We start from the raw sequence: 72089 nt of genomic DNA, 5'->3' as shown, positions 1-72089 counted from the left end.
CTTCCTCGCGCTCTTCGGCGCGGCCTCTCCTTCTTGGTCCCGCCCGGCGTCTGACGTCAGACGCCGGAGGCGGGGCCTATGACGCGGCGAGCGCCGATTGGCTCGCCGCGTCTCTCCCTGATTGGCCGCCGCTCCGGGAGCCGCGATTGGCTCCCGGAGGGCGCCAACATTTAAAAGCCTCTGGTCCGGTGCAGGGAAAAGTGTAATCCCTGCACCGGACACCCGCCGCCACTCACCCAGCGCTGGGGACAGACAAGCTGCCCCAGCGCTGTCCCCAACTAGGGACAACACAGATGTGCCCACAGGGCACATCCTTACATTCCCCCCCCCTTTTTCCTTTGTAGTCCCTACAAAGTTCCTCACGACGTCCATTGTCCGCGGGTCAGGGAATTCCGAGGTCCCTCCGGCGAGGGTGCATTCGGGGGCCCAGCCTGGACCAGCTGTGACCCCACATCCTTCCTCCTCCAGCTCCGGGTTCCTCTTGCGTCCTGACCTCCATCGGCGGATCCTCTGGGGGAGTGGCATCTCCTCACGGTCGCTAGACGTTGGCCACCAAGGGGAATCTTCTTCCACGGGGACAACAGTCACCCACTCTTGGCCTCCGATATCGTCTGTGGCTTCGTCCCTGTCTTCCGGGTGTGGTATCGACCACCACCCAACAGCGGAATCCTCCGGGGCATCCGTTTCCTCCCGGGCAACAGCCACCACATGTCGAATTTCCTCGTGGGGCATCTCCAAAGGTCCTGTGTCTTCCTCTGGAACGGGTCCTCCCACGGCATCACAGTCCTGTCCCCGTACGTCGGTCCATCTCGGCACTCCCGGCAGGTACTCTTGCTCCAGGACTATCTCCTCCTCTTCACGGAGGGCATTCAACTGGGAGCATGACTCCACCCGATCCTGCCAGTCACTCTCGTCGGCGCTTCCGATGCCAGAGTCGTCCTCCATCTGTTCTGGGAGGGATTCGTCGGCGGACAGCTCACCGTAGTCCGAGTCCTCCTCCGATATCTGGACTGGGGTATTACTTTCCTCCTCAGCGTACTTCTTCGCTTCCGCTGGCACCTCTGCTTCCTCAGCGTACTCTTGCGCTTCCGCTGGCATCGTTACTTCCTCAGCGTACTCCTTCGCTTCCGCTGGCATCGTTACTTCCTCAGCGTACTCCTTTGCTTCCGCTGGCATTTCTTGGTACCCAGGACACTCCTGTTCCGCACGTCCTGGTCGTGGACGGTTCCATCGCGGGGAGATTCCGGACGTCTCAGTCACTGGGTCTTCACGCTTTTCTTCGCAGCGTGGCCTCTTCACCTCCCAGTCGTCCACCTCCGCCTCATGCGGGAAAGGATTCTGCCTTACTGGGGTCACTTTCTTGGGACAGAGTAGGTCCGCGGCATCTTCCCAGGGGCACTCACTGGCCGCATGTCCTGGTCGTCGACACTTCCAACAAGGGAGGGCCACTGCCACCTTCTCCAAGACGGGTTCCTGGTCCACCTCCTTCACTGGGGAATCTTCACCCGTTGGTTCCGGCTCAGCGGAAATGGGCACCTGCGAACTAACTTCAAGCAAGGCCTTCCGCTCCATTTCCCTGGTTTCCTCCTCCCATCTCTGGGCGCGACCATCCGCAATCATCCGGTCTTCATTCCACGGACAATCGGGAAGCGCATGTCCTCTCGCCTCGCAGAGCGCACACACAGGCTCTGCAGCCACCCGGTCCCAAAGCTGCTGACGAGATTCCGTCAGCTGCTTCACCGTGGCCTCGTAGTCCGTCCTGTCTTCCGTCCATGGACATTCCAGGAGCCGATGTCGGGGATCTCCACAGCTTTCACACCGGGAATCAACCTCGTCTTCGCTCAACTCTTCGTCCCAAGGACAACTGTTGTGCTCATGCCCGTAGTTTCCGCAGAGCAAACACCAGGGCTCGTTCTTCGCTTGGCCCTTCTGACGTCTTCGGTCCGCTTCCTGGACCACCTTCTTTGGGGACGTCTCTCGCCAAGTACACTCGTCGGCAAAGTGACCTGCTTGCCGACATTTCTTGCAGGGCGTCACAGCGGCCTTCTTGCGCCCCTTCTCCCGGCGCTCTTCTTTTTCACGCTGGACCGACCGCTGCACCATCTTCAGGATGTCTGCCCCAGACACCGTCACCCAGTCGCTCTGGTCCGCACACGTCCGGGGGTGAGTCTTCTTCGGAGCCGTCCGCAGGGAGGTCTTCTTGGTGGCGTTCCACATCGTGTCCGTGATCCGGTCTCTTTGATCCTGCCGACTACGCCAAGTGTGAGAGGTGCGGTGCGTGTGGTGGTGCCTGCTGCCGTGCAGGTGTAGACTCTGTACTCACCAGGCGCCGCTCTCTCTCACCTTCAGGTACCGGAACCTTCAACGGACCTGGAATTCTTCAGTCGGATCCGGACACGGCGATTCCCTCTTGGAGCTGACCGTCGACCGAGCTGAGGAGAGAAGGGTTTACATTAAAGGGGGTATCGACCCTTCTTCCACTGGAACAGGGGATACCCCAGGGGTGGCCGCGACCTTCACCGGTTGGGTGAATGGTCATCACCGGCACAAAGCCTCAGCTACCCAGCTTTCACACACTCGCGCTTTCGCACGTAGTGTGATGAAAGGGATTCTCACGTCCGTGAGCAATCCTAACTCCGGCGCTCGGGGACAAACAAGGGACAGACGTACACGGATGCTACTCACCGTCACAAGTCTTGCACTCCGATCTTCTCCACTTACAGGTCCCTGTAAGGAGGCAAAGAGAAACAGCCGTGCAGGGCCTAACTCTGACCTAGTGTCACACCCTATACTATCTACAACAGCAGAGCCCTCAAACTAGCTCTGTGGGTGTGGTGCAACACAACTATGCACAACTTACACAACACATACACTTTGCCCTGCACGGTAACAACATATATCACACTATCGGAGTTACAACATAAAACGGTGCTGTCCCTTTATCTACCCGACCCAGAACACCCAGTAGTGGGGACCGCACTGCTCACCCACCTACCGTACTCTCAGGGTGGCCTGAGCCTAGCGCCCAGTACCACCTTTACTCACCTCAGGGAAACACTGCTTCGCTGGGCCTAGCGCCCCCTAACTGCCCACAGGCCGGAGGCCTGACTTTGCCCACGGGCCTAGCGCCCGCCTACTTGCCGCCCGTTGGGTGACCTGGGCCTTGTGCCCAGGGTCACCTCATCGTATCCCTGATTTGGCCACAAATACCCTAGGGCCTAACGCCCTCTATTAGCCACAGGCCTAGTGCCTAGATTGTTCCCCGGGCCTAGTGCCCGCCTAACTGGTGCCGCATGAGTGGGGTGGCTTGGGCCTAATGCCCAAACCACCTCATCAAATATTGGGGGCCCAAACTCCTAACTGCGCCCAGGCCTAGCGCCTGAATTGTGTCCTCGGGCCTAATGCCCGTCCCTGGTGGTCGAGGGAGGAAAAGGGGAGGGGGAGGATAGCCTCACTGAGGCCTTACCTAACCTGGGGGCCTCCACCGTCTTCTGCCGCTGACCCGTCCTGGCCAGCGGCGCCTCCGTCTCTTCCCTGCGTCCAGCCGCCGCTGGACATCTTCTTTCTGCAGGCCGACGTCTTCTGGCCTCTTCCGCGGCCTCAGGACCTCCTCTCCCCGCGGTCGTCGTCTTCTCCTCGGCGCCGGATCCTCTTCTGCGCTCCGGCGCGCCGACGACCTCCTCCGCTGCTCCCGGCCGTGTCTTCTCTTCCTCGCGCTCTTCGGCGCGGCCTCTCCTTCTTGGTCCCGCCCGGCGTCTGACGTCAGACGCCGGAGGCGGGGCCTATGACGCGGCGAGCGCCGATTGGCTCGCCGCGTCTCTCCCTGATTGGCCGCCGCTCCGGGAGCCGCGATTGGCTCCCAGAGGGCGCCAACATTTAAAAGCCTCTGGTCCGGTGCAGGGAAAAGTGTAATCCCTGCACCGGACACCCGCCGCCACTCACCCAGCGCTGGGGACAGACAAGCTGCCCCAGCGCTGTCCCCAACTAGGGACAACACAGATGTGCCCACAGGGCACATCCTTACACTAACACTGTTTATCTGACTGGTCGCATCCTGTGCGACCAGGTCAGATAAAGCACTTGCAGGCATCTGATGCGACAATGTCAGGCAAGTGGTTAAAGAATGTATTTGTGCCAGAGGGAACAGAGGACAAATCACTGGTGCATTTACTACCTCACATTTCAGCTAAATGCTACATCTGTTAGTAGTGGAGTGCATAGTCTCCAACAAAATGGCTCCTCAAGGGATGCTTCATTCCCTTAGCAAGATGGGCACCGATAGAGTAGCATGTGCAGCACCATCTTGCCACTGTGTGAGAGCGACATGGTGGAAGACAGACATCCTCCTATTAGCTCAGAGAGACCTGAGATGTTACCGGCTAGGTCAGATGCTCCAGAGCCCTGCACTGTTACCCAGACATACGGGACTGTCACTGGCTGGTGGTCTACCAGCATCCCTGCTCAGGCTGCTCCGCTATAGATTCCTCTCCATCTGCAACCAGACCTATGTAACAGTGAGTACGGCTGTGCATCCACTACTGCTAAATAAACTACAGAGCCTGGTTAAGACACCTGAGTGGTCATAGCCTACAATAACATCCACTGGTGTGTGCAGTTCTCTGCTTACCACCAATGCACCACGCATATTCCCAACTGTTGGAGTATAGTGCACTCAGTACCTTGTCTCCTGTGTATACATTACACTGGGTGCACATCCTCTAGTGTTTACCCTCTAGTGCTGGAGCATCAGGGAGGCGGAGATTGATGACACAGTTCCTCCTGCAGTGGAGAGAGAGAGACGGTTCCCCCTGTAGCGTGTGTTGCATTGCACTGCCTGAGCGGGAGGAGAGCAGTGGGTGGTATGTGTTCCTTCCAATGGGAGTCAGTGTGTACGGATGTGCAGCCTTCCATCCCATACTGTCAGAGTCACTACCTTACCACAGCCGCATGATGTATAGCGATAAGTACCGCGCCTTCACTGTACCAGCCTATCATATATATGAATGAGTTGCTGCTGCTGCTGCAGAACATCTTCCGCATAAACAAGTGTTGTCTTTGTATGTTAATAAACCAGCGTTCTGGTTAACTATCAATTGTGTGAATTTACATCACTGTCAAACACTGCCAACACCAACAACAAACGCAGCTTGGACGGAGAGGGGAGTGAGGGGGAACATCCAGAGGCAGAACTCTGGGAGGCAACGGAGTCATCTGCCGCCGGGCTCCTGCTCTGAAGGGGGGCACCTCTCCTCCCATTCTGTGACACCATTGAATTAAGTTAATTGATAGCTGTCGCTGTCTTTTCAGTGGCCGACTTCCTCACTGGTCCCTGCACCTTACAAATCACACCCTCTTTATTATACCGAATATACACATTTTACAAGTGTCACACCCAGAATTAGAAACTACAACCTATTACACTGGAAGCAGACACCTTACTGATGAAGCTGTTTCTCCTGTATAGGAAATATGAGAATTTTAACTATATGAAGATACTTCTCTGACAATTACACGTAACTTCATATAGTTAGAATTCTCATGCTTCCTATACAGGAGCAAATAGCTCCATCAGTAAAATGTCTGCTGCTGTTTAACAGGTCATTGGTTCTAATCCTGGGTATGACTGCTAAGAAATGTGTGATTTAAAATAAAAGACAATTAAATGTATAAATACAGTATATAAATTTTTTAATATAGGAAATAGGGGGGCACCAATATTTATCTTGCCTCCGGGCAACTGAGATGAACTTACGCCACTGGGAACATCCCTTTACTGTACTGTTTCCATTCATCCCAATCTTTCTATTTGAAACTCTCTGTTGTTACTGTGCAGTAATACATAAAATGAAATGAGCAATAGGAGAAGCCCTTAGAGTGGGAAATACATTGCTGTCCTATTCTGTATAATAAACATTATCTGCTTTATCATTTCTCTTTTTGGCTAAAGGAGGTCTACAGTATGGAACTTCCGAAAGAGGACGGGCAGAGAAGTTGCCTATAGCAACTACTCATGTTCTAGAACTAGATAAATGATAGCTAGACCCTGATTGGTTGCTATGGGCAAAACCTCCACTTCTGCTTTTTAGATGGTTTATCACATCTCCTCTATGATGTTTTATAATTCACAGTGTATAGACTGAATGCCGTGATGCAACTACAGTCAGTGGATCAGATACTCAGGACACATCAGGAAAAATGTTTTTCTCATACGTCCTAGGGGATGCTGGGGACTCCAAAAGGACCATGGGGTATAGACGGGATCCGCAGGAGACATGGGCACTTTAAGAATTTAAATGGGCGTGAACTGGCTCCTCCCTCTATGCCCCTCCTCCAGACCTCAGTTAGATTCTGTGCCCAGAGGAGACTGGGTGCACACTAGGGGAGCTCTACAGAGTTTCTCTAGAAAAGACTTTTGTTAGGTTTATTTTTTTTCAGGGAGCACTGCTGGCAACAGGCTCCCTGCTTCGTGGGACTGAGGGGAGAGAAGCAGACCTACTTCTGTGAGTTCAAAGGCTCTGCTTCTTAGGCTACTGGACACCATTAACTCCAGAGGGTCTGATCACTTGGTGCGCCTGGCTGTTCGTTCCCGACGCAGCGCCGCCGCCCCCCTCACAGAGCCTGAAGAGAGAAGCCGGGTGAGTAAAGAAGCAAAGAAGACTTCAAAGGCGGCAGAAGAATTCAGATCTTCCGGAGGTACCGCGCAGCGGTCGCGCTGCGCGCCATTGCTCCCTTACACCAGCAGCACTACATGGGTACATGGTGCTGGGGGGGCGCCCTGGGCAGCAATAAAACCTCATATTTATCCTGGCTATATGTATATACATTACCTAGGCAATGTATAGGGACCCCCGCCAGTATAAAAAAAACGGGACCGAAGCGCGCCATATAGGGGGCGGGGCTTCCTCCTCAGCTCAAACCAGCGCCATTTTCTCCACAGCACAGCTGCAGAGACGCTGCTCCTGGCCCTTCACTGCTACCACGAGTAACAGGGTGCACAAAACGAGGGGGGGGGGACGGCGATTTGGTGTTGATTACTATATATATATATATATATATATATATATAAAAGTGCTTACAGGTCTGGGGCATTGGTTAATTCCTTCAGACCGGTGGGGCGCTGGGTGTGAGCTGGCAAACTCCCTTTCTGTCTCTCTGTAGGACCTTACTGTGGGCCTGTCCCCTATAGCCCAGTGTGTTTGGAGGTGTCAGTACGTGTGTGTCGACATGTCTGAAATTGAATGCTTTTCCCAGGAGGAGGCTGGTGAGGGAGCTGAACAGAATGTGGGAGTGACTCCGTCGGCACCGCCGACTGCTGATTGGGTAGATATGTGGAAAGTTTTAAATGCAAGTGTGGCTTTATTGCATAAGAGGTTAGACAATTCTGAGTCTCAGAACCAAGCATGGAGACAATCCATGGGTGATGTTTTATCACAGTCTCAGGCCACCTCAGGGTCTCAGAAACGTCCATTTACCCAGGTAGCAGACACGGATACCGACACGGATTCCGACTCCAGTGTCGACTATAATGATGCCAAGTTACATCCTAAAGTGGCTAAGAGTATTCAGTACATGATTGTGGCTATTAAAGATGTGTTGCATATCACAGAAGACCCCACTGTCCCTGACACAAGGGTCTGTATGTTTAAGGGAAAGAAACCTGAGTTAATGTTTCCTCCCTCTTATGAATTGAACGCTCTATTTGAAAAGGCTTGGGAGTCTCCTGGCAAGAGACTGCAGATTCCCAGGAGAATTGCTATGGCGTATCCTTTCCCCTCGCCGGATAGATTACGGTGGGAATCATCACCCACAGTGGACAAAGCCCTGGCGCGTTTGTCCAAGAAGGTGGTGCTACCGTCCCCTGACATGGCAGCCCTTAAGGATCCTGCGGATCGTAAACAGGAAACTACCTTAGAATCTATTTATGTTTCTACCGACACGCTACTCAGGCCGGCCGTGGCATCGGCATGAGTGAGTAGCGCTATTGAAAAATGGGCAGTTAACTTGTTATCTGGCATAGACACCCTGGAGTAGTTTTGACCCTGGGTCACATCGGGGACGCAGCGGTTTATCTAAGGGAGGCTGCGAGGGATATTGGCCTCTTGGGATCAAGGGCCAATGCCATGGCAATCTCAGCTAGGAGGGCGTTGTGGACTCATCAATGGAATGGTGATGCTGACTCTAAGAAGGCTATGGAGGCGCTGCCCTACAAAGGTGAAGTTTTGTTTGGTGAGGGCCTCGCGGGCCTGGTTTCCACAGCTACCGCGGGTAAGTCTTCCTTTTTGCCTTTTGTCCCTCCACAGCAAATGAAAACACCTCAATACCAGATGCAGTCCTTTCGGTCGCATAAGTTCAGGAAAGGACGTGGTTCTTCCTTCCTCGCGGCCAGAGGTAAGGGAAGAGGTAAAAGATCCCCAGCTGGGGCAAGCTCCCAGGAACAGAAGTCCTCCCCGGCTTCAACCAAGTCCACTGCATGACGCTGGGGCTCCGCTGCGGGAGTCCGCACCGGTGGGGGCACATTTTCAACTCTTCAGTCAGGTCTGGGTTTGCTCGGACCTAGATCCTTGGGTGCTGGATATTGTGACCCAAGGATACAAGCTGGAATTCCAAGACGTGCCTCCGCACCGATTTTTCAAATAGGCCTTACCAGTTTCTCTTCCAGAGAGAGAGGTAGTATGTGCTGCAATACAAAAGCTATGTCAACAGCAAGTCATTGTCATGGTACCCCCGTCACAACGGGGAGACGGGTTTTATTCAACCCTGTTTGTAGTCCCGAAGCTGGATGGCTCGGTCAGGCCGATTCTGAACTTAAAATCCCTCAACCTTTATTTCAAAAAATTAAAATTCAAGATGGAATCTCTCCGAGCAGTGATCTCCAGTCTGGAAGGGGGGGGGGGATTTTATGGTGTCGGTCGACATAAAGGATGCGTACCTACATGTCCCCATATATCCTCCTCATCAGGTGTACCTGAAGGTCGCTGTTCAGGATTGTCACTACCAATTTCAGACGTTGCCGTTTGGTCTTTCCACGGCCCGAGGATTTTCACCAAGGTAATGGCGAAAATGATGGTGCTCCTGCGCAAGCAAGGGGTCACAATTATCCCGTACTTGGACGATCTCCTGATAAAGGCGAGATCACAGGAGCAGTTACTGAAAAGCGTTGCACTCTCCCTGCAGGTGCTGCAACAGCATGGCTGGCTCCTAAATTTACAAAAGTCGCAGTTGATTCCGACAACTCGGCTATCGTTTTTTGGGCATGATTCTGGACACCGACCTGCAGAGTATCTTTCTCCCGTTGGAAAAGCTCAGGAAATCCAGAACATGGTCAAGGAACTTCTGATACGAGTGTCGATTCATCACTGCACTCGAGTGCTGGGAAAAATGGTGGCGGCCTACGAGGCCATTCCGTTTGGCAGGTTCCATGCAAGAACGTTTCAGTGGGAACTGCTGGACAAGTGGTCCGGGTCCCATCTGCAGATGCACCGGAAGATAGGCCTGTCTCCCAGGGCCAGGGTTTCTCTCCTGTGGTGGCTCCACAGTTCTTACCTTCTAGAGGGTCGCAGGTTCGGAATCCAAGATTGGATTCTGGTGACCACGGACGCGAGTCTCCGAGGTTGGGGAGTAGTCACACAGGGACAAAATTTCCAGGGAAAATGGTCAAGCCAGGAAGCTTGTCTGCACATAAACGTGCTGGAGTTAAGGGCCATCTACAACGGCCTGTGGCAGGCGGAACATCTTCTTCGCGACCTGCCCATCCTGATTCAGTCGGACAACATCACAGCCGTGGCGCACGTAAACCGCCAGGGTGGAACAAAGAGCAGAGCGGCGATGGCGGAGGCCACCAAGATTCTTCGCTGGGCGGAAAAACATGCAAGCGCTCTGTCAGCGGTCTTCATTCCAGGAGTGGACAACTGGCAAGCAGACTTCCTCAGCAGACACGATCTCCATCCAGGAGAGTGGGGTCTTCATCAATAGGTCTTTGCAAGACATGATGGCGTCTCGCCTCAACAAGAAGCTTCGGACATATTGTTCCAGGTCGAGGGACCCTCAAGCAATAGCAGTGGACGCACTAGAGACACCGTGGGTGTTTCAGTCGGTCTATGTGATCCCTTCGCTTCCACTCATTCCATAAGAAGAACAAGGGTTCGGACGATACTCGTTGTTCCAGATTGGCCACGGAGGGCCTGGTATCCGGATCTTCAGGAATTACTCACAGGAGATCCCTGGCCTCTTCCTCTCAGAGAGGATCTGTTACAGGATCTGTTACACCCGTCTGTGCTCCAGGACTTACCGCGGTTGCATTTGACGGCATGGCGGTTGAACGCCAAATCCTAGCTAGGAAGGGTATTCCCGGGGAAGTTATCCCCACTCTACTCAAAGCTAGAAAGGAGGTAACGGTGAAGCATTGTCACCGTATTTGGAGAAAATATGTGTCTTGGTGTGAATCCAAGAAGGTTCCTACAGAAGAATTTCAGCTGGGGCGTTTTCTCCACTTTTTGCAAGCAGGTGTGGATGCGGGCCTGAAGTTAGGCTTCATTAAAGTGCAGGTGTCGGCCTTATCAATTTTCTTTCAAAGGGAATTAGCCTCACTTCCAGAAGTGCAGACTTTCGTGAAAGGCGTGCTACACATCCAACCTCCGTTTGTGCCCCCTGTGGCACCGTGGGACCTTAACGTGGTGTTACAGTTCCTAACGTCACATTGGTTTGAACCTTTACAAAAGGTAGAGTTGAAATTTCTCTCTTGGAAGGTGGTCATGCTATTGGTACTTGGCGTCCGCAAGGCGGGTGTCCGAATTGGCGGCTTTGTCTCACAGAAGCCCCTATCTGATTTTCCATGAGGATAGAGCAGAGTTGAGAACTCGTCAACAATTTCTACCAAAGGTGGTTTCTTCGTTTCACATGAACCAACCTATTGTGGTGCCTGTGGCTACTGAAGCCTTGGCTGATTCCAAGTCTCTTGATGTGGTCAGAGCTTTGAAAATTTATGTAGCCAGAACAGCTCGGGTTAGGAAGCTGTTTGTCCTGTATGCGGCCAACAAGGTTGGCGCTCCTGCTTCTAAGCAGACTATTGCACGCTCGATCTGTAATACGATTCAGCAAGCTCATTCTACGGCTGGTTTGCCGTTACCGAAATCAGTGAAAGACCATTCCACTAGGAAGGTGGGCTCGTCTTGGGCGGCTGCCTGAGGGGTCTCGGCTTTACAGCTTTGCCGAGCAGCTACTTGGTCGGGGTCAAACACTTTTGCAAAGGTCTACAAGTTTGATACCCTGGCTTATGAGGACCTCCTGTTTGCTCAATCTGTGCTGCAGAGTCATCCGCACTCTCCCGTCCGGTTTGGAGCTTTGGTATAAACCCCATGGTCCTTTTGGAGTCCCTAGCATCCTCTAGGACGTATGAGAAAATACGATTTTAATACCTACCGGTAAATCCTTTTCTCTTAGTCCGTAGAGGATGCTGGGCGCCCGTCCCAGTGCGGACTCTATCTGCAGTAATTGTATTTAGTTATTGCTTATGTTACACAAACGTTGTGTTTTGGTAAGGGTCAGCCTGTTGCTGATCTCGTTGGTTCACGCTGTTAACTGGTTTTAGTGAAATGCTATGTTGTACGGTGTTTTGTGGTGTGAGCTGGCATGTATCTCACCCTTAGTTTAACAAAATCCTTTTCCTCAAAATGTCCGTCTCCTCTGGGCACAGTTCCTATAACTGAGGTCTGGAGGAGGGGCATAGAGGAGCCAGTTCACGCCCATTTAAAGTCTTAAAGTGCCCATGTCTCCTGCGGATCCCGTCTATACCCCATGGTCCTTTTGGAGTCCCCAGCATCCTCTACGGACTAAGGGAAAAGGAATTACCGGTAGGTATTAAAATCCTATTTTTGGAGATTTACTATGTTTTTAAAGAAAAGTGTCCGCTGTGAAAATGAGGTTTAAATTTTTCACAAGACAAATTAGCATAATTCATGTAACATATATGGCATAAGGTGAGTACACACTAGGCAATGTGCTCTATGAGCAACATCGCCTAGTGTTTCCCACTCCCGGGCCAGGCGGTCAGTGGCAGTGCATACACATTGAGCGATATGACGACCATATTGCTCACTGACGTCACACCGCGACCGGGTCGCGCGTGCAGCTCTCGGACGACTGCGAGGGTTGTAAACGACACGCGGGGCCTGGCATCGCTCCTCGTCATCGGCATACACATTTGCTGAGAAAGTAAACAACGTCGCTCAGGAAGGGTGAAAATGAGTCAAGTCATTTACTTTCTCGGCAAGTGTCTACGCACCTATATTCTTTTTATTTAATTTATTTATTTTGTTTAAATGCTGGAACTGGTGGCTTAAACCAAACTCCCAGTTCCACACATCTCATCCTGCAAAGTTAATCAATCATTCATCAAAAAATTCCACATTCCACCCATTGGACACCAAACGACATTGGTGAACGCCTGCAATCATTGCCGCATTGGCCAATCGTGCAAATATATCTCCATGACTAAATAAAGCTCTGCGCTGTATCTGCGTATTTTTGCAAACTGGTAAATGACCTTTATTAAGTGAATGGCAAGACGTTATTTTCTGTAAGATTTTCTAGAACAAAAAGGATAGAAAACACTTTAAGTTGCTCCGCTAAAGGTGCAATTCATCACACCAGCCCTTTACCGTAGAGGATTTTATCCGCATCCCCAAAGCAATGGCGGCAGCCGGCGTGACGGTCGGTTTTATAACCTATCCGTGCTCCTGTTATGTTTTCCTAGCCTCTGACAGAATCCTTTGCTTCGAATGCTAATGATATTTCCATAACCCAATGTCTCTCTTTCTACATTAAGTGTAAACATATGTTAATAGTACATTACACTGACTGCTTTATAAAATAGTTGAACATCAATAAAACTTTTATCCCGCTCTTTCCAGTAAGCTCAATGACCGCATTCTCTGTTGGATAATCAGGGAGAGAGAGAGAGAGAGAGAAGAAAAAACATGGCTTCAAAGCCAGCAGCAGCCTAAGTGGTGGTGGAACGAAAAATCCAAAAGGAATGACTCAAATTTCTAAAATGCACCTTGGTGAAACAGCTGGCAAGAAGCATGTGCCTTATCCAGGAAAGAAAATAATCTGTAGTGCCGTATTCCCATTCGGCGCACTCTGCAGGGAGGCTGGCGCCCCTCCAGGCCCTGACATTTTAACATCAATGAACATATTTCTGTCAGGAACTCATAAAATCAAAATCTACAAATCCACTCCAGCGGTACAGAACTTTTGAGAAATGATTACACGGCATTATCTAATATAGAGTCACTGGCCAAGAGGGGGATTGGCGCACGGATGAATTCAGAGTAAGATCAACACTGACACAGAGGATCAGGACTTGGTAAACAGTGAAGTTTTCCGTTGCCTTCTGGGTTGCAGTAAGCTATTATCAGAGGGGGTCATTCCGAGTTGTTCGCTCTGTATTTTTTTCCGCATCGCAGCGATTTTCCGCTTAGTGCGCATGCGCAATGTCCGCAGTGCGACTGCGCCAAGTAAATTTGCTATGCAGTTAGGAATTTTACTCACGGCTTTTTCATCGTTCTGGTGATCGTAGTGTGATTGACAGGAAGTGGGTGTTACTGGGCGGAAACTGGCCGTTTTATGGGTGTGTGCGGAAAAACGCTACCGTTTCTGGGAAAAACGCGGGAGTGGCTGGAGAAACGGAGGAGTGTCTGGGCGAACGCTGGGTGTGTTTGTGACGTCAAACCAGGAACGACAAGCACTGAACTGATCGCAGATGCCGAGTAAGTCTGGAGCTACTCAGAAACTGGCCCTCATTCCGAGTTGTTCGCTCGCAAGCTGCTTTTAGCAGATTTACTCACGCTAAGCCGCCGCCTACTGGGAGTGAATCTTAGCTTCTTAAAATTGCGAACGACGTATTCGCAATATTGCGATTACACCTCTTAGCAGTTTTTGAGTAGCTCCAGACTTACTCGGCATCTGCGATCAGTTCAGTGCTTGTCGTTCCTGGTTTGACGTCACAAACACACCCAGCGTTCGCCCAGACACTCCTCCGTTTCTCCAGCCACTCCCGCGTTTTTCCCAGAAACGGTAGCGTTTTTCCGCACACACCCATAAAACGGCCAGTTTCCGCCCAGTAACACCCACTTCCTGTCAATCACACTACGATCACCAGAACGATGAAAAAGCCGTGAGTAAAATTCCTAACTGCATAGCAAATTTACTTGGCGCAGTCGCACTGCGGACATTGCGCATGCGCACTAAGCGGAAAATCGCTGCGATGCGAAAAAAAATACAGAGCGAACAACTCGGAATGACCCCCAATGCTAAGAGAGGTGTAATCGCAATATTGCGAATACGTCGTTCGCAATTTTAAGAAGCTAAGATTCACTCCCAGTAGGCGGCGGCTTAGCGTGAGTAAATCTGCTAAAAGCAGCTTGCGAGCGAACAACTCGGAATGAGGGCCAGAGACAAGAGCGGTGATTAGATAGGGAATCATGAAGGGGAATTCACTGCTTTTTATTTTAGATCAGAAAATTATTTAGAATACAACGAACGCCATTAAGGGTGTTATTCAGTGCTGGATGCTATTTGCACGCCGAATCAGGGCCAGTTCTTGCCCTTGTGGCGCCCTGGGCAAAGTGATGGGGGCGTGGCTTCATACGGGGCGTGGTCAGTTACGCCCCCATTTGTGCCCCCTGTAGCGCCGCTGAAAGAAATAAAAAAAAATGTATACTTACTATCCCCGCTCCTGATTCCAGACCGCTGCAGACCTCCGCCGGCGCCGCTCCTCTCCTCGGATCAGCATAGACACTAGAGGTCAATTATGACCCCTAGCGTCTGTGCCACAATGCTGTGCGGTGCGCGATGATGTCATCGCGCACCGCATACCAAAGGTCCCCTCCACGAAGGGAAACGACATGTAGCGTCTGGTTCCCTTCACAGCGGGGGGCACAGCGGTGGGGGGCACAGTAGCGGATCTTGCCATGGTGCGGCGCACTCCGGATGGCGATGGCGCCCTCTGGAAGGCGACGCCCCGGGCAAAAGTCCTGCTTGCCCGTGGCAAGATCCGCTACTGCGCTGAATTTATGTAGAAAATTATGTACGCAAAATAAGAGCATATGCACATGTTTTTGAGGAGCTGAATGGGTCACACGAGATATACACGTGTGTATGGGATGCGGTCAGGATCCCGTCAGTCAGAAAACCGACAGTGGGGATCCTGATGGTTAGAATTCCGACAGTAAGAATTGGGGGGGAGTGAGATAGTTAGGGTTAGGCTGCGGGAGGGGTGGGTTAGTGTTAACATACTTACCGGGAACCATTGGGAGTTTGACCATCGGGATTCCGCTTTTGGCATTCTGACAGTCAGGACAGTGACTACTGGGATATCAACACCAACCTATGTGTATAGTTAAGCCGAAGTCTATGTATACAGAAGTGGTCTGAAAGTGTTAGTAGTAAATGCAAATGGTTATTAATGACATCTATTTGCATAGTTGGATCATCCATTTGATAAACTAGGTTCCTGTGAGCTTTGAGGTGCCCGAATTGCCCTAACCTGCTATTATGATTTTATGTGTATTTATTTATAAACAGGGTTAAAGAGGGGCCCAAACCAATATGTTGCTTAGGGTCTTGGGAGATGTACTAAGCCTTCAAGTGTGATAAAGTGGAGAAAGATAAAAGGGTTAATTCTTAAAGCAGTGAAAAGAATGGAGAAGCAGACAAGTGGAGAAGTTGCCCATGGCAACCAATCAGCATCTCCCTTACATTTTATAGTACGTACTTTATAAGGCTTCCTTCAAAACTGATTGGTTGCCATAGGCAACTTCTTCACTGGTCCTTTTCTCTACTCTTTTCACTGCTTCATGAATAGACCCCAAAGTACCAGCCAAACTGCCATGTCACAAGCTGTGATTGAAAAATGAATGGTCTGTGACAGTTAGGAGCTGATTGGTTGGTACTTTATCTCTCTCCACTGTATCACTCCCCAATTCTTAGTTCATCTGCCCCAAAGTATCAGCCAATCAGCTCCTAACTGCCTTGTTACAGGCTGCGTTTGAAAAATGACAGTTAGGAGCTGATTGGCTTGTACTTTATCTCTCTCCACTTTATCTCTCTCCAAGCTTTGATACATCTCCCCCTTTATCCGGCTCTGGTCAAATGTACAACATAACATACTGTAGTGATATTTATTAATACATGTAAAAGCCGCATTTTCAATATAACACTTAAATCCAATCACCCCCACACCTGTTGTTTGTTGCATTAAAAATACAACAGGAATCTTTTTACATGCGTTAGCCCAAATGGTAAATGATAAATAAGTAATCTGAATAAACAGCTGTGGATATATAGCTGTGATTCAGTCAATTATTACCATCAGCTGGAAAGGTCATTACGCTACAAATCGATCAGAAGTGGATATACAGTACTAGGAATGATCACCATTTTACAGTACACTAGTCCTACAGGAACTGCAAAAATGATGCCTCCTTAAAGTTGCCAGCAGGCTCTGTTAATGAGCCAGGGAGGATGACATTAATAAAAATGAGTCCCAATTTATCTACCAGCAATGCTCAGTAAGGTACTTTGGCTACATGAAATTTCAGTCTTGTTATTTATGTTTGTTTTTAATTATTTATTTATGTATTTATATTGTTACATAGTTAGTGAGGTTTAAAAGAGGCAAAAAGCCCATCGGGTTCAACCTGTATTGTGTTAAACTGTTCATATTATAATGCGCCTGCTGAAGTAATGGTTTAGTACCAACTGACAACAACTACGACTCTTAACCACTCCCATATATTTAATGTCAATATCATAAATGCTATAGCTCTGGATAAATTTTCCAGTTAGAAATGTGTCCAGTCCGTTTTTAAATGCATTTACAGAGTCTACCATTATTTCCTTCTCCGGTAGGGAGTTCCAATCTTTATTGCCCTTACCGTGAAGAATCCTTTCCTGCGTTGTGTACGGAATTTTCTCTCCTCTAGTCTCAGCGAGTGCCCACGTGTCCTATACAGATTTATTTTATTAAACAAGTCCCCTGCTAATTCCTTGTAATGACCCTTTATATATTTGAAGATATTAATAATGTATCCTCTTAGTCTCCTCTTTTTCTAGTGTATACATATTTAACCTAGTAAGCCTTTCCTCGTACTCCAGTGACTCTAACCCTTTAATCAATTTTGTAGCTCGCCTTTGAACTCTTTCTAGTTCCCCAATATCTTTTTTATAATATGGTGCCCAAAATTGAACACAATATTCCAGGTGCGGACGTACCAATGATTTGTATAGCGGCAGGATTACATCCTCATCCCTTGTCTCAATGCCCCGTTTAATGCACGCAAGCACTTTACTTGCCTTCTTTGCTGCATTTTGACATTGTGTACTGTTATTAAGTCTATTATCTATGAGCACCCCCAAATCTTTTGCCACCACAGTTACCCCTATATTTTCCCCATTTAGAGTGTAGGATGCAAGTGTGTTTTTTGTCCCAAAATGCATAACTTTGCATTTTTCGATACTGAACCTCATTCTCCATTTAGACACCCAGGTTTCAAGTTTAAATAAGTCATTCTGTAGAGACTCCACATCGCTTTCTGAATTAATTACCTTACACAGTTTAGTGTCATCTGCAAAGATTAACACTGTGCTTTCCAGGCCTATACCTAGATCATTGATAAATATATTGAACAGTAGCGGGCCAAGTACAGGCCCTTAGGGTATTCCGCTGACTACACGTTGTATTCTATTATCCAGCCAATTACTTATCCATTTGCAAATAGTATATCCTAGGCCAAGTTCTCTTAATTTGATGATCAGCCTCCTATGAGGCACTGTATCGAAGGCTTTTGCAAAATCTAAATACATCACATACACTGCTTTTCCCTGGTCAAGATTCTCGCTCACTACCTTGTAGAAGCTAATTAAGTTACTTTGACATGATCTGTCCCTTACAAACCCATGCTGATAATAAACTTAGTAGGCCGCAGATAATCGTATATGCTGTCCCTCAAAATGCCTTCCAATATTTTACCCACTATAGAGGTTAAACTAACTGGTCTATAGTTACCAGGATTTCTTTTAGTTCCTTTTTTAAATAAAGGCACTTCCTCAGCTGTGCGCCAGTCCTTTGGTACCATGCCTGATCTAACTGAACTACGGAAAATCAAGTATAGGGGTTTTGCTAGCTGTGACCCAAGCTCCATAATAACCCTCGGATGAAAACCATCTGGGCCTGGTGATTTATTAATCTTTCTGTTGCTTAGTCTCTCCAGGATTACTTCCTCACTTAAACAAGCATCCAGCCAAGAGTCATTACATTCAATATCATTATGCACTACTCTCACTGTCTGATCCTCCCTGGTGAATGCTGAGGGGAAAAAAGTGTTCAATATTTCTGCTTTTATTTTGTTATCATTTATCAAAGCTCCCAATTCATCTTTTCAATGGTCTACGTTCTCCTTCTTTAACCTTTCACTGTTTATGTACTTATAAAACTTTTTAGGATTGGTTTTACTCTCAATAGCGATTTGCTTTTCATTTACAATTTTAGCTGCTCTTATTACTTTTTTGCCTCTTTTATTGCATTCCTTATAACACTGGACTGACTCCTTCCCACCATTAGATTTAAATGTTTAGAAAGCATGCCTCTTATTAGCCATTGTTTTTGACCTCCTTATTAAGCTGCACTGGCTTGTGTTTAGTACTACTGCGTTTACTGCTCATGGGAATGAATTTGTGAATATTGCTATCAAGCAACCCTTTTAAAGCCTCCCACATTTCCATTGTGTCTTTACCATAAAACAAAACTTCCCAGTCAATGTTGTTTAGTGTCTGTCTCAGCATATTAAAGTTAGCTTTTCTAAAGTTAAATGTTTTGGTTGATCCCCTATAGCTATGTTTCTTGAAACTGATGTCGAATGTGATCATATAGTGATCACTGTTTCCCAAAGTCTCCCCAACTTTAGTGTTTGATATAATGTCCACATTATTGGTAATAACAAGGTCCAGAATAGTTTTACCTCTAGTTGGGTCCTCGACTAATTGAGTCAAGTATTGATCCTTTAATGTTTTTAAGAACCTGATGCTCCTAGTTTTTACACATGAATCATTACTCCAATTTATATCAGGATAGTTAAAATCCCCTAACACTAGAATGTCCCCCATTCCCGCAGCTTATTCAATTTGCTGTATGTTAATATCCGGTTGCTTGTAGCACGTGCCAATGATTAGTTTCTTTGCTTCAATGCCCCCACTTGTGATCTCAACCCATAGCAACTCCAGTCCCCTCGTAAATAACATCTATTAAGTTTGGTTTTAGAGATGGTTTAACAAAGAGACATACCCCTCCTCCCCTTTTTTTTTTTAATTGATTATTTAATTTTCAAGTTATAAGGGACAACAATAACCCCCCACAACACGTGGGGAGAACATATCCATAAAACAACATTATACATAGAGCCGAGATATAACCTTATAAAAGAGGTCATGGGGTTCCCATAGTAGAGGACAGTACATTGACAATAAAATAAATAAAGATAAAATATACATTGGGAATGACAGGAGCAAATCGATTAAATAGGAACCAAATAATAATCTCGTGGTTGTACTGGCAAAGAAAGGAAGGATAAAGAAAAGGCAAGAGAAGAGAAGAGGGGGGAAAGACGGGGAAGGTATAGAGTAGAGGGAGAAAAGACAGAGTTAGAGGATCCGCCAGTGCGCCTCTCTATACAGCTATTACTACTCAGAGAACTAGTGCAAGACGGGAGGCAATACCCGAAACACCTGAAAAGGTAATATCGAGGATGGCCCCGCGTCCACTCGATGGGTTATGAGATTACACCCCTCCTCCCCTTTTGGTAGCCCTGTCTCTCCTGAAAAGAAAATATCCCTCCAAATTCGCAACCCAGTCGTGACAGTTGTCCCACCATGTTTCCGTAATATCTATAATATCATACTGAGACTTTGATACAAGCCATTCCAATTCTCCCATTTAACCTGATAGGCTCCAGCATACATTTTAGCTTAGCATTTCCATTGCCCGTTTGTTTGGTATCTTATCTAAATTTACAAGTGCCTTACTAGAATTACCCTCACATACTTTATTCTTTTCCCACCCTTTCCACCCCATCATACTTAATACAGCCTTCCTCACTACTATCTCTATTTGACCTATTAAGACTTTCTTCCCCCCCCCCCCCGATGTCAGTTTCTTCCCTTACGCTATGGAAATCATTATCTATATATTGTATTGTTGAGCCATAATCGTCAGTAGGTAATACATTATTTAATTATTATTTATTTATTTATTTAAGAAAGACAGATCCATAGCTTCAAATATACTGGAGGGGTAATTTTCTGTTCACTTGTAAGTGTTCTGCTTTACTTCTATTAGTATATTATACTGTACTTGACGCACCAAGTATAATGTACCTCACTTGGCGCACCACAGTATTGTGCAAAACGCATTACCACACTGGGTCCCAGCCACCACTTCTCATTCTAGCCCGGAATCAGTTCTGTGTTATCCAGACTCTCTCAGGAATCAGGGAGATCTCCCGCTAGATCTGCTGGACAGTCCGGAGGCAGCAAGTATGTTTTATTTACTTTTTACTTTCCTCCTGATTTGTAAGTCAACTTTTATTCCCTTGGTCAGAAAACACAAAGACATATTACTGGAGTAACCTTCAGCGATATTCGATTTAATAAGTTACAGTGATGTGTTCTGCAATTAAATGGTTCATAAACTTTGATCTAAATTGAGGAACTTCAACTGGAGTTCAAGAGTCATGTTTTTCCACAAGTCCTCTGTGTGATGTGTTACACAGGCTGGATAAAGGCATTTGTTGGGCTACCAGTTCTAATGACCAGCAGCTCATAACTCACCTTGGAAGGTGATTCTAGATCCTTCAGCTGTATAATGATAGGACAACTGAGCCTGAAAAGATAAATAGAAAGCAGCTCCCACCCAGAGCCTGGTGTACAAGTGGAGATGTTTGCACAGAGAGCAATTTTTGCACAGCATATGTGTTACAGTCGCACTGCGCATTTGCGACGACTCATTAGCAGCATAGGTTTCATTCCGAGTTGTTCGCTCGCTAGCAGTTTTTAGCAGCCGTGCAAATGCATTGTCTCCGCCCACCGGAGAGTGTATATTCGCTTTGCAGAAGTGCAAACGCCAGTGCAGCAGAGCGCCTGCAAAAACATTTGTGCAAAACAAGACCAGCCCTGTAGTTACTCTTCGTGTGCATTGATTCTAACATTGGAGGGACGGCTTTTGATGTTACACACCCGCCCAGCGTTCGCCCAGCCACTCCTGCGTTTTCCCTGGCACGCCTGCGTTTTTTCAAACACTCCCAGAAAACGGTCAGTTGCCACTCAGAAACGCCCCCTTCCTGTCAATCTTCTTGCGGCTGCCAGTGCGACTGAAAACGTCACTAGAACCTGTGCAAAACCACAATTCTCTTACGTCGCGCGTGTGCATTGCGGTGCATGCGCAGATTAGCCATTTTTATCACTGATAGCTGTGCTGCGAACAACGGCAGCTAGTGATCAACTCGGAATGACCCCCCTAGTGAGGATTTGTTTGCGATGTGAGTAAAAGTGCGCGTTTGTGGGAGGTAACGGGTTCAATATTGCAGACGCGTCGTATGCAGCTGTGAAGGCTCCAGCTCGACGCACATTCTGAGAGACCACAAGTTCCTTAGATGATTGCTGACATGTCTTTGTACGCAAACAGTGGATCCCAGACCCCGTCAGAGGTGCGTCTCTGTACAAACCCCCGCAGCAGCCTCATTAGCATATTTTTGTAGATCCGGTGCTCCGTTGCAAATGCATCTACATCCACTTCTAAATCAGACTCTCAGTAAATTGGTTTTAATTGTGTATGGCTTATTTTGTCTCAACTTAAAAGTAAAAATAAAAATTATAGCATAAAAAAACGAAATTATTCAGAAAAAAGTGCCAGAAAATATTGTTAAACCTATTTTTACTCCACTTGTTCAGCCATTTTAGTTCCAGGACTTGCACTTCTGTACAATTGGTCAAATATTTGGGATTCTGTCTAGGAAAAATGTATGGCTGTGTAGCTGTATGATACATTACCCTCAGTCTGTCACCAAAGGTTTCTTCAATACACTTAGAAGGGAAGTTCACGGGCAATTTAGTCTCACACAGAATCATTTCATTTCCTCTACTGGAACCTCTCTGAACGCGCCTGTCATTCTCACTTTCCTAAACCATTCAGAATGTTTTAAGTAAGTGTAACAATGTGTAAGATTGTCAAGTCTTTAGCAATTACCTGGCTCAGCTGGATGGCAAGTTATTTCTAGACTTCTTGTAATTTATATGAACAGTGAATGACAATAGAGATGACCAGATCACAACTTATATGAATCTGTAAATCAAATTATCCTGTATAGGAAAAGTAAGATTTCTGCAATCTGCCCCCTACTGGAGAGCCGTTGCAGTACCGTCGGCAGTAGTCTTTTTTTTAATTTTTATTTGATCTATTTTAATGCCTGTCCTGTATGATTATAAGCTATGTGTATATTATATTTCTATACAACAATCTTAGTAGAGAGGAGATGTGTATAATTTATGTCTTGTTCTCTTTGTAAGAGGAGTAAGATATTTCAGCTAAGCTTTAAAGCTAGGCCAACGATTGGTGTAATATGTTTTCAATAAACACAGTGCTTGTCAACTTTTGCTGGGAGGCCTCTGGGAGATCCATTGCGGGCGAGGTTCTGGTTGGAGGGGCGAGGGAATGATGTTATGATTCATTCATAGCCGAGCCTACTTCTCCCATGTAAGAGTGTGGCTCAATATCATGGGATCCAGCAGAACTAGCCCCAAATTTGGGAGTTTCCTGGAAATTCCGGAAGAGTGGGCAACTATGTGTCAAACGCTGTTTCACTTCACTTGGAGCATAACAGTAGGTGCTGCACAGATATAATTTATATTGGAAACAGATTGTTTATTGGGACTTAAGGTTTTTGTGCATATCCAATATATATATATATATATATATACAGATGGGTCCACCTTTATCTTGGCCTTTAATAGGATTAATTGAGCCAGGGCAGCCGGACTTAATCCCTTGCTGTAATTATTATTATTATTATTATTATTATCATCCTTTATTTATATACACAAGTATGACTTAATCCCCAGATGTATTGTTCTCTGTATTGTATTGCAGCTGAGAACAATAGATAGTAACATAGTAACATAGTATCTGAGGTTGAAAAAAGACAATTGTCCATCGAGTTCAACCTATTTGTGGTCTCCTATGCATGATGATTTGACTAAAATTTCTGACTGATGCTGCTGTCAGCCATTGCATTTACTCCCTATTTATAGTAACTATAATGCATGACTATGCACCATACCCCTGGATATCCTTATCCATTAGGAATTTATCTAACCCATTCTTAAAGGTGTTGACAGATTCCGCCATTACAACTCCCTCGGGCAGGGAATTCCAAACACGTATTGTCCTTACCGTGAAAAAGCCTTTACGCCGTATTGTGCGGATTCTCCTCTCCTCTAACCTGAGCGAGTGTCCACGAGTCCTCTGTGTTGATCTAACCAAAAACAGGTCCCGCGCAAGCTCTGTGTATTGTCCCCTTATATATTTGTAGATGTTGATCATATCCCCTCTTAGTCTCCGCTTTTCCAATGTAAACATGCCTAGTCTTTCAAGCCTTTCCTTGTATTCCATCATCTCCATGCCCTTAATTAGTTTGGTCGCCCTCCTCTGTACCTTTTCAAGCTCCAGGATATCCTTTTTGTAGTACGGTGCCCAGAATTGTACACAGTATTCAAGGTGTGGCCTCACTAGTGATTTATATAACGGGAGTATAATACTCTCGTCCCTAGCATCAATACCCCGTTTTATGCATGCTAATATCTTATTAGCCTTCTTTGCTGCAGTCCTACTTTGGGTACTACTGCTTAGCTTGCTATCTATGAGGACACCCAAGTCCTTTTCCAGTACAGAATCCCCTAATTTTACCCCATTTAGAAGGTAGGTGTAATTTTTGTTCTTGTTACCACAGTGCATTACCTTACACTTGTCTGTGTTGAAGCGCATTCTCCATTTGGCTGCCCATGCTTCTAATTTAACTAAGTCGATGAAGGGTTTATGTTAATAAACCATGGTGTGCCTAGGCGCAGCAGAGAAGCCAAGATGAGTGTGGACCCATCTGGGGGGGTGGACAGTTGGGAGGCTCCTGATCACTTGCTGCTCTGCTCAGTTCAGAGCAGAGGTGAATAGACGCTGTGCGCACTCACACAGCGTCTATTCCAGTGAGGCATGGGGACTGGGGTCATGGTCAGCAGCTCACAGAGCGCTGGCCATGCCCCCACTATGAGGAAAATTGGAGGCGCGGCTCGCGATCACATCACCCACGCGAATCCACGTCCCCTTTCCGTTAAGTCACGCCCCCTTTTTGGCGCCCTCCTTACAAGATCTGAATGTTGGGAGGTATGTGATTGCGTTACCAGACGCACAGCCGCTGCCACAGTGGCCTTCCTCAGGTGGAGATAACAGGCGCAAGAGCGGGCGCAGCAGCTTCCATCTCTGAATTAGGTCCTATATGATTTTATGTAAGGGTCAATCAATACTTATCACCATCATAGGAGGCAATAATAATACATAAACCCTTGGTACAGTTTACTGGCTAAGGGGGTTATTCAGGTTTGTTAGCAAACCAAAGAAGCACACTCATTGGCAAAACCATGAGCACTGCAGGTGGGGCAGATATAACAGTTGCATAGAGAGTTAGATTTGGGTGGGTTATTTTGTTTCTGTGCAGGGTAAATACTGACTGCTTTATTTTTACACTGCAATTTAGATTTCAGTTTGAACATACCCAGACTTGCCTGCCCTCCCGCATACAGCGGGAGGCTCCCGTTTTTTCCCTGAGCCTCCCGCTGCCCCGCAAACCTTGCTTTGACTCCCGGTTTTTACAGGTCCCTCTGTGAAGATCTGGACTGCACATGCGCGAGGCCAGAAATGCTGGAGGCCGGGCCCTGCAAGGGAGACGTCACTGCCAATAGCTGTGAGTCCTGCAGAGGCAGTGTGTGCAGAGGCTCTTTACTTGAACTGTCATCAGTGTGGGACGGGAGCTTCAAGTAAAGACTGGATCGGGCTGTGCACTGTGTGAGGCCGGAAGGGGGGGGGCGTGGTTACCAATGCAGGGAGGCGCTCTCTCTTCTCTGCAACTATCAGCTGCTGCAGAACAGCAGTGTAAAGGCCCTTCAGTGCCGATTTCCCTGGTGGCCAGGTCTCCTTTCCCCCTCAGAGATGAGAAATGGTTTAGTTTTTTTCTGGTTCAGCAGTGGCAGCCACCCAGAAGCTGAGGCCACGCCCCCTTTCACAGGCTCCGCCTCCTCACACGACCCTCGATTTCCTCCCCTCCACCACCAACTTTGAGGATTCGGCACAGAGCTCCTGCAGGTAAGAACATTTGTGAAATCTCCAATATAAGTCTAGAAAACATCATGACTTATATTGTCAGTGTAGGAGTCCAGGATTTTTCCATTAAAATTACAATATGTGGACTCCCAGAGGCCGAGGACCCATGGGCCGAGGACTCCTGTGTGCCTGGGATCCACCTCTGTCTCCAGCTGGGAAGGAGACATTCACAGCCGGTGCCCATTTTGGATTCTTCAATCTGCATCTCTGCCCCCTTCTGAGGCTGAAACTGAACCCTGAGCTGGACCAGGACCAGTGATATCTGCCTGGGGCTCTCCTCCAGCTTTTTCTACTACATCTCCCTTGGGGTGTATATTCCATTATGTGGTAGCGCTGCCGATTCCTGCTGGAATCCCCTGTACTGGATCTGTGAGTACCCCCTTGCTGGGATTTGTTGTGCCTCTCTCATATTTGTCGTTTCTCCCTGACCCTGCAAAGATCTCCTGCATGTAATAGTGTTTGAATAGGGATGTGATGTGCTCTGTCCTCTCTACGCCTCCACCCGGGGTTCTCATGCATACATAGTAGCTTCTGTTTGGAACCAGCATACTACTCTGCATCCAGGGCTTGTGACGCATTGGCCTTCCAGTTTCACTCATCTACTCCTTCTACTGCAGCCCTCTAACAATACCCCCTAAGAAAATTAGGGATGCACTCCCGCCCCCGGTGGCTTTCTCTAATAAAAAAGGGGCGCGTATCTCCTCGTCTCCTGCCGGGAGCTCCATCCCATCGAGCCAACCTGACATCCTAAGGAGAGTTCTGGCCATTCCTTATCGGCCCCTGGGGTGGACTCTAATTCTACGGATCCTCTCACTGTCAAGATTCTGTGTCAAGTCCTTGCGGCTTTTAAATCTGAGCTCACTCAAGACCTCTCTATGGCTATCCGTGAAGTTAAAGTGGAGCTAACTGCTTTAGGTGACCGCACAGACCATCTTGAACGTAAAATGAAGGAACTGCTGTCCTCTCATAATGACCTTATTTCGGCCCATGACCGACAACAAGTTGAGATGGAGACGTATAAAGACAAACTGGCGGATATAGAGGACAGGTCGCGGAGAAATAATATAAAAATCCGAGGTATCCCAGACTCTGTGGCCAATTCGTAACTTCTGGACTATGCTATGTCCCTCTTCCGCAAACTGCTACCTGGGGCGGACGACAGAGACCTTCTCATCGATCGCATTCACCGGCTTCCGAAACCACGGTCGGTTTCCGCCTCCTACACTCGGGATACCCTCCTCCGTGTTCACTTCTTCACGACCAAGGAACGGATAATGCAAGCTGCCAGATCTGCGTCTGATTCGGATACGCTTGGAGGCATACAAATATTTCCTGACTTCTCGGCACTGACCATCTCTAAACGTAGAGCTCTGGCTCCTATCACGGAGGCACTACGTTCTCATGACATTAGATACAGATTGTGCTTCCCAGTGAAATTGGTGATTTCCCATGAGAATTCCTCCTACGTAGTTGCCACTCTGGACGCTGGGGTTAAGCTGCTTAATGACTGGGATGTTTCGGTCAAAGTGCCCTCTACATTGAAACCTCGCCTGCCACTTACCCGTGAGTGGTCTGCGACCTGACTGAGTATTCAATGTTCCAATTAATGTAGTTCCTGGTTGATCTTCATGTTTGGTTGAGGACTCCGTCCCCCTTATAATGCATATCGGATACGTGAGTTTATCTGTTATATATGTGTATGCTTTTGGTTCCTTTATTTGCTGTTTATATTACTATGTGTACCTGCATTTTCCTCTGATTCTATCTCTTTTATCCTTCTTTTTCTTCTTACTATACACATGAGGGTATCTCACTAGTACTTACATTATTTGTTGATGTGCTTGTTGGTACCCCTATTGGTACATGTGCCTTTTGTACCCCGGGTGGTGATACTACCGCCACCTCCCCAAACTTTTTCTACTGCATACCTTTCCCCTGCAGTAGCAATGTGGTCCCGATATAATGGGCCCTTCTGGTTTTTCCTGCCTGTCCTTTCCTCTTTTTTCCCTAGTTTGTCCCCCCCATTTGGGATGTCAGCTGTTTTTGCTTTTTCTATATTTTAAATGGTACAAATATATTCATTGAATGCTAAAGGGTTGAACTCCCCCAATAAACGCAGGCTAGCCTTGACCAATTTTCATAAACACAGATCTGACATATTTGCCTTGCAGGAAAGGCATTTTTCGTCAGGTCCCCCGGCTCTGAGAGACCGGAGATACCCAGTTGGCTTTTTTGCAAATGGCCCCTTCAAGCGCAATGGAGTGGCTGTTCTTTTTCGGAGCTCTGTTTCGTTTGAACTGCTGTCCCAGATAGCTGACAAGAATGGACGTTTCCTCATTCTAGTTGAAAAATTGGAGGATAAGATGGTTACGATTGTATCTCTCTACGCTCCCAATTCTAACCAAGTCCCGTTCCCTAGAAAAGTTTGCTCGACTATTGCGAGGGTTCGTCAGAGTGCCCTGCTTATGTTGGGCGACTATAATTTAGTGCTTGATCCAAAATTAGATAGATCTCCTAGGTCTTCTTCCCAGATGTCTGCGGCTCCGGCTGGCCCGTCACTAGCCTTCCGTAATTTGCTGGCAGAATATGACCTGTATGACTTGTGGAGAGTTCAGAACCCAACTTTGAGAGATTATACGTATTTCTCTGCAGTGCACAATTCCTACTCTCGCATAGATCTTATTCTTTGCGATAAGTGGACTTTGCAGCACTCAGCACAGGTGTATGTTCTGCCTATTTCCTGGCCCGATCATGCTCCTCTCCTATGGTCTTGGAATATTTGCCACCAATTTACCCCCCCCCCCCCTCGGTCGTGGCGCCTATCTGCCCACCTGCTGTCGGACCCTATATCTAAAAAAGCGATTGATGATTGCATCTCCCTCTATATGGAAACTAATTCCCCCTCAGATACTTCTATCACGACTTAATGGTGTGCCCTTAAGGCAGTTGTGCGAGGCACTGCGATCCAAGCCGGTGCTAGACTCAAACGACAAGCTATCCAACAACAACAAGACTTGGAATCTAAACTTAAGGAGGTTGAAGATAGGAATAAGCTCCACCCCCCTAGGGCCCTACGTAGGGAATTAAAGGATATCCAAGGCCAGCTTCAGAAACTCCTTATGTGACGGACCCAGTTTGCTTTAAATAGGTTGAGACAGAAATTTTACCTGACTGGTAATAGACTGGGGAAAATGCTGGCTCGCAAGCTCCGTGCTCTCCAGGCTCGTAATAGGTTTAGACATCTGATATCTCCTCAGGGTGGTAAAGTGTCCAATCCATATAACGTAGCGAATCAATTCGTTAGATATTATACCAAGCTGTACAACCTTTCTTCTGATCCCCTTACTTTTCAACCCACTCCTGATTCTATACAATCCTTCCTAGCTGACGTCAAACTCCCTTTCTGCGGAACAGCTCGAGACATTAAATGCCCCGTGGACCCCCTCCGAGGTAATTCAAGTAATGAAATCACTCCCGCATAATAAAGCGTTTTCTCTCTGTGATCAATTATCGCCCACCCTGTCCTCCTTGTATAATTCAATCTCCTCTCTTGGTGCTTTCCCTACAGAAATGCTGGAGGCTCAAATTATCACTATACCCATGCCAGGTAAAAACCCAGCGCATTGTCAAAATTATAAGCCCATTGCACTATTGAACGGCGATATTAACATTTTTGCCAAACTTGTCGCTTTCCGTTTAAAAGTCTTTCTGCTATCTCTCATTGCCTACGACCAAGTTGGGTTTGTGCCTGGTAGACAGGCGTCTGACAATACCCGTAGGGTTTTTGACTTGATTGATATTGTTCCCTCTAACACTGGCCTTCTCCAGCTCTCTTTAGATGCCGAGAAGGCGTTTGATAGACTGCACTGGCAATATATGTCCTCGGTTCTAGACAAGTTTGGTTTTAGTGGCCATATTCTTTCTTCGGTTTTATCTCTATACAGCTCCCCCTCTGCACTGGTAATTAGTAACGGTTTCCTCTCCGATACATTTCCTATTACGAATGGAACCCAACAGGGTTGCCCTCTATCACCCTTAATATTTACGTTGGGCATAGAACCCCTTGCTGAGAAGATTAGGATGTCTGGGGGTGACTATTGGCACTACTACTCACAAGTTGTGCCTCTTTGAGGACGACGTCCTTCTGTTTGTCACGGACCCGCTATCCTCCCTTCCTTGTTTGCATGCTATCTTGGGACAGTATAGTGAAGCTTCCTTTTATAAAATTAATACGACAAAGATAGATGCTCTCCCCATTAATATCCCAGCTCCCATAGTGTCCACCCTTCAATCACACTATCCATATAACTGGCGTTCGGCTTCAATTCAGTATTTGGGGATCCAAATACCACCTTCTACGGCCTGTTTTTGATGTTAACTTACCTCCACTCATTAATAGTTTTTTAGACCTGACTGAGTCCTGGCTATCTTATGATATTTTGTGGATTGGCCGACTAGCAGCCTTCAAAATGACTCTCTTACCTAAACGCATGTACTTATACCGAACCATACCTTTTCTTTTCCCTAAAACGTACCTTGATAGATGTCGTGCTATAATGCTACGCTATGTCTGGAAGGCACGGCCACCTCGATTGGCTCGGTCCAAAATGATTCTCCCTCGTAGAAAGGGAGGGCTAGATATGCCCGACCTGGTCCTTTACCAGGAGGCATGTGTGCTGGCCCAGTTTAAATACTGGTTGAGTGGGGCGCCTGTAGTGGGATGGGTTTCTCTTGAACGTACTGGGAGTTTGGACCTTCCCTTAGAAGACCTTTTTAAGATACACCCAAACTCTAGACCCTGCTTATTGTCCCTCCTCCCCGCCACTAGAAGATCTTTACAAATCTGGGATAAATTGGTGACTCGCCTGCCTGGACATCAATTTCCATATTATACTATCTCACTACGAGCCATAGCTAAATTAATCCTTAATTTAAATCTCTCTACCTGGTTTGTTTGTGGTTTGACTGTCTTGGGGGACCTTATGGATGGTTATGTTATGCTATCGTTTTCTCAACTCCAGTCTCGATATAATCTCCCCAGTGGAGAATTATTGCATTATTTCCAAATTCACCACTGGTACAAAGGTTTGCCTAGACAGGTGGCTCCCCCGAACCCGTTATCCCAGGTTGTCTTAACACGTGTATCTCTGTGTGACTCCAGAGGGGACATCTCGTTTTGGTACAGGACGCTTATCAGCTTGCTTACTACTACTAAGTCTAATGCGCAGCTGAAATGGGAACAAGACTTGGATCTTCCCCTATCTGAAGCCCAATGGGAACAAATTTTTATTTCTTCTTACCGAATGTCCAAGTGCTTGAATCACACGGAGATGCATATCAAACTACTTAATAGACTATATTTAACACCGGATAGGCTACACTCATTCTGGCAGTCTTGTTCCAAATATTGCTGGCGTAACTGTGGGGAAATAGGCCATATTTTCTGGTCCTGTCCTTCCCTTCGACATTTCTGGAGCGAGATATTTGCTTTGATTAATTCGGTCTTACACCTGTCCCTCACCCCCTCTCCGTCCATGGCCCTGCTCCACATTTTTCCTGCTGAGATACCACCTCATCAGAGATATCTGGTGGGGCATATTTGTATAGCTGCCAGGGCTGCATTGGCCCAAAGTTGGAAACAAGCTTCTCCCCCTCCTCTACCACTAGTCACCAACAAAATTCAATTCCATTTTACTATGGAAACTGAGTTCATGCCTTACTCTTCTGCGGCCTCTTCCCCAATGGTGAAATGGAGAGCATGGCAAGACTACGTCACTGCTGGAGGGGGTGTTTCACCTTCCCCCTAACTGACTCGGCTTATACTTCCGCTCTGTGCACCGGCTGTGCCTTACTAGCCCTGTGTCCATTATTGATTATCTGTTTATTGATATGTTTTCATGTTTGACCCGTGTTTATCTTTGTCTGTATCTTTTTCCAAGATGACTTTGTATTTTTCCTATTGTATCTATATTGGATTGTCATATTTGACTTCTGACAATTTTGATATTTGCATGTTTACATCCCGTTCCCTTGGTTCTATGTACCCCCCCCCCCCCCCCCCCCCCACTCCATCCTTCTTTCTTTCTGTACCCCTTCCACTTGCAAAATGAGAACTTGTTTTCAAGAAAAATTATTGATGAAAAAAAAAAATAAGAATTTACTCACCGGTAATTCTATTTCTCGTAGTCCGTAGTGGATGCTGGGAACTCCGTAAGGACCATGGGGAATAGACGGGCTCCGCAGGAGACTGGGCACTCTAAAGAAAAGATTAGGTACTATCTGGTGTGCACTGGCTCCTCCCTCTATGCCCCTCCTCCAGACCTCAGTTAGGGAAACTGTGCCCGGACGAGCTGACATTACAAGGAAAGGAAATTTGAATTCAGGGTAAGACTCATACCAGCCACACCAATCACACCGTACAACTTGTGATAACCTTACCCAGTTAACAGTATGAACAACAACTGAGCCTCACTCAACGGATGGCTCATAACAATAACCCTTATTTAAGCAATAACTATATACACGTATTGCAGAAAGTCCGCACTTGGGACGGGCGCCCAGCATCCACTACGGACTACGAGAAATAGAATTACCGGTGAGTAAATTCTTATTTTCTCTGACGTCCTAGTGGATGCTGGGAACTCCGTAAGGACCATGGGGATTATACCAAAGCTCCCAAACGGGCGGGAGAGTGCGGATGACTCTGCAGCACCGAATGAGCAAACACAAGGTCCTTCTCAGCCAGGGTATCAAACTTGTAGAACTTTGCAAATGTGTTTGAACCCGACCAAGTAGCCGCTCGGCAAAGCTGTAAAGCCGAGACCCCTCGGGCAGTCGCCCAAGAAGAGCCCACCTTCCTTGTGGAATGGCCTTTTACTGATTTTGAATGCGGCAATCCAGCCGCAGAATGAGCTAGCTGAATCGTGCTACAGATCCAGCGCGCAATAGTCTGCTTTGAAGCAGGAGCACCCAGCTTGTTGGGTGCATGCAGGATAAACAGCGAGTCAGTCTTCCTGACTCCAGCCATTTTGGAAACATATATTTTCAAAGCCCTGACTACGTCCAGTAACTTGGAGTCCTCCAAGACCCGAGTAGCCGCAGGCACCACAATAGGTTGGTTCAAATGAAACGATGATACCACCTTTGGGAGAAATTGGGGACAAGTCCTCAATTCTGCCCTGTCCATATGGAAGATCAGATATGGGCTTTTACATGACAAAGCCGCCAATTCCGACACACGCCTAGCCGATGCTAAGGCCAACAGCATGACCACTTTCCACGTGAGATACTTTAGTTCCACGGTCCTAAGTGGCTCAAACCAGTGGGATTTCAGGAAATCCAACACAACGTTAAGATCCCAGGGTGCCACTGGTGGCACAAAAGGGGGCTGAATATGCAGCACTCCCTTAACAAATGTCTGAACCTCAGGCAGTGAAGCCAGTTCTTTTTGAAAGAAAATGGATAGGGCCGAAATCTGGACCTTTATGGACCCCAATTTTAGGCCCATAGTCACCCCTGACTGTAGGAAGTGCAGGAATCGACCCAGCTATTCCTCTGTAGGGGCCTTCCTGGCCTCACACCAAGCAACATATTTTCGCCATATATGGTGATAATGCTTTGCTGTCACATCTTTCCTAACCTTTATCAGCGTAGGAATAACTTCATCCGGAATGCCTTTTTCAGCTAGGATCCGGCGTTCAACCGCCATGCCGTCAAACGCAGCCGCGGTAAGTCTTGGAACAGACAGGGCCCTTGTTGCAGCAGGTCCTGTCTGAGAGGCAGAGGCCATGGGTCCTCTGTGCGCATTTCTTGCAGTTCCGGGTACCAAGTCCTTCTTGGCCAATCCGGAACAATGAGTATTGTTCTTATTCCTCTCTTTCTTACTATTCTCAGTACCTTGGGTATGAGAGGAAGAGGAGGAAACACATATACCGACTGGTACACCCATGGTGTCACTAGGGCGTCCACAGCTATCGCCTGAGGGTCCCTTGACCTGGCGCAATATCTTTTTAGCTTTTTGTTGAGGCGGGACGCCATCATGTCCACCTGTGGTAGTTCCCATCGCTTTGCGATCTGTGTGAAGACTTCTTGATGAAGTCCCCACTCTCCCGGGTGGAGGTCGTGTCTGCTGAGGAAATCTGCTTCCCAGTTGTCCACTCCCGGAATGAACACTGCTGACAGTGCTTGCACGTGATTCTCCGCCCACCGAAGAATCTTTGTGGCTTCCGCCATTGCCATCCTGCTTCTTGTGCCGCCCTGGCGGTTTACATGGGCGACCGCCGTGATGTTGTCTGACTGAATCAGTACTGGCCGGTTTCGAAGCAGGGGCTCTGCTTGACTCAGGGCGTTGTAAATGGCCCTTAGTTCCAGTATATTTATGTGTAGAGAAGTCTCCAGACTTGACCACAGCCCTTGGAAGTTTCTTCCCTGAGTGACTGCCCCCCACCCTCGGAGGCTTGCATCCGTGGTCACCAGGACCCAGTCCTGTATGCCGAACCTGCGGCCCTCGAGAAGGTGATCACTCTGCAGCCACCACAGAAGAGACACCCTGGCCCTTGGGGACAGGGTGATCAGCCGATGCATCTGAAGATGCGATCCGGACCACTTGTCCAACAGATCCCACTGAAAGATCCTCGCATGGAACCTGCCGAAGGGAATGGCTTCGTATAAAGCCACCATCTTTCCCAGGACTCGCGTGCAGTGATGCACCGATACCTGTTTTGGTTTCAGGAGGTCCCTGACCAGAGATGCTAATTCCTGGGCTTTCTCCACCGGGAGAAACACCTTCTTCTGTTCTGTGTCCAGAATCATGCCCAGGAAAAGCAGACGCGTCGTAGGAATCAGCTGCGACTTTGGAACATTCAGAATCCAGCCGTGCTGTTGCAACACTTTCTGAGAGAGTGCTACGCTGATCAACAACTGCTCCCTGGACCTCGCCTTTATGAGGAGATCGTCCAAGTACGGGATAATTATACCTCCCTTCTGCCGAAGGAGTATCATCATTTCGGCCATTACCTTGGTAAATATTCTCGGTGCCGTGGACAGGCCAAACGGCAACGTCTGGAACTGGTAATGACAGTCCTGTACCACAAACCTGAGGTACTCCTGGTGAGGTGGGTAAATGGGGACATGCAAGTAAGCATCTTTGATGTCCAGCGACACCATAAAATCCCCCTCTTCCAGGCTTGCAATAACCGCTCTGAGCGATTCCATTTTGAACTTGAATTTCTTTATATAAGTGTTCAAGGATTTTAAATTCAGAATGGGTCTCACCGAACCGTCCAGTTTCGGTACCACAAACATTGTGGAATAGTAACCCCTTCCCTGTTGAAGGAGGGGGACCCTGACAATCACTTGCTGGAGGTACAGCTTGTGAATTGCCGCCAGTACTACCTCCCTTTCCATGGGGGAAGCTGGCAAGGCTGATTTGAGGTAACGGCGGGGGGGAGTCGCTTCGAATTCCAGCTTGTATCCCTGAGATACAATTTGTATAGCCCAGAGATCCACCTGTGAGCGAACCCACTGGTTGCTGAAGTTTCGGAGACGCGCCCCCACCGCATCTGGCTCCGCCTGTGGAGCCCCAACGTCATGCGGTGGACTTAGTGGAAGCAGGGGAGGACTTTTGTTCCTGGGAACTGGCTGCATGGTGCAGCTTCTTACCTCTACCCCTGCCTCTGGCAAGAAAGGATGCGCCCCTGACCCTCTTGCCTTTTTGGGAACGAAAGGACTGCATTTGATAATACGGTGCTTTCTTAGGCTGTGAGGAAACCTGAGGCAAGAAAGTCGACTTTCCAGCTGTCGCTGTAGACACGAGGTCCGACAGACCGTCCCCAAACAATTCCTCACCCTTATAAGGCAAAACCTCCATGTGTTTTTTAGAATCAGCATCTCCTGTCCATTGCCGAGTCCATAAGACCCTCCTGGCAGAAATGGACATAGCATTATTCTAGAGCCCAGCAGGCAAATGTCCCTCTGAGCATCCCGCATATATAAGGCGACGTCTTTGATATGGCCCAGGGTTAGCAAAACAGTATCTCTGTCGAGGGAATCTATGTCGTCTAACAGAGTATCTGTCCACGCTGCTACAGCACTACACATCCAGGCTGAAGCAATAGCAGGTCTCAGTAGAGTACCAGTGTATACACTGACTTCAGGATAGCTTCCTGCTTTCTATCCGCAGGCTCCTTTAGGGCGGCCGTATCCTGAGACGGCAGGGCCACCTTTTTAGATGAGCGTGTCAGCACCTTGTCCACCCTAGGGGATGTTTCCCAACGTAACCTGTCCGTTGGCGGGAAAGGGTACGCCATCAGTAACCTCTTAGAAATCACTAATTTCTTATCAGGGGAACTCCACGCTTCTTCACACAATTCATTTAATTCATCAGATGGGGGAAAAGTCACTGGCTGCTTTTTCTCCCCAAACATATAAACCCTCTTGGTATTAACAGGGTTAATCTCAGAAATGTGTAATACATCTTTCATTGCAATAATCATGTATCGGATGGCCTTGGTCATTTTAGACTGTAAATGTGCCTCATCATCGTCGACACTGGAGTCGGACTCCGTGTCAACATCTGTGTCAACCATCTGAGATAGAGGGCGTTTATGAGCCCCTGACTGTTTCTGAGTCGGCTGGGCAGTCGCGGGCTGAGACCCCGGCTGTCCCAAGGCTGCAGCGTCATCAAACCTTTTATGTAAGGAGTTTACATTGTCATTTAAGACCTTCCACATATCCATCCAATCAGGTGTCGGCCCCGACGGGGGCGACACCACACTTATCTGCCCTTGCTCCGCCTCCACGTAACCTTCCTCATCAAACATGTCGACACAGCCGTAACGACACACCGCACACACACGGGGAATGCTCAGACTGAGGACAGGACCCCACAAAGTCCTTTGGGGAGACAGAGAGAGAGTATGCCAGCACACACCACAGCGCTATATAACACAGGGATTCTCACTGATAATAAGCGATTTACCCAATAGCTGCTTTATATGTCTTATTTGCGCCTAAATTTATGTGCCCCCCCCCCCCCTCTTTTTAACCCGTCTTGTACCTGGATACTGGGGAGAGCCTGGGGAGCTGCTGAGGAAGGAGGCCCCGCCCCCTCAGGGGCGGGCTTCTGTCCCGCTTTCTGTGTGAAAAAATGGCGGGGGTTTTTACATATATACAGTGCCAGACTGTATATATGTATTTTTATGCCAAAAGGTACTTCAGTTGCAGCCCAGCCCCCCCCCCCCCCCCAGCGCCCTGAACCCTACAGTGACCGGAGTGTGTAAGTGTGCTGGGAGCAACGGCGCACAGCTGCGGTGCTGTGCGCTACCTTAATGAAGACAGGAGTCTTCAGCCGCCGATTTCGTCGTCTTCAAGCTTCTGTTCTTCTGGCTCTGCGAGGGGGACGGCGGCGTGGCTCCGGGAACGGATGATCGAGGACAGGTGCCTGTGTTCGAACCCTCTGGAGCTAATGGTGTCCAGTAGCCTAAGAAGCACAAGCTTAGCTGCAAGCAGGTAGGTTTGCTTCTCTCCCCTTAGTCCCACGTAGCAGTGAGTCTGTTGCCAGAATCTCACTGAAAATAAAAAACCTAATAAATACTTTCTTTACTAGTAAGCTCAGGAGAGCCCACTAGGAGCACCCAGCTCTGGCCGGGCACAGATTCTAACTGAGGTCTGGAGGAGGGGCATAGAGGGAGGAGCCAGTGCACACCAGATAGTACCTAATCTTTTCTATAGAGTGCCCAGTCTCCTGCGGAGCCCGTCTATTCCCCATGGCCCTTACGGAGTTCCCAGCATCCACTAGGACGTCAGAGAAAATTACAATATGTGTTCTGTTCTGTCTGAACTCTCCCTGATTTGTGTCCTTGAAGCCTGGCATCAGGGCCGGGCCAAGCTTATTTTTTTAGTAAGCAAAAATCTATTTTGGCGCCCCTTGATGGGATAAAAGGGGTGTGGTCTTACAAGAAAGGGGTGTGGCTACACAATTGTACTCCCCGTGGTACAGGGTGATAGTGGGTGACGGAGAGATAATAGGTTACTGGTGAGGCAGGGGTGACAGGGAGATGGTGGGTGACTGAGGCAGGGGTGACAGGGAGATAATGGGTGACTGAGGCAGGGTGACATTGAGATAGTGGATGACTGATGTCCCCAGTGCCAGATACACATGTCCCCACAGCGCCAGATATACCCCCAGTGCAGATACACATGTCCCCACAGTGCCAGATATACCCCCAGTGCAGATACACATGTCCCCACAGTGCCAGATATACCCCCAGTGCAGATACACATGTCCCCACAGTGCCAGATATGCCCCCAGTGCAGATACATATATCCCCACTGTGCCAGCTATGCCCCCAGTGCAGATACACATATCCCCACTGTGCCAGCTATGCCCCCAGTGCAGATACACATATCCCAACAGTACCAGCAATGCCCCCAGTGCAGATACACATATCCCAACAGTGCCAGCTATGCCCCCAGTGCCAGATACACATATCCCAACAGTGCCAGCTATGCCCCCAGTGCCAGATACACATATCACAACAGTGCCAGATATACCCCCAGTGCAGATACACATGTCCCCACAGTGCCAGATATACCCCCAGTGCAGATACACATGTCCCCACAGTGCCAGATATACCCCCAGTGCAGATACACATGTCCCCACAGTGCCAGATATACCCCCAGTGCAGATACACATGTCCCCACAGTGCCAGATATACCCCCAGTGCAGATACACATGTCCCCACAGTGCCAGATATACCCCCAGTGCAGATACACATGTCCCCACAGTGCCAGATATACCCCCAGTGCAGATACACATGTCCTCACAGTGCCAGATATACCCCCAGTGCAGATACACATGTCCCCACAGTGCCAGATATGCCCCCAGTGCAGATACACATATCCCAACAGTGCCAGATATGCCCCCAGTGCAGATACACGTCCCCACAGTGCCTCCCAGAGCGCGAGATATGCCCCCAGTGCTGGTATATGTCCCCACAGTGCCTCCCACAGCGCCAGATATGCCCCCAGTGCTGATATATGTCTCCACAGTGCCTCCCACAGCGCCACATATGCCCCCAGTGCTGCTACACATGCCCCCACAGTGCCAGATATGCCCCCACAGTTCCTCCCACAGTGCCAGATATGCCCCCACAGTGCCAGATATGCCCCCAGTGCTGCTACACATGCCCCCACAGTGCCAGATATGCCCACAGTGCTGATACACGTCCCCACAGTGCCGCCCACAGCACCAGATATGCCCCCAGTGCTGATACATGTCCCCACAGTGCCTCCCACAGCGCCAGATATGCCCCCAGTGCAGATACACATGCCCCCACAGTGCCAGATATGCTCACAGTGCTGATACTAGAGATGAGCGGGTTCGGTTTCTCTGAATCCGAACCCGCCAGAACTTCATGTTTTTTTTCACGAGTCCGAGCGACTCGGATCTTCCCGCCTTGCTCGGTTAACCCGAGCGCGCCCGAACGTCATCATGACGCTGTCGGATTCTCGCGAGGCTCGGATTCTATCGCGAGACTCGGATTCTATATAAGGAGCCGCGCGTCGCCGCCATTTTCACACGTGCATTGAGATTGATAGGGAGAGGACGTGGCTGGCGTCCTCTCCGTTTAGACACTTGATTTACTAATTTTGGGGAGCATTAGGAGTACTCAGTAGTGTACAGTGCAGAGTTTTGCTGATAGTGACCAGTGACCACCACTTTTATTTATAATCCGTTCTCTGCCTGAAAAAAGCGATACACAGCACACAGTGACTCAGTCACATACATACCATATCTGTGTGCACTGCTCAGGCTCAGGCCAGTGTGCTGCATCATCTATATATATTATATATCTGTCTGACTGCTCAGCTCACACAGCTTATAATTGTGGGGGAGACTGGGGAGCACTACTGCAGTGCCAGTTATAGGTTATAGCAGGAGCCAGGAGTACATAATATTATATTAAAATTAAACAGTGCACACTTTTGCTGCAGGAGTGCCACTGCCAGTGTGACTAGTGACCAGTGACCTGACCACCAGTATATAATATTAGTAGTATACTATCTCTTTATCAACCAGTCTATATTAGCAGCAGACACAGTACAGTGCGGTAGTTCACGGCTGTGGCTACCTCTGTGTCGGCACTCCGCAGCCCGTCCATAATTGTATATACCAGTGACCTAACCGTGGTTTTTTTTTCTTTCTTTATACATACATACTAGTTACGAGTATACTATCTCTTTATCAACCAGTCTATATATTAGCAGCAGACACAGTACAGTGCGGTAGTTCACGGCTGTGGCTACCTCTGTGTCGGCACTCGGCAGCCCGTCCATAATTGTATATACCAGTGACCTAACCGTGGTTTTTTTTTCTTTCTTTATACATACATACTAGTTACGAGTATACTATCTCTTTATCAACCAGTCTATATATTAGCAGCAGACACAGTACAGTGCGGTAGTTCACGGCTGTGGCTACCTCTGTGTCGGCACTCGGCAGCCCGTCCATAATTGTATATACCAGTGACCTAACCGTGGTTTTTTTTTCTTTCTTTATACATACATACTAGTTACGAGTATACTATCTCTTTATCAACCAGTCTATATATTAGCAGCAGACACAGTACAGTGCGGTAGTTCACGGCTGTGGCTACCTCTGTGTCGGCACTCGGCAGCCCGTCCATAATTGTATATACCAGTGACCTAACCGTGGTTTTTTTTTCTTTCTTTATACATACATACTAGTTACGAGTATACTATCTCTTTATCAACCAGTCTATATATTAGCAGCAGACACAGTACAGTGCGGTAGTTCACGGCTGTGGCTACCTCTGTGTCGGCACTCGGCAGCCCGTCCATAATTGTATATACCAGTGACCTAACCGTGTTTTTTTTTTCTTTCTTTATACATACATACTAGTTACGAGTATACTATCTCTTTATCAACCAGTCTATATATTAGCAGCAGACACAGTACAGTGCGGTAGTTCACGGCTGTGGCTACCTCTGTGTCGGCACTCGGCAGCCCGTCCATATTGTATATACCAGTGACCTAACCGTGGTTTTTTTTTCTTTCTTTATACATACATACTAGTTACGAGTATACTATCTCTTTATCAACCAGTCTATATATTAGCAGCAGACACAGTACAGTGCGGTAGTTCACGGCTGTGGCTACCTCTGTGTCGGCACTCCGCAGCCCGTCCATAATTGTATATACCAGTGACCTAACCGTGGTTTTTTTTTCTTTCTTTATACATACATACTAGTTACGAGTATACTATCTCTTTATCAACCAGTCTATATATTAGCAGCAGACACAGTACAGTGCGGTAGTTCACGGCTGTGGCTACCTCTGTGTCGGCACTCGGCAGCCCGTCCATAATTGTATATACCACCTAACCGTGGTTTTTTTTTCTTTCTTTATACATACATACTAGTTACGAGTATACTATCTCTTTATCAACCAGTCTATATATTAGCAGCAGACACAGTACAGTGCGGTAGTTCACGGCTGTGGCTACCTCTGTGTCGGCACTCGGCAGCCCGTCCATAATTGTATATACCACCTAACCGTGGTTTTTTTTTCTTTCTTTATACATACATACTAGTTACGAGTATACTATCTCTTTATCAACCAGTCTATATATTAGCAGCAGACACAGTACAGTGCGGTAGTTCACGGCTGTGGCTACCTCTGTGTCGGCACTCCGCAGCCCGTCCATAATTGTATATACCAGTGACCTAACCGTGGTTTTTTTTTCTTTCTTTATACATACATACTAGTTACGAGTATACTATCTCTTTATCAACCAGTCTATATATTAGCAGCAGACACAGTACAGTGCGGTAGTTCACGGCTGTGGCTACCTCTGTGTCGGCACTCGGCAGCCCGTCCATAATTGTATATACCACCTAACCGTGGTTTTTTTTTCTTTCTTTATACATACATACTAGTTACGAGTTTACTATCTCTTTATCAACCAGTCTATATATTAGCAGCAGACACAGTACAGTGCGGTAGTTCACGGCTGTGGCTACCTCTGTGTCGGCACTCGGCAGCCCGTCCATAATTGTATACTAGTATCCAATCCATCCATCTCCATTGTTTACCTGAGGTGCCTTTTAGTTGTGCCTATTAAAATATGGAGAACAAAAATGTTGAGGTTCCAAAATTAGGGAAAGATCAAGATCCACTTCCACCTCGTGCTGAAGCTGCTGCCACTAGTCATGGCCGAGACGATGAAATGCCAGCAACGTCGTCTGCCAAGGCCGATGCCCAATGTCATAGTACAGAGCATGTCAAATCCAAAACACCAAATATCAGTAAAAAAAGGACTCCAAAACCTAAAATAAAATTGTCGGAGGAGAAGCGTAAACTTGCCAATATGCCATTTACCACACGGAGTGGCAAGGAACGGCTGAGGCCCTGGCCTATGTTCATGGCTAGTGGTTCAGCTTCACATGAGGATGGAAGCACTCAGCCTCTCGCTAGAAAAATGAAAAGACTCAAGCTGGCAAAAGCAGCACAGCAAAGAACTGTGCATTCTTCGAAATCCCAAATCCACAAGGAGAGTCCAATTGTGTCGGTTGCGATGCCTGACCTTCCCAACACTGGACGTGAAGAGCATGCGCCTTCCACCATTTGCACGCCCCCTGCAAGTGCTGGAAGGAGCACCCGCAGTCCAGTTCCTGATAGTCAGATTGAAGATGTCAGTGTTGAAGTACACCAGGATGAGGAGGATATGGGTGTTGCTGGCGCTGGGGAGGAAATTGACCAGGAGGATTCTGATGGTGAGGTGGTTTGTTTAAGTCAGGCACCCGGGGAGACACCTGTTGTCCGTGGGAGGAATATGGCCGTTGACATGCCAGGTGAAAATACCAAAAAAATCAGCTCTTCGGTCAGTTCGGTGTGGAGGTATTTCACCAGAAATGCAGACAACAGGTGTCAAGCCGTGTGTTCCCTTTGTCAAGCTGTAATAAGTAGGGGTAAGGACGTTAACCACCTCGGAACATCCTCCCTTATACGTCACCTGCAGCGCATTCATAATAAGTCAGTGACAAGTTCAAAAACTTTGGGTGACAGCGGAAGCAGTCCACTGACCAGTAAATCCCTTCCTCTTGTAACCAAGCTCACGCAAACCACCCCACCAACTCCCTCAGTGTCAATTTCCTCCTTCCCCAGGAATGCCAATAGTCCTGCAGGCCATGTCACTGGCAATTCTGACGAGTCCTCTCCTGCCTGGGATTCCTCCGATGCATCCTTGCGTGTAACGCCTACTGCTGCTGGCGCTGCTGTTGTTGCCGCTGGGAGTCGATGGTCATCCCAGAGGGGAAGTCGTAAGCCCACTTGTACTACTTTCAGTAAGCAATTGACTGTTCAACAGTCCTTTGCGAGGAAGATGAAATATCACAGCAGTCATCCTACTGCAAAGCGGATAACTGAGGCCTTGGCATCCTGGGTGGTGAGAAACGTGGTTCCGGTATCCATCATTACTGCAGAGCCAACTAGAGACTTGTTGGAGGTACTGTGTCCCCGGTACCAAATACCATCTAGGTTCCATTTCTCTAGGCAGGCGATACCGAAAATGTACACAGACCTCAGAAAAAGAGTCACCAGTGTCCTAAAAAATGCAGCTGTACCCAATGTCCACTTAACCACGGACATGTGGACAAGTGGAGCAGGGCAGGGTCAGGACTATATGACTGTGACAGCCCACTGGGTAGATGTATGGACTCCCGCCGCAAGAACAGCAGCGGCGGCACCAGTAGCAGCATCTCGCAAACGCCAACTCTTTCCTAGGCAGGCTACGCTTTGTATCACCGCTTTCCAGAATACGCACACAGCTGAAAACCTCTTACGGCAACTGAGGAAGATCATCGCGGAATGGCTTACCCCAATTGGACTCTCCTGTGGATTTGTGGCATCGGACAACGCCAGCAATATTGTGTGTGCATTAAATCTGGGCCAATTCCAGCACGTCCCATGTTTTGCACATACCTTGAATTTGGTGGTGCAGAATTTTTTAAAAAACGACAGGGGCGTGCAAGAGATGCTGTCGGTGGCCAGAAGAATTGCGGGACACTTTCGGCGTACAGGCACCACGTACAGAAAACTGGAGCACCACCAAAAACTACTGAACCTGCCCTGCCATCATCTGAAGCAAGAAGTGGTAACGAGGTGGAATTCAACCCTCTATATGTTTCAGAGGTTGGAGGAGCAGCAAAAGGCCATTCAAGCCTATACAATTGAGCACGATATAGTAGGTGGAATGCACCTGTCTCAAGTGCAGTGGAGAATGATTTCAACGTTGTGCAAGGTTCTGATGCCCTTTGAACTTGCCACACGTGAAGTCAGTTCAGACACTGCCAGCCTGAGTCAGGTCATTCCCCTCATCAGGCTTTTGCAGAAGAAGCTGGAGGCATTGAAGGAGGAGCTAACACGGAGCGATTCCGCTAGGCATGTGGGACTTGTGGATGCAGCCCTTAATTCGCTTAACAAGGATTCACGGGTGGTCAATCTGTTGAAATCAGAGCACTACATTTTGGCCACCGTGCTCGATCCTAGATTTAAAGCCTACCTTGGATCTCTCTTTCCGGCAGACACAGGTCTGCTGGGGTTGAAAGACCTGCTGGTGACAAAATTGTCAAGTCAAGCGGAACGCGACCTGTCAACATCTCCTCCTTCACATTCTCCCGCAACTGGGGGTGCGAGGAAAAGGCTCAGAATTCCGAGCCCACCCGCTGGCGGTGATGCAGGGCAGTCTGGAGCGACTGCTGATGCTGACATCTGGTCCGGACTGAAGGACCTGACAACGATTACGGACATGTCGTCTACTGTCACTGCATATGATTCTCTCAACATTGATAGAATGGTGGAGGATTATATGAGTGACCGCATCCAAGTAGGCACGTCACACAGTCCGTACTTATACTGGCAGGAAAAAGAGGCAATTTGGAGGCCCTTGCACAAACTGGCTTTATTCTACCTAAGTTGCCCTCCCACAAGTGTGTACTCCGAAAGAGTGTTTAGTGCCGCCGCTCACCTTGTCAGCAATCGGCGTACGAGGTTACATCCAGAAAATGTGGAGAAGATGATGTTCATTAAAATGAATTATAATCAATTCCTCCGCGGAGACATTGACCAGCAGCAATTGCCTCCACAAAGTACACAGGGAGCTGAGATGGTGGATTCCAGTGGGGACGAATTGATAATCTGTGAGGAGGGGGATGTACACGGTGATATATCGGAGGGTGAAGATGAGGTGGACATCTTGCCTCTGTAGAGCCAGTTTGTGCAAGGAGAGATTAATTGCTTCTTTTTTGGGGGGGGTCCAAACCAACCCGTCATATCAGTCACAGTCGTGTGGCAGACCCTGTCACTGAAATGATGGGTTGGTTAAAGTGTGCATGTCCTGTTTTGTTTATACAACATAAGGGTGGGTGGGAGGGCCCAAGGATAATTCCATCTTGCACCTCTTTTTTCTTTTCTTTTTCTTTGCATCATGTGCTGATTGGGGAGGGTTTTTTGGAAGGGACATCCTGCGTGACACTGCAGTGCCACTCCTAGATGGGCCCGGTGTTTGTGTCGGCCACTAGGGTCGCTAATCTTACTCACACAGCTACCTCATTGCGCCTCTTTTTTTCTTTGCGTCATGTGCTGTTTGGGGAGGGTTTTTTGGAAGGGACATCCTGCGTGACACTGCAGTGCCACTCCTAGATGTGCCCGGTGTTTGTGTCGGCCACTAGGGTCGCTAATCTTACTCACACAGCTACCTCATTGCGCCTCTTTTTTTCTTTGCGTCATGTGCTGTTTGGGGAGGGTTTTTTGGAAGGGACATCCTGCGTGACACTGCAGTGCCACTCCTAGATGGGCCCGGTGTTTGTGTCGGCCACTAGGGTCGCTAATCTTACTCACACAGTCAGCTACCTCATTGCGCCTCTTTTTTTCTTTGCGTCATGTGCTGTTTGGGGAGGGTTTTTTGGAAGGGCCATCCTGCGTGACACTGCAGTGCCACTCCTAGATGGGCCCGGTGTTTGTGTCGGCCACTAGGGTCGCTAATCTTACTCACACAGCTACCTCATTGCGCCTCTTTTTTTCTTTGCGTCATGTGCTGTTTGGGGAGGGTTTTTTGGAAGGGCCATCCTGCGTGACACTGCAGTGCCACTCCTAGATGGGCCCGGTGTTTGTGTCGGCCACTAGGGTCGCTAATCTTACTCACACAGCTACCTCATTGCGCCTCTTTTTTTCTTTGCGTCATGTGCTGTTTGGGGAGGGTTTTTTGGAAGGGACATCCTGCGTGACACTGCAGTGCCACTCCTAGATGGGCCCGGTGTTTGTGTCGGCCACTAGGGTCGCTTATCTTACTCACACAGCGACCTCGGTGCAAATTTTAGGACTAAAAATAATATTGTGAGGTGTGAGGTATTCAGAATAGACTGAAAATGAGTGTAAATTATGGTTTTTGAGGTTAATAATACTTTGGGATCAAAATGACCCCCAAATTCTATGATTTAAGCTGTTTTTTAGTGTTTTTGGAAAAAAACACCCGAATCCAAAACACACCCGAATCCGACAAAAATAATTCGGTGAGGTTTTGCCAAAACGCGTTCGAACCCAAAACACGGCCGCGGAACCGAACCCAAAACCAAAACACAAAACCCGAAAAATTTCAGGCGCTCATCTCTAGCTGATACACGTCCCCACAGTGCCAGATATGCCCCCAGTGCTGCTACACATGCCCCCACAGTGCCAGCTATGCCCCAGTGCAGAAACATATATCCCCACAGTGCCAGATATGCCCCCAGTGCAGATACACATGCCCCCACAGTGCCAGATATGCCCCCAGTGCTGCTACACATGCCCCCACAGTGACAGATATGCCCCCAGTGCAGATACAAATGCCCCCACAGTGCCTTCCAAAGTGCCAGATATGCCCCCACAGTGCCAGATATGCCCCCAGTGCTGCTACACGTGCCCCCACAGTGCCAGATATGCCCACAGTGCTGATACACGTCCCCACAGTGCCTCCCACAGCACCAGATATGCCCCCAGTTCTGATAGATGTCCCCACAGTGCCTCCCACAGCGCCAGATATGCCCCCAGCGCAGATACATATGCCCCCACAGTGCCAGATATGCCCCCACAGCACCAGATATGCCCCCAGTGCTGATACATGCCCCCACAGTGCCTCCCACAGTGCCAGATATGCCCCCACAGCACTAGATATGCCCCCAGTGCTGATACATGTCCCCACAATGCCTCCCCCCCCCTGAAAAAAAAAGTGCTGCTCACCTGCTGCTGCTGCTGCTGTGAGGGGAGGAGAGGGCAGCGCGTGCCTCTCCTACCCCTCCGTCTCCAGCGGCAGTGTGTATCTGAAATTCGGCTCACGGGCTGGTGCCGAATTTAAGATACACACCGCCGCTGGAGACGTCAGTGCGCGCCGGGCAGCGGTGGCCGGGAGCGGATTGAGCCGCTTGCTAGCCACCACTGCTGTAGAGAGTGAGTCACTGTGACTCACTCTCTGCAGCAGTGCCCTCTACGGCCCGGCGCTCAACGCGGCTGCGTAGCCCGCGTATGCGTCGGGCCGGCCCTGCCTGGCATCCCACACAGGATGAAGCACATAAGTAACTCACACAGCACATACCGGAAAGCGTATATTTGATTTACAGACCGTGTAAGCAGGGCCGGCGCGATGCACTTGGCAAGGGCAGCAATGCAGGGGGGCACCTGCTGGATGCAGTTAGGATGCCAGCAGTCAGAATCCCGTCGCTGAAATCCCGACACGCAAGCAGAAGACCGGCACCGGAATACTGACATCGGACTAAATGCAGACCCCGGAATCCCAACACCCGGCATCCCGAATGTAAGTGTGCAGGCAGTTATACCCCGTTCAGATTGCAATTGCTGGGTCGCACCCGGGAGTTGGTAACAGGTCCTTCCCGGGTGTGACCCAGCATTGGACCTTGAGAACATGCTTCCCAACCTGGCAATATGCCAGGTCGGATTGCCATCTGAGGGCGGGGACCGCGGTGGCATAGGGGACGGGTGCGGAGGTGGCGATGGAGATGAGATCATCTCTGCGCCTCCTCTCCCTATGCAGTGAACGGGTACCGGGTCGCATCGACCTGGGTAACCCATTCACACTGCACCTGACCCGGGAATAACCCTTCTTTATTGCTGGGTTGAATAACTGGGTAAGGCGACCTGGGAATCCGGCAGTGACCCGTTCACACCACACAGTGACCCATGTTGACCTGGCAAAATACTTGGTCGATACCGGGTTATTTGTGCAGTGTGAACGGCGTATAAGTGTTAGACCATGGAGGAGGGGGGCTAAGTTTACGCAACCCCGGAGAGGGTTAGGATTAGGCTGCGGGGAGGGGGGCTAGGTTTAGGCACCCCCAGGGAGGGTTAGGATTAGGCTGCGGGGAGGGGGGTTTGGTTTAGGCACCCCCAGGGAGGGGTAGGGTTACACTGCAGGTTAGGAAGGGTTAGGGGGGTATTGGGTGAGGGTAAGTATACTTACCTAACCCCTGTTGGGATTCTCTCCATCAGGATGTGGCGGTCAGTCTTCTAACAACTACTTGCACACGTCTCCTGCTGCACTAATGATCCAAGCTGCATCCTAGGACACAACAATGGATGATAGAGCCCACCATGGCCGCCCCCTCCCCCGAAACGGCATCAGAATGTCAATCAATAACAGTCTGATGCCGGCATGCGTCCTGTGCCGCAGGACCCATTTGCACACATGCAGAACTGGTCCTACCGGAAATCGGTACTTTGCGCCGATGGTCACTTGAATGACCCCCTATGTGCAGAGTAATGTGTATAAGATTGTGCTACTGTGTGGCGTAATTTGAATTGAGAATATTACTGTGTGGCCATGCCCCTTCCTTGTGAGACACACCTTCTTTGCGGCACGCACCTTTGGAGCGTGCTGTTCCTTTACAAAGTATAGGACGGAGGGCGCAAATTTACAGTTTGCAGGTGGGCAGCGAACACCCTAGCACAGGCCTTATATCTCAGACTGTCCCTTTGCTCCTTCACCTTCTATTATCAGCATCGCTTGGTGACATCTGTCCATGTCAGGATTCATTTCTGTAGTCACTCAGCTCTTTGTTTCACATGGCTTTACCCATGCTTTTATTGCAGATAAAGTAAGAAAGTGTGTCACCATTATCCACACAGTAGTAACTGTGCACAATGTGGGTGCATCGTTATATCAGATGTCACTGGCTTAGGGGTGGGCTGCCTAATTTTAGTTAATTTCATTCTGTGTTTCAGTGGGGTAGTTTATGTGCATATTGAGGCCGATGCACAGTTGGAAGTAAAGGCCCGTACACACTGGTCGATATATCGGCCGTTCTCTTGAACGGCCGATATATCGCGGGACCGTCGGCCAGTGTGTACGGCCGATATGTCTGTGAACTCCGTCGTTCACAGACGTATCGCGTCGGCCGCGCAGCACAGCCGACGGCCAATATATCTACCGATATATTGGTGCGTCGCTGTGTGTACGGGGCGGTCGGCCGACCGCCCGTACACACGCTGCGGCGGCCGAGCGGTGATTGACAGCTGAACTGGGCGGGCGTGTGTACACTCCCGCCCAGTTCATGACGTCAGTCCCCGACGGATCGGGCAGTGTGTATGCTCAACACACTGCCCGATCCGTCCATAGATATATCTGCAGATCAACTTATCTGCAGATATATCTATTAGTGTATACCCACCTTTAGATGGGAATAAACCGCAAAAGAAATGTATTTGCAAAAACAAGCGTATTTTCGGATATAAGGCACACACGAGATGAGCACATAGTGGGATCCGTGCATCTAAAGGTGGGTACACACTATTAGATATATCTGCAGATCAATTGATCTGCAGATATATCTATGGACGGATCGGGCAGTGTGCTGGGCATACACACTGCCCGATCCGTCGGGGACTGACGTCATGAACTGGGCGGGCGAGTACACACGCCCCTGCCCAGTTCAGCTGTCGATCACTGGCGGCCGCCGCAGCATGTGTACGGGCGGTCGGCCGACCGCCGTACACACACAGCGACGTGCCAATATGTCGTTAGATATACTGGCCGTCGGCTGTGCTGCGGGGCCGACGCGATACGTCTGTGAACGACGGAGTTCACAGACTTATCGGCCGTACACACTGGCCGGCGGACCCGCGATATATCGGCCGTTCAAGAGAACGGCCGATATATCAGCCAGTGTGTACGGGCCTTTAGATCCACCACAGTGACCTGACAAGTAAGATCCCGCTTTTGTATCCACTCACTGCTCTGTCATCAGAAGACACCACAACCCTGCACCTGGTGTCTCCGACAGCAGAAGCAGCCTGCACTTTGCAGTTACGGTGTGAAAGTATCACTCTCACTTTTGCCCTATCCTATACTTGTGCACACAGGTAAGAGAGGGAGAAACAGCAGAAGGTATGCACCGCTCACCCTGCTAAAGGAACACATGATATCCCGGCAGACAGGATGCCGGATGTCACTATACTGACAGCGGCATCCCATCTGCTGGAATCCCAACAACGAGTCCCCGTGTGGGCTCGCAGCGCTCTCCGCGTATTGGGCCCGTTGGTTCGCTTTGCTAGCAACAGGTTCTGTACCCACTAGTTTGGTACTGTGGATCCAACAACTGTGTGGGAATATCGAGCGTTTGTCAGGATTCCGGTCATCAGTATTTCACCGGCTGTCGAGATTTTGGCGACGGTCTCCTGAACACCGGGATCCCAACAGCCGGTATATTGACTGCATCCCCTGCAAAATTCCCTCTTTGCCAATCTGTCTTTGCTGTTCTATTCACCAGAGGGGGTTCTGAGCGCGCTCATTTTACTTCAATGCATATGACACATGTACAACAGTAGCTACTCACTATCCCCTTTCTCAAACTTGCCTACCTGACCCTCTCCATGAGGGAGAAAATGCTCTGTTCCTGGACTTTCCTGGTAATGTATGATTGCCATCACCTGTGGTGAGCTAGGTAATTGATAAGAAAGGTGTTTCACCACAGGTGATGGCAATCATACATTACCAGGAAAGTCCAGGAACAGAGCATTTTCTCCCTCATGGAGAGGGTCAGGTAGGGAAGTATGGTCTGATAATGTCGATATCTTAAAACATAAAGCCATACCTTTAAACACACTTTTACCATGGAGCCGCTGCGGCCGCTAAACTTAATATGCACTCTACGTACCTTTTACGCTATTTGCGTAATGAGTCCCGTACCATGTACGGACTCTGCGTACAAACGCCGCACTGGGGGTACAAAGTACAAGCAGGGCGTACACACCCAATTAATACACTTTTACACCTTATACAGTTAATCAATGTAATACACTTTAAACCCTATCAGGGAAAAGAGGACACAACACCGATTTGTAGTTAATCACTGGGTTCCGACACCACAGAGTAATATTTCTGAAAGGGGGTTAACAATACAAATTATGCACTACAATACAACAGAGTAAATGGCTACAGTCAATGTACATACGTGAGAATATTCGCATGCGCTTCCCGGTCCGGTCCTCCGCTATCAGGTTGATAGCGTTGAGAGTCTTGTGTGCCCGGCCAGGCAGCAACAGGCTTTTTATAAAATACTTCCAAAAGCAATACAATGGATACTGTAATCCCTTTGTCCATTGGACACAGGGATGCATCTTTACAGTACAGGAGAGGTCATAGGTTGATTTGAAAAGGTGGGCGATGTCTTTCTCAACTGTTCTTGTGGGTGGTCTCCTCTGGATTCCCGCCGCACACATAATATACAATAAATACAGTTTATATCTATATTCTGCTTCTGCACATAACTATCCGCAGGAACATGCGATCTTCCTCAAACCAACACCGGAATGTTACCTTTAAAATACCCTACAGCTGGATACCACAAACCACCTTATAACCTTAGTCTGTTCCCTCCTATCCTGTAAAGGTGAATCCCCTTGTTCTGGAATCATTTAAACTGATGATACTTGCTGATGTGGTGCAGGGGGACTATGTGTACCATGTGCACTATTTGGATTAAATATGTAATGTTTTGATAGCTCTCCATGCGTTCACAAACTCCGCCGTAAATACCCATACCACGCGCAGGACCGCGGGAGCGACCATACGCAAATTGCGGATATGTGCACGCACGGCGGAACAAGTGCATGCGCAGTGGGCATGTGTGTGTATTTTATACGTGCTGTGTGTTCTGCAATATTTTTCGACTTTGACAGGTCTTACCACATATTCTTAAATGCCCTGTCTTAAATACAATATGTTTACCTATAATGTCGATTATCAAAGTTATGTGCTTTGGGTAAATGTGAAACTGTTTACATCTCATGGCAATTTTAGGAATTTACAGATTTTTGGAATATGTGGAGGTTTCACTGTATAAGTGTGTGGATCCCAAAAGATGCTTTAGGATTTTTCCTAGTAGGAATATTCCTGCAAATATGTCTAATTGTTCAAAACAGTTTTCTCGCAAAACTATACTTGTGTATCTATGATTTCTCCAGATGGTGACTGACTGAACACTAGTAGTCACACTAGCTATCACAACCATTTTGGAATTTCAAAGTATATTTTATTCTGAGTTGAGACCACTATTATATATAAAAATCTTAATTCTATTAATAACCTAACAAAGCCAGGATGTTTGTCAATAAGTGTAATATATGTCTTTTTAAAATGTATTTTAATATAAAATTTTACATTAGTAAATAAGTTGTGTCCTCACCCAAGGCGTTTTCTTCCCCCTATTGTGTTTTGGCCCCTCACTGTGGCCCTCATTCCGAGTTGATCGCTCGCTAGCTGCTTTTAGCAGCAGTGCAAACGCTAAGCCGCCGCCCTCTGGGAGTGTATCTTAGCTTAGCAGAAGTGCGAACGAAAGATTAGCAGAACTGCTCCACAATGGGGCTAATTCTGAGTTGATCGCAGCAGGAAATTTTTTAGCAGTTGGGTAAAACCATGGCCCTCATTCCGAGTTGTTCGCTCGGTAAATTTCATCGCATCGCAGCGATTTTCCGCTTAGTGCGCATGCGCAATGCCCGCACTGCGACTGCGCCAAGTAAATTTGCTATGAAGATAGGATTTTTACTCACGGCTTTTTCTTCGCTCCGGCGATCGTAGTGTGATTGACAGGAAATGGGTGTTACTGGGCGGAAACACGGCGTTTTATGGGCGTGTGGATAATAACGCTACCGTTTCCGGAAAAAACGCGGGAGTGGCTGGAGAAACGGAGGAGTGTCTGGGCGAACGCTGGGTGTGTTTGTGACGTCAAACCAGGAACGACAAGCACTGAACTGATCGCAGATGCCGAGTAAGTCTGAAGCTACTCTGAAACTGCTACGAGGTGTGTAATCGCAATATTGCGAATACATCGTTCGCAATTTTAAGAAGCTAATATTCACTCCCAGTAGGCGGCGGCTTAGCGTGTGCAATACTGCTAGAATCGCCTTGCGAGCGAACAACTCGGAATGAGGGCCCATGTGCACTGCAGGGGGGGGGGGGGCAGATATAACATTTGCAGAGAGTTAGATTTGGGTGGGTTATTTTATTTCTGTGCAGGGTAAATACTGGCTGCTTTATTTTTACACTGCAAATTAGATTGCAGATTGAATTTACCACACCCAAATCTAACTCTCTCTGCACATGTTATATCTGCCTCCCCTGCAGTGCACATTGGCCCTCATTCCGAGTTGTTCGCTCGGTAAAAATCTTTGCATCGCAGCGATTTTCCGCTTAATGCGCATGCGCAATGTCCGCACTGCGACTGCGCCAAGTAAATTTGCTATGCACTTAGGAATTTTACTCACGGCATTTTCATCGTTCTGGCGATCGTAATGTGATTGACAGGAAATGGGTGTTACTGGGCGGAAACAGGCCGTTTTATGGGCGTGTGGGAAAAAACGCTACCGTTTCCGGAAAAAACGCAGGAGTGGCCGGAGAAACGGAGGAGTGTCTGGGCGAACGCTGGGTGTGTTTGTGACGTCAAACCAGGAATGACAAGCAGTGAAATGATCGCAGATGCCGAGTAAGTCTGAAGCTACTCAGAAACTGCTACGAGGTGTGTAATCGCAATATTGCGATTACATCGTTCGCAATTTTAAGATGCTAAGATTCACTCCCAGTAGGCGGCGGCTTAGCATGAGCAAATCTGCTAAAATTCACTTGCGAGCGAACAACTCGGAATGAGGGCCATGGTTTTGCCCAATTGCTAACAGAATTCCTGCTGCAATCAACTTGGAATTACCCCCAATATTTTCATGCAGTTTCTGAGTAGCTCCAGACCTACTCCTACCTTGCAATCACTGCAGACAGTTTAGTTCCTGTTTTGACGTCACATACATGCCCTGCGTTCGGCCAGCCACTCCCCCGTTTCCCCAGGCACGCCTGCGTTTTTACCTGACACGCCTGCGTTTTTTAGCACACTCCTGGAAAATGGCCAGTTACCTCACAGAAACGCCCCTTTCATGTCAATCACACACCGATCAGCCGAGCGACTGAAAAGAGTCGCTCGACCTTGTGTAAAACTGCATAGATTTGTGTGAAAGTACTTCGCGCGTGCGCACGGTGGCCCATACGCATGCACAGAAATGCAGATTTTTAGCCTGATTGCCACGCTGCGAACGAAAGCAGCTAGCGATCAACTCGGAATGAGGGCCTATATCAGGCAGGTTGGCCTAGCCATCATGCAGCCCCTGGTGCTTGATCCATGAGTACACATTTCCTAATCTAACAGACTATTATTTTAAAATATTGCTAGCTAGGAACAATGGTCAGTGTTATCTGAGTAGAAAATGTGCAGATGTAAGTTCAGCACCCGGTGGTGTCACACCCAGGCACATATACTGCTGTTCTCTCCCGATATAAACCAGGCACATATACTGCTGTTCTCTCCCGATATAAACCAGGCGCATATACTACTGCTCTCTCCCGATATAAACCAGGTGCATATACTACTGCTCTCTCCCGATATAAACCAGGTGCATATACTGCTGTTCTCTACCAGAATAACCCAGGCACATATACTACTGTTCTCTCCTGGTGTAACCCAGGCACATATACTGCTGTTCTCTCCTGGTGTAACCCAGGCACATATACTGATGTTCTCTCCCGATATAAACCAGGCGCATATACTACTGTTCTCTCCCGGTATAACCCAGGCGCATATACTACTGTTCTCTCCTGGTGTAACCCAGGCACATATACTGCTGTTCTCTCCTGGTGTAACCCAGGCACATATACTACTGTTCCCTCCTGGTGTGACCCAGGCACATATACTACTGCTCTCTCCTGGTGTAACTCAGGCACATATACTACTGTTCTCTCCTGGTGTAACCCAGGCATATATACTGCTGTTCTCTCCTGGTGTAACTCAGGCACATATACTACTGTTCTCTCCTGGTGTAACCCAGGCACATACACTACTGTTCTCTCCTGGTGTAACTCAGGCGCATATACTACTGTTCTCTCCTGGTGTAACTCAGGCATATATACTACTGTTCTCTCCTGGTGTAACCCAGGCACATACACTACTGTTCTCTCCTGGTGTAACTCAGGCACATATACTACTGTTCTCTCCTGGTGTAACCCAGGCGCATATACTACTGTTATCTCCTGGTGTAACCCCAGGCACATATACTGCTGTTCTCTCCTGGTGTAACTCAGGCACATATACTACTGTTCTCTCCTGGGCCAATATTTACTAAAAATCCGAGTTTGGTCGATTTGTGTTTTTTTTTCTAAGTCCCAATCCGGGAATTCACTAAGCACCAATCTCGGCAGTGTCTGGTCTATTCGTAATGGTTTGACTGACAACGTCCCGAAATACGAATGAATAGACCATCGGTCAAACGCGGCTGTTATTTCATAGAATACAGGAATTCACTATTCATTCGTATTTGGGTGTTAGTCTCTGAGTGCTCAAATGCGGTCGTATTTTTTTGCGATTCGTTAAAAAAAGCGGCAAAAAAATAGACCTGCTTTTTTCAGTCGTGTTTACATGTGTTGGCAATAAAAAATTACTCACACCTGAATTAGGATGCCTATAAAAGGATGTTAGGCCCATTTCAATACACCTACACTCAGAAATGGCAGCAGGACTGTGGGCCAGTGATCTTTTGTGTGCTGTGGGATTCCTCCGACTCAGACATCAGCCTGTAAGTACCCAGGGCCAAGAAAATGAACATGGTCAGCAGGTTGTACCGGTTCCGCGGAGGCTGCACAGGCCTCGTTTTTTTAGGGGGCGTTTAAACTTGAACGCATTGTCCGATGATAAGGTCATACAGATGTTCCGTCTAAATCGTAACAACATTTTCCGTCTGTATGACCTTGTCAAACTGGGCCTAGACCCTGAGACAGCACGCTCTCGCCCTGTCTCAGGCCTGCACAAACTCCTGGCTGTGTTGCACTTTATGGCTACTGGCAACTTTCAGGCTGTGTCTGGGGATGTCATAGGAATCTCACAGCCCTCATTTTCAAGAATCTTAATACAGGTGATGTATACCTAACAACCTCTTCTGTTTTGTGTTTGTTTTAATTTCTCGGTGGCCAGTTCTGTCATAAAATATCAAGTTTATTGTCCATTAAAATGTTCACACAGGTTTTGGCTGTTTTGCAGCCCCACATCGAGGCCTCAATCTGCTTCCCTACCCAGGAGTCTCAGTGGCATGCCGTCAGGGTAGATTTCTATGAGCTGGCTGGCATGCCCAATGTGCTTGGAGCCATAGATTGCACACACATTCAGCTGAGACCACCTAGGGGCAGGCAGCACATATATACTAACCGCCATTTTCCACACTCCACAAATGTGCAGGTGGTTTGTGATGCAAATCTCAAAATAATGAGTGTTGTTGCTGGTTACCCTGGGGGCTGCCATGACTCCTTCATCCTCAGTCAGTCATCCCTCTTTGATAAGTTTGAGGACGGACAAATGCCAGATGGATGGCTGCTGGGTATGTAATTTGATATGTGTAGGCCTGCGTATACTTTGTCCAAATACAGGGGCAGATGTATTAACCTGTAGAAGGCATAAGGAAGTGAGAAACCAGTGATCTGTGCAAGGTGATAAAGGCACCTGCCAATCTGCTCCAATATGTAAATTAACATATAGGAACAGATTGTCTGCTGCCTTTTTTACCTTGCACATATCACTTGTTTTTCACTTCCTTATGCCTTCTACAGGTTAATACATCTGCCCCACAGTGTGTTACTTATGTGTTGCTGTATCTTAACATGATTCACGTTACTATATCTGTCTTTTAGGTGATGGAGGATATGGCTGTTACTCTTGGCTTCTAACTCCATTGTCCCGACCTGTTACCCCTGCTGAACACAATTACAATAATGCACATAAGTCCACGCGGAATGTGATAGAAAGATGTTTTGGTGTGCTGAAATCTAGGTTTCGGTGTCTGGATAAGTCTGGTGGACTTTTGTTGTATAGTCCCTCCAAGGTGACTCAAATTGTGTTCTGCTGCTGCTTTCTTCATAACATGTGTTTGCAACAACATCTGCCACATGTTGAGGAGGAGGAGGAGGAGGAGGAAGAAAGCAGCCAGCAAGCAGAGGAATTAGAGACATCTGGTGATACTTGTAGTACTGATGTAGGGAGGCAGATCATAAATCGCTATTTCTAAGGTAAGCTTGGTTTGCTTATTTCATTTGTTGTGTCTTCATAAATAGATGTTTTGTGTTTTTTGCCAAAATCCATTACTCTAAATGTGTCTGTCTCCTTGACACATACAAACATACCCTCGCTATATGCTTCAAAAATTTTGCATGTGTATTGTGTGTTTTTTTAATATCAAAACAACAGATTATGAGTGGCATGCATTAAGTCTGGATAAGTGCTCGAAATCTTGCAGTGCTAATTTCTTACAAGCCAACATCAACCATTTAGTATTTTACTTTATCATTGTGTGTAATGTCCTAATGCACAGGTTCACAAACTCGGCCCTCAGGACCACACACAGTGCATGTTTTTCAAGTAACACAGTAGAAGCACAGGTATATGAATTACTCACAGACATATGTTAAAAGGTTCACAGGTGGAGCTAATTATGTCACTTGTGATTCTGTGAGTAGACCTGCAAAACATGCACTGTGTGGGTTCCTGATGGCCGAGTTTGAGAACCTGTGTTCACAAAAAACACTCCTCAACATATAATATGTTAGCCTTGAGGAAAACATGTGTCCCTATGTGTGATGCACCATCATATTTAAAACTCACAAACTTACTGTAATCTTGAATATTTTTTTTACTCGTTTGATGCTGTAAACTTGATGATGTGTAAGTAAATACACAGTTTTCCACACATATATATTATTGTACTTTTTTTTTTTAAAGGTTAAAAGTACATATTTGTTTGTTTATGCATCATGTGTAAAAACATGCTTAATAATTTTGAACACACACAAACATGTCCCAACAATACTGACATTCATTTGGACAATGTTTTATAAACAAAACAAAGGCAACATATTACAAGCTTTTTACGCCACTCAATTGAGTTCATCTTGTAATGTTGTATAGATAAGATAGCTAAGATATGTATCACTAACATTGTAATTTGGATTGTCTGCAGGCAAAGAGAATGATTGGAATCTAGAAAGAGTAATGATTAGAAAAAAATCAAGTGGTCAGTTTACTTCCTGCTAAAGACATTTAGCCTGGCAGGCAATTATTGTATCTGCAGGCAAAGAGAATGATTGGAATCTAGAAAGAGTAATGATTAGAAAAAAATCAAGTGGTCAGTTTACTTCCTGCTAAAGACATTTAGCCTGGCAGGCAATTATTGTATCTGCAGGCAAAGAGAGTGATTGGAATCTAGAAAGAGTAATGATTAGAAAAAAATCAAGTGGTCAGTTTACTTCCTGCTAAAGACATTTAGCCTGGCAGGCAATTATTGTATCTGCAGGCAAAGAGAATGATTGGAATCTAGAAAGAGTAATGATTAGAAAAAAATCAAGTGATCAGTTTACTTCCTGCTAACATGTATGTGTGGCTACATCAACTTTTTCCTCCTCCAATACCCTAAAAAAAAGTAAAGGAATAAATGTGCGTAATATTTTTTTTCGATTATTTTGGCCCACTTATAATTAATGATATTAAAAAAAGGGTCAAGGAGCTAAGTGTGATATTTTGAAAACCATCAAAAACACTTGCAAACTATTTTGTGTTAATTATCACAAATGTCTAACTTGTTTTTTTACGGTTTTTTTGGGTGGCTGCTTGTCCTGGCCTTTGCCTTTAGCACTGTCATGTTGGCGTGCTCTGGTGGACCGTCTTGGTGGTGATGAGACTGGCGTGATATTTGGAGTAGTCGGACCAGAACTGCTGGTTGTTTGCTGTTGGTGCATGCATCTGAGAGTTTCATTCAGGTTAGTGAGGGTGGCATTGAGTTCACGTGTAGCAGCATTTTGAGTGTCTACGATTCTGATTAAACTTTCATTAATCTTTTGACTGTTTTGAAAAATGTTCATATAACTTTGCTGTTGTCTGTGCTGTTCTTCCATTAGTCTGTGCTGTTCTTCCATTATGCGCTGTAAGTTGCCCATGACCTGTGCAATGTCTGTACGCATGACTTCCATGGTATTGCCTATTCTGGTTGTTTGCTCATTTTGTCGACTCAGATTTCTTGAGATTCTTCTGAGGTGAGATGGTAGGCTTGCAAACATTTGTGTCTGCTTACGCAGGCAATCTTCATTAGTGGCCTGCTGTCTAGCCCAAATAGTCCAAAACACCTGATCAGGGCCTTGTGTTCCTGGTGTTGTTGGGCTGTGTTGTGGTGTGCTTTGCTATGGTGGTGTACTCACAGGTGCTGGGGGGCTCATTCCTTGCATTAATGGCAGCATTTCAAGATGTTTGTCTCCTCCATGTCACTGTGTTGGTGTTGTTGCGGAGGGATGCTGGTCCCAGGACTCGAAGCTGAAATATTAAACATATCTACGTTAGCTATCCATATGTTTGTGAAATGATTAAAAAACACTACACATGGAACACATGTCATTCACTGTTGCTTACAACTATTCTGCCTAACAACAGACAAAGAGGAAGGGGGGTGCAAATCCCCACCCCCAAATTCCCTTCCGCACACTGAAAATTACCTGTAACAATCCCTGAACCTATCTGGTAATAAAATTCAGAGAATTCGTCACAAATGTTTGCAAACACATGTTTAGCTGCTGGCCACTTCACGGCTTCTCTGATACAGCAGTCCTAACCTACATAATAGCAGTGCCCACATAGGGCCATGTAATTTGTCACAGTACGCCTCATGATAAAGGCTATTACTAAAACACTTCCAGACAGAGAGCTAACTTACCCGGGAGCCACCCCCAGGATCTCCCATTGGCACTACAAGGAACAGCATGCCTTCCAAATGCTGCTCCCATTCAATGCCTCATGCACACAAGCAGACAAACAATTTGGAAGCTGCTCAATCATTTTAGTAATAGTCTTTATCATGAGGCGTACTGTGACAAATTACATGGCCCTATGTGGGCACTGCTATTATGTAGGTTAGGACTGCTGTATCAGAGAAGCCGTGAAGTGGCCAGCAGCTAAACATGTGTTTGCAAACATTTGTGACGAATTCTCTGAATTTTATTACCAGATATGTTCAGGGATTGTTACAGGTAATTTTCAGTGTGCGGAAGGGAATTTGGGGGTGGGGATTTGCATCCCCCTTCCTCTTTGTCTGTTGTTTGTCTGTGACCCCTCCCCCTTCCAGCACCTGATATATAATTACCTCCAGGTATGATTGAGCAGCTTCCAAATTGTTTGTCTGCTTGTGTGCATGAGGCATTGAATGGGAGCAGCATTTGGAAGGCATGCTGTTCCTTGTAGTGCCAATGGGAGATCCTGGGGGTGGCTCCCGGGTAAGTTAGCTCTCTGTCTGGAAGTGTTTTAGTAATAGCCTTTATCATGAGGCGTACTGTGACAAATTACATGGCCCTATGTGGGCACTGCTATTATGTAGGTTAGGACTGCTGTATCAGAGAAGCCGTGAAGTGGCCAGCAGCTAAACATGTGTTTGCAAACATTTGTGACGAATTCTCTGAATTTTATTACCAGATAGGTTCAGGGATTGTTACAGGTAATTTTCAGTGTGCGGAAGGGAATTTGGGGGTGGGGATTTGCACCCCCCTTCCTCTTTGTCTGTTGTTTGTCTGTGACCCCTCCTCCTTCCAGCACCTGATATATAATTACCTCCAGGTATGATTGAGCAGCTTCCAAATTGTTTGTCTGCTTGTGTGCATGAGGCATTGAATGGGAGCAGCATTTGGAAGGCATGCTGTTCCTTGTAGTGCCAATGGGAGATCCTGGGGGTGGCTCCCGGGTAAGTTAGCTATCTATCTGGAAGTGTTTTAGTAATAGCCTTTATCATGAGGCGTACTGTGACAAATTACATGGCCCTATGTGGGCACTGCTATTATGTAGGTTAGGACTGCTGTATCAGAGAAGCCGTGAAGTGGCCAGCAGCTAAACATGTGTTTGCAAACATTTGTGACGAATTCTCTGAATTTTATTACCAGATAGGTTCAGGGATTGTTACAGGTAATTTTCAGTGTGCGGAAGGGAATTTGGGGGTGGGGATTTGCACCCCTCTTCCTCTTTGTCTGTTGTTTGTCTGTGACCCTTCCCCCTTCTAGCACCTGATATATAATTACCTCCAGGTATGATTGAGCAGCTTCCAAATTGTTTGTCTGCTTGTGTGCATGAGGCATTGAATGGGAGCAGCATTTGGAAGGCATGCTGTTCCTTGTAGTGCCAATGGGAGATCCTAGGGGTGGCTCCCGGGTAAGTTAGCTATCTGTCTGGAAGTGTTTTAGTAATAGCCTTTATCATGAGGCGTACTGTGACAAATGACATGGCCCTATGTGGGCACTGCTATTATGTAGGTTAGGACTGCTGTATCAGAGAAGCCGTGAAGTGGCCAGCAGCTAAACATGTGTTTGCGAACATTTGTGACGAATTCTCTGAATTTTATTACCAGATATGTTCAGGGATTGTTACAGGTAATTTTCAGTGTGCGGAAGGGAATTTGGGGGTGGGGATTTGCACTCCCCTTCCTCTTTGTCTGTTGTTTGTCTGTGACCCCTCCTCCTTCCAGCACCTGATATATAATTACCTCCAGGTATGATTGAGCAGCTTCCAAATTGTTTGTCTGCTTGTGTGCATGAGGCATTGAATGGGAGCAGCATTTGGAAGGCATGCTGTTCCTTGTAGTGCCAATGGGAGATCCTGGGGGTGGCTCCCGGGTAAGTTAGCTCTCTGTCTGGAAGTGTTTTAGTAATAGCCTTTATCATGAGGCGTACTGTGACAAATTACATGGCCCTATGCGGGCACTGCTATTATGTAGGTTAGGACTGCTGTATCAGAGAAGCCGTGAAGTGGCCAGCAGCTAAACATGTGTTTGCAAACATTTGTGACGAATTCTCTGAATTTTATTACCAGATAGGTTCAGGGATTGTTACAGGTAATTTTCAGTGTGCGGAAGGGAATTTGGGAGTGGGGATTTGCACCCCCCTTCCTCTTTGTCTGTTGTTTGTCTGTGACCCCTCCCCCTTCCAGCACCTGATATATAATTACCTCCAGGTATGATTGAGCAGCTTCCAAATTGTTTGTCTGCTTGTGTGCATGAGGCATTGAATGGGAGCAGCATTTGGAAGGCATGCTGTTCCTTGTAGTGCCAATGGGAGATCCTGGGGGTGGCTCCCGGGTAAGTTAGCTCTCTGTCTGGAAGTGTTTTAGTAATAGCCTTTATCATGAGGCGTACTGTGACAAATTACATGGCCCTATGTGGTCACTGCTATTATGTAGGTTAGGACTGCTGTATCAGAGAAGCCGTGAAGTGGCCAGCAGCTAAACATGTGTTTGCAAACATTTGTGACGAATTCTCTGAATTTTATTACCAGATAGGTTCAGGGATTGTTACAGGTAATTTTCTGTGTGCGGAAGGGAATTTGGGGGTGGGGATTTGCACCCCCCTTCCTCTTTGTCTGTTGTTTGTCTGTGACCCCTCCCCCTTCCAGCACCTGATATATAATTACCTCCAGGTATGATTCAGCAGCTTCCAAATTGTTTGTCAACTATTCTGCCTAGCAACATCATCACTCATAGCTTAAATGCATACATATGCCTGTTTGTGGCAAATGTGTCTGGTTACTTAATTGTGAAAGCAAACACTTTAGTTTTATTGGAGCTCACACATACTCCACCATAAAAAAACATTGGAATACATAATGTGTTACCTTATAGCTTTGTTCCAACAAACATAGTAATGTTTTTGAATGTATTTTGCAATGTAACCTCAAGCACACATGAGATTTTCAGAACAAAAAAAACTTGTCACAAAAAAAAACATGCTTTTTTGTTGCAGCATCTTATACCCAATGTCATACTGTATGACTCAAGTGGACATACATATCTTTACTGGATGTGGACAAGGACATTTAGTTTGGATTCCATTTCAGCTTTTACTTACTGCGGTAAGTATTTTTGTTTTGGAAGTGTTTTGACTTAATGCGGTTATGACTGATTATGATTATGTTCTGACATTTTTCACTTTGATTCCAGTTTGATACTCACAATCAAGATGAGGGGAGTGTGGATGACGTCTTTGAGGTGTGTCCATAATTTGGAGTGGGGGCACCGAACATACGGACGATAATCTTCGTGGCGGGGTAGCCTGCTGTGTTTGTGCCGGGACAGACGACCTTGCTTTCTTTTCCACCACAGGTTTCTTGTGGTGATGTCTTCCAGAAGAGCCACTTCTGCTGCTCCATACTTCTTTTGATGGACCTTTTAATGAAAGTGCAATTTTGTTATGGCCATTCCTTTACAAGCATACCCTATACTACAATGGACACTTTACCTGCTTCCGCAGCGTCATCATCATCAGATGTGTTAGGATTTACTGGCCGACGAGTAGTACTGCTTTTTTCAGACACTGTATAAAATGAGATATATTCATAAATCATGCTATTGTGTATACATCCACCCATTATGCTTATAAACAGTTTTACATTTAGAAATGCTTGGTTTTGAATTCAAACAAACATAAGGACCAGAAAGCCAAAAATTAAACACAAAAAACAACCAAAACACATATGCACTATGGCAACATCAAGACAGCCAAACATGTACAGGACACTGACATAGGCCACAAGTTCAAGGAAAGGTTTCTTTTTTTTTTTTTTAAAAGACAACTTCATTTTGTATTGATTTTAAAAATATTACAGATGCAATATCTAATTTGCTCTGTGATGTGGCACTCCAAAGACACATTACCAGTATATGTCCCAAAAAATTAAAAAACTAATTTTTTTGCAAAAAAATATGCAGTATGGTGTCACGGTACAAATACAAGCCAAATAAAAAATAAATTAAAAAAAAACAATAACATTCTCTAAAGATGACATTACACATGTAAGTGGTTTAAAAACAACTTTCCAGTACTCCAGCCTCTAACATGAAAACGAATTTGTTAACTTAAAAAAAACATGGAACACATATAAAAAACATAGTCATAATGTTTTAAACATAAAAAACCCCAAAAGGAACACATTATTGCAGGACAAATCACAGACACACCAAGTCCAAACTACACATGCAAAATATCTGTTTGAAAAACACATGACATACAATAAAGTAAGATGTTACATTGGCTTTTAGCTAACACATGACCCAAAACAATGAATTTGCAGACACACACTTGAAGATGGGAGTAATATGCAACGTCACATGACACAGATTACCAAATAAAACATTTTAACCCCAAAAAACCCAAAAACAAAACACATGCTCACCATTCTTCCTTGGCCTATCTGAATCCCGGACATGGGTTGCAGAGACAACTTCAGGAGGTATTACACTCCGCATGGGCTCCTCATACTCCAGATAACTTGCTATATAGGGCTGGCCACCACCGGTTTTCCGAGCAGACTTGGCCTCCTTGGCCATTTTGGACTTGACACGTCGCTTTATGTCATAGTACCGTTTGCGGCATGTGTCCTCCGTCCGCTTGACCACCCCCTCACTATTGACAGCAGCAACTACTTTCGACCACAACACCGTCTTCCTCCGTGTTGGCACCTTGGCAGACTCAGGGCCAAATAGCTGCCTCTGATACTTCATCACCTCACGCACCAATGCCACATTTTCTGCAAAACTAAACTTAACATTCCGCCCAGTCTTAGTAGTGGTGCGTGGCTGCGGAGCACTCTGACTGTCACTGTCACTTGAGGCTGCTGCAGCAACCTCACCCACCTCCTCCACCTCACTAACCTCACTAACATTCACCTCCTCCACCTGACCGACCTCCTCCCCCTCACTCACACCCTCCACCTCTGAGTCACACATAATTGTGTGTCTACACAGCTAACACAGGGGAAAAAAAAGACAAACAACACACTCCTCCACTACCACTACACAACTCACACACACACACACACACACACACACACACACCCACACAAACACTGACAAGGGACTATAAAGAAAAATAACTTGGACTAAAAATGAGACAAAACCACAAAATACAAGACAACAAGAATGACAAGACGACTTTCAAACACAATACCACACTCAGAAATCGCTACCAACACTCCTCAACAAACCACAAATTCACCTACCTCCACAGCACAACCTCCCTCCTCCTCACCACTAACTAAACCCACGAGGTGCGGACGGTTTGGGGCGTATTTATATGGTTGCGCACAGACACTCCTACCATCTGAAACACAACCAATCATGAACGGGGATGAAAATCGAAACTGAAAGTGAAAATGCGGCCGCGGGAAAAAAAAACCCTGCCGCGTTTAACTTAGGAAAAAAAACAGCTAATCCAACAAAAACACGTACGCAAACGACAATGACGGCCGTAAATGTGCCAAAAAAAACGACTGGCATCGACATCGGAAAACTCGAAAAGCATAAAGTCGACTGCTTCGTAACTTTGCGTATATGGATTCAAAAAGTTGCATGAAAATGCACCCGATACAAAACGAGTTTAAACACTACACAAACCGAATCAAACACGAATATTAGTAAATATTGGCCCTGGTGTAACTCAGGCACATATACTACTGTTCTCTCCTGGTGTAACTCAGGCACATATACTACTGTTCTCTCTTGGTGTAACCCAGGCGCATACACTACTGTTCTCTCCTGGTGTAACTCAGGCACATATGCTACTGTTCTCTCCTGGTGTAACCCAGGCACATATACTACTGTTCTCTCCTGGTGTAATCCCAGGCTCATATACTACTGCTCTCTCCTGGTGTGCAGACGTATGTGCAGGAGCTCCTGAGTTCCAGAGCCTAGCAGTGCAGCAGAGTGAGAGTGCCCGCCCCCCTGCAGGATTCCTGGGCAGGAGTTGCTGCTCTTAGCATTGGGAGAGTGGAAGTTTCAGCAGGTGGAAGGCCCGGGCCCGGGGCTGCTGCCTTCGGGTCCCAGAAGTATGAAGAAGGGGCAGGCATCCCTCACGCCACCCCCTTCCCCAGCTGTAGGGGTTGGGGGACAGGAAGGGACGGTGGAATCAGCCAGCCAGCCATGGATTACAAGGAGTACCAGCAGTGTTGCCGGAGCCCCTGTGAAGCAGCAGGGATTGGCAGGAAGATTGTGTACCCCTAAGCCTGTGGAAGGCACCTCTGCCAGTAAGATTACTGGTGGGGACGGTACAGTCGCCACAGCGGCTTAGCCTCCAGGCAAGGAAGGGGTTAATGTCAATGTAACAGAAGATATCTCAGATACAGAGGACTCAGACTGTGATGATGATGTTTCAGAGGAAGATTACTGGGTCCATTTAGGCCTAAAGGAATTAATGGCAGAAGCTGCTAAACTTAAATCCCGGTATTATACTTGCAAGAGAAAGTGTAATACAATTGGCAATTTGGAGCGGGTCAGGATCCAGGGTGAAATGGATGAAATACAAGCAACCATGTGCAATATAAAGGCCAGAATAACATCTCTGAAGGAATCTGAAGGAAAGAAAAAAAAAGGCAAAAGTTTCCATACCAGCAGGGAAGGAGTTAACTGCAGTGCATAGAAATCAGGTTACACCCTCATCAAAGGAGTTGATTCACCTGGAGAAGGAAGAGGGTGTGGAGATGGAGGAATCCCCAGCTATTGATGAGCTCCAGAGTGTGCCTGTCCAGGAAGAGGCTGTGGTTTTTCTGGATACAGCATCATCGGCTGCTATGGAGACGGAAGCAGAGGCGAGGGGAGCAGACGGCGGCTCGGGAATCCCTGGTGGTGCACCAAGCAAGGTAAGATCTGTGCAGGTGTTGTCAGGAGGGGATTCCCGGGGGTTACCCGTGGCTTCCAAGGTGCCGGGCAATGGTAGCAGTAATGAAAATGCTGTTATAGGTGACAGGCCGGTGAGGACCAGAGGGCAGGATCCGGCGTCGGGTCTATGCAGGGCGCAGGGTGGCATGGAGGATGGGCCTGTTAACATTTTGCTTGAATCTGATGCAGGTCCTAGTGTAATTGTGCATGCTGTGTCCAAAGAAGTGCAGGGAGGTGTGGGAATGGCAGTGAGGAAAACTGTAATAACTGATGGTTTGGCTCAAGGTCTGCCAGCTTTAGATCCAGAGACTTTGGATGCTGGTGAGAAAGTAGTTGCAGAGTCAATGTATGGGAACATTCCAGCTCCTGCCAGGGTGAAGGAAGCATTGTCGTTAATCAGTGCAGAAGTAAAGAAAAAGAATTTTAAAGACATTCCAGAAGGAAAGGATAAAAATGTGGGGGGAAAACTGCAAAGTGAAAATGTCAATTTAGCTCCTCTTGTTTCTTTTTCAGTGACAGAGGGTGGAGGGAGTGCAGGTAAGCCTAACCCTGATGAAATGTCTTATGCACAGAAGGCGGCAGATATGGGGAAAAATTCTGGAAATAAGGATACAAGATTTGGTGGTAGTAGTGGTGGCCAGAGAGTGAGACGGAACCTAGTACAGTTTAGGTGGGTGGGTGATGGTGACCCCCCACCTAAGACTGATTTTCTAAGGTTAATTTTTTCTCTTGGGGTTACTTACAGAGATTTATATGCCTGTATTCACTCTATAAAATCTGTTGAGTATGATGTCAGCTTTTATAATAAGCAAACATTGTTTATTTTTTGGAGAAAGTGGTCTGTAAACAAGGACAAGAATGGTTACTGTAAGTATGAGGCGGATTTGATGGAGAAGCAAAATGACATAAAAGTGACCATCCTGGTCCGCAATGAATCCATACCTGTGGAAGATATCAGGTTTTAGTTAAGCAGGCAATGTGAATTGCAATCTGACATTAGGAAAACGGACCACACAATGGGAGTGTGGGGAGGTGCTTGGTTGGCCAGTGTACGTCTGTATCCTGGGGAGACCGGTGTGCGTCATATTCCATCTGCTGAGTACATAGGTCGAGACCGGGTGCAGATATTTTATACTGGTCAACCAAGGACATGTTTTAAGTGTGGTGAGGCTGGCCACCTCAGTGGTGACTGTGGGGGTGTGAAATGTTCGATGTGTGGGGAGAGTGGACATACATCTAGAACATGTAATAAGGTGAAATGTAACCTTTGTGGGGAGATGGGACATCCCTACAGTCGTTACCCCATGGCAAATCATAACAACAGGGGTTGCGTGAATTTTGAGGAAAGTAGTAGTTCAGAATTAGAATTACTAGGGGGGGAGTAGTTAAAGTGAACAAAGAGAAAGAAATGTTATGGGAAATTGGAAAAATAGTGTCAGAAGGAAGCAAAGTTCAGCCTCAGGCCCAATCCCAGCCTCAATCCCAGTCCCAATCCTGTTTTCAGGTGGGAAAAAAAGGTGTACAAACAACAAAGAGGAAAGTGGAGGAAGAGGTGATTCTTTCAAATAGGTTTGGAGTATTGACAGATGAGGAAGATGAGGGAGAAGTGGTTCTAGAAAAAGGGGAACCAAGACTTAAACCTAGAAGACAGAGAAGAAAGAACAAAGAAAGGAAAGAAGAAGTAATTAAGATGGTAGGGAAGAGAAGGAGGAGGGAGAAGGGAATGCAGACAGTGACATAGAGGATGTTGCAGCAGAAAGCTTAGAGTGGGATCCAATAGGGATTGAAATGGAGCACAGAAAAGAGGAGGTGGAGTTTGGGAAGCCACTGTTTGAGGATGAGGAGGTAGGTGTGGAGGTGGTTGCTGCTGAGGAGGAAGTGATGGTGATAGGGAAAGAAGCAGAGAGTGAATCTGAGAGTCAGATCAATCAAAATAATGAGTCTGGCCCTGGGTCACTGGATGCAAGGGAACCCCCTGACCCTGGTCCTAAAGTGGCTGGTGCGGGTGTGGATGTGGTTGTGATTGAGGAAGTGAATGGGGTGGCATGTATGGACTGTGGTGTTGGTGGTGGGGGTGATAACTAGAGTAATGTATGTGCATAGTCCATTTCAACAATCTGGAACCATGGATCCCCATCCTATTCGATGTGCCACAATGAATGTGGCTTCCGTGTTATCCGTACGTGCTCGGTATCTGGCTTTTGAGTTTTTTGACAACCAGGACATGGACATTTTGTTCTTACAAGAGACCCGGATCAAAAGATTAGCAGCCCTTCATAAAGCTAAAAGTGAGTGGAGGCGCGGGCCTTCTTTTTGGTCTTTTGCTGCTGAGCCGTACAGTGGGGTGGCGGTACTTTTTACCGACATGGTAACTGTGCGCAAGGTTGTTGAGTTACAAGTGGGAAGGTGTATGATTTTGGATGTCACTTTAAGAGGACATAACCATAGGCTTATTAATATCTATGGCCCCCAGTCTCGCTGGGATAGGAAATGTCTTTTTGAAATGGTTAAACCCTTTCTTTTCACGGCCCAGCAAGTCATCTTTGGGGGCGATTTCAACGCCATCATTAGGCCAAAAGACAGGGGAGGCTCCAGAGGACTGAGGCTGGGCTATGATGAGAATTTTTTAGTTAGTATGGCTAGTCAGGCAGGTATGGTTGATGTACACATTAAACATCAACCAGACCTCACGGGTTACACTTACTTTTGTGGTCAGCGCAGATCTAGAATAGACAGGTTTTTTGTTAAGGAGTCCTCAAGCACTTTACCTTCAGAGGTAAAGTTTGTAGAGTTCTCAGATCACGGGTACTTAAGTTTTGTTTTGAATGCCTCGCAATCCTTCCAGAAAGGAAGGGGTCTGTGGCGTCTGAATGCTGAGCTTCTCAAGGAAGAGGAAGTGAGACAGTCTTTCAGGGAGTTTTTTCAGGCGCAGGAGTCACTGTTGGAGGCTGGTTGGAGTAGATCGGAGTGGTGGGAGGAAGTAAAAAAGAGAGCCCGAAGTCTTTTCAGGAGGCTAGTAGTCAAAAGAAACTTGCTTAAAAAAATACCTACTATACTCTAAGAAGGAGATTAGATTTCCTGATCTCTGAACAGGGGGATAGTGGGGAAATCTCCCGGGTGAAATCACAGATGAGAGAACATCAGTATAGCCGTCTATCTTCTTTGATTTTGGAGAGGGATTACGGAAAGTACCACTCCCCGGATCCCTACCAGAGTTGTAGAAGGGGGATTGATGTTAAAGAGATAAGAGGGCTTGTTGATGGAGAGGGTGTGCTTCAGAAGGGTGAGGAAGGCATTCTAAAAGTCATCAGGTCCTATTACGCTGAACTCTTGTCTGCGAAGGCACTTGACAGAGAAACGATGGAGGCATTTCTGAGGGAGACACCTGGTCTTGTGGAGCCAGATGCTTCTTTTGACTGTTTGAACAGCAAAATAGGTGTGGAGGAGGTCAGAGAGGCAATTGGCGGGTTAACTCCCCAAAAATCTCCAGGACCAGATGGTTTAACAGCTGAATTCTATAAAGAATTCTCAGATATCCTGGCTCCTCGTCTTACGGAAGTATATAATACTAGCCTGGGTGAGGGTGAACTCCCTCCTTCCATGAGACAGTCAGCTCTTATTTTGCTGTCCAAAGGTAAGGACCCGGTCCATATTGAGAACTGGCGCCCCATCGCTCTTCTCAATACGGACAGAAAGATTCTGGCAAAAATCTTTTTCAACAGGCTAAGGGAATTTTCAGAGCTTGTACTTTCGCCTTCCCAGCACTGTACTGTAAAGGGCCGCAGTACCTTTACTGCTGTCCTTGGTGTCCGGGAGGCTCTTGAAAGGTGCAGGGCTGGAAAGTTGAATCAGTTTCTGCTGGCATTGGATCAGTCTAAGGCTTTTGATCGGGTCAAGCATGAGTACCTGTGGGCCTTACTTTAAAGGTATGGTTTCCCTATAAGGGCGGTAAATTGGTTGAAAGTTTTGTATAAAAAGGCCGAGAGCTTCTCACTTGTGAATGGTTGGGTAGGGCCTGCATTTCCTGTAGACTCTGGTGTTCGTCAGGGGTGTCCCCTGAGCCCTCTTTTGTACGTGTTTGCAATCGATCCTTTTATAAGAAGGGTTGAGGGCGGCATGCTGGAAGGGGTGCAGCTGAACCCAGAGTTTCCTTTGAGTGTAGTAGCCTATGCTGATGACGTCACAGTAGTCCTGTCATCGGTGGCAGAGGCACGTGATGTAGACCAACTGATCATGGAATATTCAAGTGCTTCGGGTTCCATAATCAATCAGGACAAGTGTGAAGCTTTCTGGGTGGGGGCGGAAGGCAACGAGTTTGATCTTCCGGACAGCCTCCCCAAGGTCAGTCAATGTATAAAAATCTTGGGCATCAAATTTGATCATGGTGACTATGCAAGTACAAATTGGGTCGGGAAACTGGATGGTGCAACTCGTAAAGTAAAGAGCTGGATAGGATGGAAGTTCTCTCTGAGGGAAAGGGTGGACCTGTGTAAAACTTACCTGATCCCAATGTTTTTGTATGTCAGCTATGTATGTTTTTTGCCGCAATCTTTGTGGACTAGAATGAATTCCTTGTTTTTTCTGCTTTTGTGGGGAAACAAGATGAACATTGTGAAAAGAGGTATCACTTACAGACCGAGGGCAGAAGGGGGCTTGGATATGGTAAACCACGTAGTCTTCTTTGTAACAGCTTTTTTAAAGCTAAATGTCGGTGGTCTCTGCTTAGAGACGCCCCCTCGGTGGGTAAATGGCTTTAGGGAATGGGTGTCTCCCTTTATTAGATTATGGTTACAGGAAGGCAGACTGAGAATTTTTCGGGCTCAGAGAGGCTACCTCCCGTTCTATGTGATCCAGTGTCTGAAAGTGATTAGGCGATGGGGCCTGCAGGTGGGTGATATAAGAGATCTCTTGAGAAAGGAGTTGGGGAAGAGGGTCTTGTGTTCCCACTTTTATGTCCCATTGGCCCTGAAAGAATGCCCAGGTAATGTTCTCACAGAAGGATTGAATCTGGTAAATTCCCAGAGGGTGCCTCTGAAGTTTAGGGATATTGCCTGGTTCTCTTTTCAAGGGAAGCTTTATGTTAGGGGAAACATCAAATTTAGAAGTGCCGATGAACGTGTTTGCCCACGGGAGGAATGTCAAGGGGAGGAGGAGACCATGGACCACTTCTTCTGTAGATGTCCCTTTAACATAAAGGTTTACAAAACAGTGTCGGGTGCCATAAGCATCCCTTGCCTTTCTGGGCTCAGTTACCCGGAATGGGTCTACGGGGCATTCAAAGGGTATGGGGGCTTTGATTTAG

Source organism: Pseudophryne corroboree, chromosome 1, assembly GCF_028390025.1.
Source record: "Pseudophryne corroboree isolate aPseCor3 chromosome 1, aPseCor3.hap2, whole genome shotgun sequence".
NCBI lineage: Eukaryota > Metazoa > Chordata > Amphibia > Anura > Myobatrachidae > Pseudophryne > Pseudophryne corroboree.
This window is presented reverse-complemented; position numbering follows the sequence as displayed.